At 47.8% G+C, this 70,651-nt stretch overlaps 2 protein-coding genes across 2 annotated transcripts in view; one reads left to right on the top strand and one right to left on the bottom strand.

Moving 5' to 3' along the window:
* Nucleotides 1-8,347, top strand: part of CNGA2 (cyclic nucleotide gated channel subunit alpha 2) — a gene marked incomplete at its 5' end in the record, with an annotated part of 9,049 nt that extends 702 nt beyond the window's left edge. The window contains 3 exon segments of the mRNA XM_087728409.1: nt 1,801-1,893; nt 4,314-4,437; nt 6,697-8,347. Of these exon segments, the coding sequence (XP_087584535.1) occupies nt 1,807-1,893; nt 4,314-4,437; nt 6,697-8,111 (1,626 nt within the window). The 3' untranslated portion in view covers nt 8,112-8,347.
* A 24,488-nt stretch (nt 8,348-32,835) lies between these two features.
* Nucleotides 32,836-64,205, bottom strand: LOC148043193 (gamma-aminobutyric acid receptor subunit alpha-3-like). The gene is made up of 9 exons (XM_087727142.1): nt 64,076-64,205; nt 54,528-54,652; nt 48,654-48,721; nt 42,796-43,016; nt 40,309-40,391; nt 38,086-38,220; nt 36,809-36,961; nt 34,907-35,118; nt 32,836-33,372 (listed from the first exon to the last, which is right to left on the bottom strand). Exons 1-9 carry the CDS (start codon nt 64,162-64,164, stop codon nt 33,031-33,033), a joined length of 1,428 nt encoding a protein of 475 aa, XP_087583268.1. The 5' UTR covers nt 64,165-64,205; the 3' UTR covers nt 32,836-33,030.
* Between the last annotated feature and the right edge of the window lie 6,446 nt (nt 64,206-70,651).

Raw genomic sequence — 70,651 nt, 5'->3', positions numbered from 1 at the left:
TTCAACTCCCAGAATTCCTCCTCCAGTCATGTTGGCTCAGGAACTCTGGCATTGAAGTCTGCAAGTCTTAAAGCTGTCAAGTTACAAGACCCTTGCACCCCTAACCCTTTAGGAAAAAAAACCCAGGGGTGTTCAAACTTGACAGCTTTAAGACTTGTGGACTTCAACTCCCAGAATTCCTCCTCTCGCTCTTCATCTTGATGATGTGCGGACGGGCGGGGGGGAGGGAGGGAGCTGGAACCGGTTCTAAACGGCACTGTAGATTTGTGGAACCGCTTCTATAGAAGAGGTTAGAACTGGCAGGAACCCACCCCTGCCCGTGATGGTGAACTGGAGGTGGCACGCACAGGCCTCTCTGTGGGCATGCGCACCATCACATTCCACCACATTAACGGGTGCTGGAAAACAGCCCCCAAAATGCCCAAAATCCAGGTCATTTTTCAAGCTGTTTTTCAGGCCATTTTCAGGCCATTTACTGGGTCATTTTTCAGGCTGTTTTTCGGGACATTTTTCTGGGTGTTTACAGGCTGTTTTCTGGGGTGTTTTTTAGGGGCATTTTCAGGCATTTTTTGGGTCAAAAGTGGCTTGGAAACAGCCCAAAACACCAGCCAAACTGCCCAAAAAACAGACATGTGTGCGCCAGCCAGTGGGTCTTCAGTTCCAGCACTCATGTGGGCACATGCCACACATCCACACATGTTTCAATTTGGGCACTTGGTGCCGAAAAGATTTGCCATCATCACTGCCCTATTCCATTTCAGAAAAGTGGCTGTCCAGTGTGTTAGGCTACCTACAACGTCTGGAGACAAGGGGTTCCACTGATTGATTTGTGGAAGTTTCTTCTTATTTCCAGGTTGATTGTTTTCCCATCCTTGGCTTCTTGTTCTGCGTTCGGGTGCTCTGCAGAATAGGTTGACCCTTCTTCTTTGGGGCAGCTCCCTTAGATATTGGAACATTGCTGTCATGTCTCCCTTGGTCCTTCTTTTCATTAAACTAGATGTCCCCAAGACAGATTGAAGGGCGGTGAGTCGTGGCCAGCTCCAGAATCCTCTCATTATCTGTTCAGGAAGTAGACCATTCAGCCAGAGATTGGCGCTGTCTCTTTCTTCCCCTGGGCTAACCAAGGATGTGCTTTCCTGAAGCCAAGGCGGTGGATGCTGGGCAGAAGTATGGCGGTGGCTGTGCTTTGGCTTCCTCAAGTCACACCCCCCCTTCTCTCTCTCTCTCTCTCTCTCTCTCTCCATCTGTCTCTCTCTGTCTCTCTCTGTCTCTCTCTCTGTCTCTCTCTGTCTCTCTGTCTCTGTCTCTGTCTCTCTGTCTCTGTCTCTCTCTCTGTCTCTCTCTCTGTCTCTCTCTCTCTCTCTCTCTCTCTCTATCTATCTATCTATCTATCTATCTATCTATCTATCTATCTATCTATCTATCTATCTATCATCTATCTATCTATCTATCTATCTATCTATATATATATATATATATATATATATACCCTCTCCCTCTCCCTCTCTCTCTCCATCTCTCTCTTTCTCTCCATATCTCTCTCTCTTTCTTCCCTCTCCCTCTCTCTCTCCATCTCTCTCTCTTTCTCTCCATCTCCTCTTTCTCTCCATCTCTCTCTCTCTCTCTCTCTCTCTCTCTCTCTCTCACACACACACACACACACACACACACACACACACACAGACACACCCTTCAGCCTCCAGACCCTATATGAACTGGAGCACGATCCTTCCTCTCATTAGCTCTGCCCACCCAGTGCAACTCAGTTCCTTTAAAAGAAAGTTTTGACTGTGTTCCCAGGAAGAAATGGAAAGTCCTTGTGTGGATCCTGCTGGGAATTGGTACTATCGTTGGCTCCTAGTGATCGCAATACCAGTGCTGTACAATTGGTGCGTTGCTGGTTGCCAGGTGAGTGGGGAGTGTGGCTTTTGGGGCTTGCCTCCTGTGGGGGGGTGTGTGTCTCACTTCCTGGGGTGACCTGGCTCCCCAGCTCCCCAGGGGCCTACCAACTGAGCAATCGAGCAGGCTCCAGCAATTGCAGAGTGGAAGCAAATATTCCCAACTTTAAGAGCCTAGGTGGCGCAGTGGGTAGAGTGCAGTACTGCAGGCTACTTCAGCTGACTGTTATCTGCAGTTCGGCGGGTTCAAATCTCACCAGGCTCAAGGTTGACTCAGCCTTCCATCCTTCCGAGGTGGGTAAAATGAGGACCCAGACTGTTGGGGGCGATATGCTGACTCTGTAAACCGCTTAGAGAGGGCTGGAAGCCTGGTTCCACCACAAAACCGCGGTCGACTAAAGCGCGCTCGACGAAAGCGCGTACGTGACGTCATCACAGCGCGACGAAAACGGCATGCTGTGAGCGGTAAATTTAAAATTAACGCGAAAACCTTACCCTAACCCCCCCAAACCTAATCCTAAACCTAACCCTAAGCCTAACCTTAACCTAACCCTAAACCTAACCTTAAACCTAACCCTTAACCTAACGCTAACTCTTAACCTAACCCTAAACCTAACCCTAACGCTTAACCTAACCCTAACCCTAACCCTAAACCTAACCCTTACCTTTATGTGAATCGGCTTGCTTTAATTTTAATTTAATTTTAATTTAATTTATTTTTAATTTTATTTGTCGCGCTGCTGATGACGTCACGTACGCGCTTTGATCGGGCGCGCTTTAGTGGACCGCGGTTTTGACGGGTCATGGGAAGCCCTATGAAGCGGTATATAAGTCTAACTGCTATTGCTATTGCTAAGTCGACCCTTTCCTAGCCCTTATTCTGCCCCATAGGCGATCATCTACCCACTGCAGACCTGAGCTGGCACAGCCAGGCTGCCTCCTTCCGTCCCTCCCATGCTTTCTCTCTTCCACTGGCTGCAGAGGATGAGCAAGTAGGGACAGAGATTCTTTCGGACAGCTCAGCCATCAGAAGGAATTATTTTGCTGGTGGGCAGCTCTCATCTTCTGATGCACGGAGGCCCAACAGCTGTCCCTGGAAATTGTGCTGGCTGTCTTTCCTCTCCTGGGGGACACCCCCCACCCCCGCAAAAAAAAAAATCAAGGAAGCCCTTTTGGTTCAAGGCAAGGGAGGACCAGTCAGTCCCCTGCACAGAACATCCAAAATACTTGCTCCCACCACTATGGGTCCCTTTTAACAAACTGATTTTCAGCCTTTAACTCCCCACACACACATACACACCTTCCTAGTGGTTTTCTACAAGCGCAGGGCCCATTTTTTTTTAATCAGATCAACTGAAGGTCGAACATTTGATCATGACAGAAATTGACCGGCTGGCCTGTTGCCTGAGCCCGATGTTGCGTGACCCGTCAAAACCGCGGTCCACTAAAGCGCGCCCGATTTAAAGCGCGTACGTGACGTCATCAGCAGCACGACAAATAAAAATTAAAAATAAATTAAATTAAAATTAAAATAAAATTAAAGCAAGCCGATTCACATAAAGGTAAGGGTTAGGGTTAGGGTTAGGGTTAGGGTTAGGGTTAGGTTAGGGTTAGGGTTAGGTTAAGGGGTTAGGTTAGCGTTAGGTTTAGCGTTAGGTTAAGGGTTAGGTTTAGGGTTAGGTTTAGGGTTAGGCTTAGGGTTAGGTTTAGCGTTAGGTTTAGCGTTAGGTTAAGGGTTAGGTTTAGGGTTAGGTTTAGGGTTAGGCTTAGGGTTAGGTTTAGCGTTAGGTTAAGGGTTAGGTTTAGGGTTAGGTTAAGGGTTAGGTTAAGGGTTAGGTTTAGGGTTAGGTTAAGGGTTAGGTTAAGGTTAGGTTTAGGGTTAGGTTTAGGGTTAGGGTTAAGGGTTAGGTTAAGGGTTAGGTTTAGGGTTAGGTTAAGGGTTAGGTTAAGGGTTAGCGTTAGGTTTAGCGTTAGGTTAAGGGTTAGGTTTAGGGTTAGGTTTAGGGTTAGGTTAAGGGTTAGGCTTAGGGTTAGGTTTGGGGGAGTTAGGGTAAGGTTTTCGCCTTAATTTTAAATTTACCGCTCACAGCGTGCTGTTTTCGTCGCGCTGTGATGACGTCACGTACGCGCTTTCGTGGTGGAACCCCGATGTTGTGGGTTGAGAGGACTCTGGCCCAAAGTCCCCCCAGCTAAGGAGGGACTAAGAACTCACAGTTTCCTGGTTTCTAGCCTGGTGCCTTCACCGTTAGACTAGCTGGCCCTTACTTTCAGCTTTGGAGGAAGGTGGACAAAACATGCCGCGAGGAATGTCCATCCTATGGCGACGATTCGCCTGTTTTCCCTCTGGAAAGGCCTGCCTGGTGGCCCCCCATGGCCTCCCCGCCCTCTTTGTCACGGGCTCTTCACGGGCTTCAGCTCTCTTCTCTTTGCAGAGCCTGTTTCAATGAGCTCCAGAGAAAGTATTTGCTCTGTTGGCTCCTCCTGGATTACCTGGCAGATGGCATTTACATCGGGGACATTGTCATCCGGATGAACACAGGTGAGGGAGGAGAGGTGGGATCTGGATTGGGAAGGGTTGGTTTTATCCAGTGGTGGGTTTCAAAGTTTTTCGAACCTACTCTGTGGGTGTGGCCTCCTTTGTGGGAGTGGTTTGCCAGCCATGTGACCTGGTGGGAGTGGCTTGCCGGCCATGTGACCTGGTAGGAGTGGCTTGCCAGCCATGTGACTTGGTAGGAGTGGCTTGCCAGCCATATGACCTGGTGGGAGTGGCTTGCTGGCCAGGTGATCTGGTGGGAGTGGCTTGCCGGCCATGTGTTCTCTCTCTCTCTCTCTCTCTCTCTCTCTCTCTCTCTCTCTCTCTCTCTCTCTCTCTCTCTCTCTCTCTCTCTCTCTCCTTCCTTTTGTCTCTCTGTCCCTTTTTCCTTTTTTCTTTCATCTCTCACTTTTCCTTTATTTATTTTTTTATTTTTTTCTTCCTTTCTTCCTCTTTCTCTCCCTCTGTGTGAGTCTGTCTCTGTGTGTGTGAGTGTGTGAGTGTGTGTCTGTCTGTCTGTCTGTCAGTGGTGGGTTTCAAAAAAATTTGGAACCTCTTCTGTAGGTGTGGCCTGCTTTCCGGGTCCACTGGTGGAACCTCTTCTAACCGGTTCGGTAGATTTGACGAACCGGTTCTACCGAATAGGTGCGAACTGGTAGGAACCCACCTCTGGTGTCGTCTTTCTGTAGCTCTCCAACAGGCAGAAAATGACCCCGAGAAAGTCAACCTGCTTGCCTGAAGCTTGGGGGGGTGGGGGGTGGGGAACTAGTGACAGATTTATTAAGCTTTATTGCTAACGATGACCAAACTGGGCAGTAGTGGCAGGGCCGGATTTAGATGAAAAGAGGCCCTAGGCTATTCCACTTATGAGGCCCTTTCACCTCCCATTTTTAAGTTTGTAAATTACACGAGAGACAATAAAATACATCATTACTGTGATATATATCAATATATATCAATATATATAGCTGGCCTCCCGACGGAGGGCGGCTCTGCTCTGCGGCAAAGGCAGCGAGGCCAGCTGCCTCCCCTGCTGCGCTCAGCTGCCCGGCTCGGTCCCCTCACCCTCACCTGCCTGGCCGCTGGTGGGCTCCGCGTTGACGGGGCGGCTACTGGGAGCGGCCGCGCCTCTCGCCCGACTGCTGGTGCCAGGAATGTGGCCGGGCTCCCCAACTGCCGCGGAGCTGGAGCGATCTTAACCAATACATTTTTATGTTTGTTTATTAGTCACGTGCGTAGAATTTCTCCTTATTTTCAGTTCAGTGTTTTAGTGTTCACTGTTTTTAGAATAGTGTAATTTTAATTTTGCTAACAATTTGAATGTAGGCCCCTCTTGATCTTGAGGCCCTAGGCGGAAGCCTAGTTAGCCTATAGGAAAATCCGGCCCTGAGTAGTGGCCATCCTGGGCATGACGCTGCCCTGATAGCCAGCTAAATGAACACATGTTCAAAATGGGGCCCTTGTAGCTTTCAATATTTGGTCTCGCCAACCTTCATCACTGTGAGAATGGAAGATGTTGTCCTTTATGTTGTTGTGCGATCCAGAGTAGCTCTTTCGCTGATCACAGGCAGACTGTGGACCCTGGGTATAAGGGACAGGAGGAAAGAATGATGTACGTAACCATGGTTCACCGACAAAAGGGCGAACGACAAAACCACGCCCGACTAAACCGCGGTGACAAAACCGCGTGTTCTAAAGCGCTCCGACGAATGAGTGCTGAATCGCGCCAACAACAGCGCGGCGACAGAAGCGCGCTGTAAAACTAACCCTAACCCTAACCCTAACCCTAAACCTAAACCTAACCCTTAACCTAACCCTAAACCTAATCCTAAACCTAACCCTTAACCTAACCCTAACCCTAACCCTAAACCTAACCCTTAACCTAACCCTAATCCTAAACCTAACCCTAAACCTAATCCTAATCCTAATCCTAAGCCTAAGCCTAAGCCTAACCCTAACCCTAAACCTAACCCTTAGCCTAACCCTAAACGTAACACTAAACCTAACCCTAACCCTAACCCTAACCCTAACCCTTAACCTAACACTAAACGTAACACTAAACCTAACCCTAACCCTAAACCTAACCCTTACCTTAAGTTAAAGCGCCCTTCTGTCTCCGTGCTGTTGTCTCCGCGCTGTTGTCGCCGCGCTGATGACGTCGCAGTTTTAGCGACGCGGTTTAGTCGGGCGCGGTTTTGTCGTTCGCCCTTTTGTCGGGTCACGCGTAACCATACTTGAATTGCTCTTTGTGTTTCCCCCTGGTAGGTTTCCTTGAGCAGGGATTACTCGTCAAAGACTTCAAGAAGCTGCGTGCGAAATATTTTGCCACTTTGCAGTTCAAGTTGGACATCCTATCCATTCTGCCTACTGACTTGGTCTATTTCGCCGTTGGCATCCATCGGCCTGAGTTACGTTTCAACCGGCTGCTGCATTTCCCTCGCATGTTTGAGTTCTTTGACCGGACCGAAACCAGAACCAGTTACCCGAACATCTTTAGGATCTGCAATTTGGTGATGTACATTTTAGTCATCATCCACTGGAATGCCTGCATTTACTACGCCATCTCCAAGGCCATTGGCTTTGGAGAAGACACCTGGGTTTATCCAAATATCTCAGATCCAGAATATGGATACCTGACCAGGGAATATATCTATTGCCTCTACTGGTCCACGTTGACCTTGACCACCATTGGTGAGACCCCTCCCCCTGTGCGCGATGAGGAATACCTCTTTGTCATCTTTGACTTCCTCATTGGAGTTCTCATCTTTGCTACTATTGTGGGGAATGTGGGCTCCATGATCTCCAACATGAATGCCAACAGGGCGGAATTCCAGGCCAAGATCGATGCCGTCAAGCACTATATGCACTTCCGTAAAGTAAGCCGAGAGATGGAAGCGAAGGTTATCCGGTGGTTTGACTATCTTTGGACCAACAAGAAAACCGTGGATGAGTGGGAGGTGCTCAAAAACCTTCCTGATAAACTGAGGGCTGAAATAGCCATCAACGTCCATCTGGAAACCCTGAAGAAAGTGCGGATATTCCAGGACTGTGAAGCTGGGCTCCTGGTGGAATTGGTGCTCAAGCTTCGCCCTCAGGTTTTCAGCCCGGGCGATTATATTTGCCGGAAAGGAGATATCGGTAAAGAAATGTACATCATTAAGGAAGGGAAGTTGGCGGTGGTGGCAGACGACGGTATTACGCAATTCGCCTTGCTGACAGCCGGCTGCTGCTTTGGAGAAATTAGCATCCTCAACATTAAAGGGAGCAAAATGGGGAACAGGCGGACGGCGAATATCCGGAGCATCGGCTACTCCGACCTCTTCTGCCTCTCCAAAGAAGACCTCATGGAAGCGGTGACTGAATATCCGGATGCCAAGAGGGTCCTGGAAGAACGTGGCCGAGAGATCCTCACCAAAGAGGGCCTGTTGGATGAAGCCGCCGCGGCGGAAAGCACGGAAACGATGGACGTGGGCCAGAAGCTGGACAGGTTGGAGACCAGCCTGGAGACGCTGAACACTCGCTTCTCTCGCCTCTTGGCGGAATACGATGCCGCTCAGATGAAGCTCAAGCAACGCCTCACTTCTCTGGAAGCCAAACTGAAGGAAGACAAGGAGGAGGAGCTGTTTCTCGAGGGCATTATCAGCCCACTGGCGGGGGAAGAGGAAAAAACCAGCCCTTGAAGTCTTGCTTCCTAGAATTTCCTGCTTATTTACTTTATTTACTTTGTTTGCGTGTTACTTATTCCTTCCCCCCGCCCCCCCCAGATCTAATTCTCATCAGATTATCTGACCACAAGATCCATTTCCAAACTCTTGACACAGCTCTCTCCTTCCCTTACAGTAACCTTACAACTCTCCCAAAGCTTTCCCCCCCCCCTTCTTTCACTGGTTAACAGATAACGGAGTCTCCCTTTTTCTTAACTCCCTCCCTTCCTTTTCCTAGCCCCCCTTCCAGATGGGACAGTGCAGGATATTAGGATATTTTTCTGGGAAAAAAAACCTCATGGAATTGAAAGCGGCTCCTACTTCTGACCTCTCTTCCGGTGGCAATAATCCTTTTTGAAATATCATTTCACAGTTGGCGACTAACAGCCGATTAAAAAAATATATGTCCCAAGTCTTCCTATTTGTGGAGGCCATTTCCCATGGAATTCGATGGCCTCTATTATTCCACACGCAGAAGGAAGGAAAGCGTGTGCACATGCTTCATGTGTGTGTGTAGCGTGGGTATTGTGTCCCAGGACATGGAATCATCTCTCTGAGTTGAGGGCTGCCTAGTTCAAGATTGCAGAGGGAGAAATGTGCCTAAATCCCCTTGTACTCTTAATCTCAGTTTTTTGCTGCCTGGATCTTTTTTATTCTATTAATTCTGAACCGTGAGGTTTCCTGCTGTGTATTCTCTTTGTTTTTTTTGAAGATAACTGAAATTTCTTCGGAGGCCACACTGAGTGCCAAAAATTGCAGCACATCCTAGCAGGATTAGATGTTTAGGGATTATCTTCACATATCTCAGGCAATCAGGAAAGGTCAGATCCAGAATCTTTTCTGGCCCATCCATCCATTCTCCTACTTAGGTCCAGTTCGAAGAGGACCTGAAATTAATTGGGAATAGCTGTTCAGAGAGCAGAGCTATTGGTGGGTGGAGGCCTACGGCTGCCCACCAGATCCCCATGATTATATAAGCCCAGTCCTCTTTTAAACCAGGGATCTTTCAAACCTCGTGGATGGGGGAAATTATTGTGCTTTGCAGGAATTGTGAATTGGGTCCGTGTAATGAAGTTGTCTGAAAAAGGCTTTTGCACGATGCTTCCTTACCTGATCGGATTCGGTCCTGGGCCCTAACAATAAGAGAAAAACCAGCACTTTTCCTCAGGAGGAGAAACAGCTGTGTTGCACCCTCATGGTGACACTTGCTTGGCCTCCTTGAGATGATGTGGAAGTGAGAGGCTCTCCGGCTTCAGAAGCTGGGAACGAAGAAGAAATTCTCCTGTGCAGCTTTGTAAAGAGCCCTCCCACCAGATCTAACTAGGACTGGAAGCAGATTAGGCCAGTTGGATAGTCATCTGGTTCCTGAGATAAATGCTTAGGTGAAAGCAGTGTGCCCAAAGTCACTTTACATATTGCACTACTTTTAGTCTATTTTAAGAGGCGTCTGCCTCGATGCAAACAGAGTTACAGGGTCCCATGTCATCCTTTAAAATAAAATAAATAAAGTACTCGTCTCAACGATACGCCTGGCTGATTTCTTTTCTTGCAGCCTTTCCTTTTCTTGCATTTTCTTGTGTTGAAAGAAATGTCCTTCTGGGTTCGGCTCCAAGTGGGGAAGAAGACACTGGAGACACGGAGGCTGCTTGGAAAGATGGTTTATTGTTAGACAGGGCCACATGGCTTGAGCCCTGTACAGAAAAGGTGATCACATGCTTCAATGTAGGTGAAGAAGAAGAGAAGGGCCGAGGAAGGGGCTTGCTAGGCTTTTTATACCCTGTTTAGTCCCACCTCTCTGTTTCCTGTTCCTGTGTAAGAAATGCATCCTGATTGGTTGTCAGACTCTCATGATGCCATGCAGGGGGCTACTCTCTAGGCTGTTTTGAATCCAGGTATAGATGAGTTCTCAGATGCCATGTGGAGAGTTGAGTAATATCCCTTCCCCCTACAGCTGCAGTGGGGAAGTCTTTATTATGTAAAGTGGGCCAGCCTGGCCTTCTCAATGGCCTGTTGACAAAGTGTGGATGGGCAGGAAGCTACAGGCAACTATTCTGTCTTTTAAAGCATGTTTCCTTCTTTTCACATCCAGAGAAATATTCTGCCTTTTCAATATTTCCTAGGAGATTTCATTTTTCTGGGAGAGGGCTGGATGATAACTTCCCATACGGGAAAATGGGGCAGCAAAATGGCTGAAGCTGGTCTTCTAAAGAAGCTTTATTTACCCAACAAATGGCTCCGAAGAGGCATGGCAGGAAGTGGCCTGTCCACAAGGGGAACCATAAGGCCACTAGGGGGTGCTGGTGGCCTATAAAGACAGGACATCTGAGGGAATGACCCCTCCCCGCACAAGAAACCACTGGCCAGGCAGCAAACTTGCAATCATGTCTTGCATTTTCTAGAGGGTTAAATCCATTCGGTGGATAGGTTTTCTCTGATGATGGTGACTTGATATACTTACTTCAGGTGTGGATTCTTCCATCTGGACAGCTTGGTCCTGAGGATATCCTGAGGCCACCTGCTTATAGAAGTTTCAGAAGTATGGAGCAACACAGTTTTGCAGGATAGATTCCTGGAATTTGGGATGCCCTCCAGAAACTCCTGAGCCCTTCAGCACAAGCACGGGGCTTCCCTTAAAGCATTCTCATTCTCGTAAAGCAACCTTAACCTTAGCCCTAACCCCTTGGCAAGGGACAAAACTGGATCAGCTACTGGCCAAAGTTGCTAGTAAAGCATGCTGATTTGGGCATAGAAGCCTAAGTCCTTCCCTGCACTAATTGCTCCTACAGATAATGGCCTGCAACCCTCTCTCCAGTGAGCTGCCTCCTCACCACCCTCCAGGGTGGTGAGGAGCCCTTAAAACATGGCTGTTCCGACAGGCCTGGGGCTAAAGAACTGTTGCCCCCGTCTCGAATGGTATGACTGTTGTGTGTTTTAAACTATGCATTGTTTGGTGTCGTTTTAATTTTTTGTTTGTATCCCCCTTCCCTGGTTTGAGTTGTGAGCCGCCCTGAGTCCCCTTCGGGGGGAAAAGGGTGGCATATAAATAAAATAAACATTCAACATTCAACATACATTCAACTCCTCCTCCTGGGGAAAGAGGATGTAGAGGGTGTGCTGAGGGATCTGCTCATTTTCTAGAAGACAAAATCACCCAGATTCGTCCCCAGTTAGTTGCCAATGTGGTTGCTGTACCGGTGGAGGCACCTGGGGAGGTTCTTGCCCAGTAATCTGGGAACGGTATGACCCTGTTGCTCCCTAGAACAGGATTTGGGGCAGTGATGGCGAATCTTTTTTGTACTTGTGTGCCGGAAATGGTGTGTAAAACCATTCCGCGAGCAACACGTGGCCTTGCTGGCCTTCGTGCGCATGGGAGCACTAAAACCCGGAAGAGCAGCATTCCATCATGCATGTGCTGTGCATGTGCTGTGCGCAGTGGTGGGTTCCAAATTCTTTTAGAACCTCTTCTGTAGGTGTGGCCTACTTTGTGGGAGTGGCTTGCCAGCCATGTGGCTGGGTGGGAGTGGCTTGTCAGCCATGTGACTGGGTGGGTGTGGGCAACTTGTAAAATGTGGTGAAACTCACTTAACAATGTCTTGCTTAGCAACCAAAATGTTGGCTCAGGAACTCTGGCATTTGAAGCCTCATGGTCTTAAAACTGTCAAGTTACAAGACCCTTGCACCCCTAACCCTTTAGAAAAAAAAAACCCAGGGGTGTTCAAACTTGACAGCTTTAAGACTTGTGGACTTCAATTCCCAGAATTCCTCCTCTCATTCTTCATCTTGATGATGTGCGGACGGGCGAGGGGAGGGATCTGGAACCGGTTCTAAACGGCACAGTAGATTTATGGAACCTCTTCATTAGAAGAGGTTAGAACTGGCAGGAACCCACCCCTGACTGTGTGTGCCAGCACCCAAATTTCTGCCTTCTGGCATGGGCACAGGCCCAAGAAACAGCTGGCTGTCATGCATGCACACAATGGTAACCTGGATGTTCGGTTGCGCACCAGAATGCTGCTCTTCCAGATTTTGGTGCTCCCGCATGCGCAAAGGCCAGTTGGTCAGTGTTTGTGTCTGTGTGTGTGTGTGTGTGCACAGGAACATGGAAGAGGAGCCAGCGAGGCCGCCTGTCCCACGCAAGATGGCTCTGCGTCAGTGGTGGGTTTCCATTTTTTTTACTACTGGCTTGCTTGTGCGCGGCGTGATGCTTCTGCACATGCGCAGAAGCGTTTGGGTGAGTGGGTGGAGCCTCCCGCCGCTGCCCCTACTGGTTCGCCTGATCCAGGCCAAACCGGCAGAAACCCACATCTGCTCTACGTGACATTTCCGGCACGCATGCCATAGGTTCTCCACCACGGATCTTGGGAGTATGAGCACGAGCAACTGTATTTTACATCCATGCGCCTTCTGGCTTGTGAAAGTTTCTTGGGAGGTGACATGCAGGTAGGTTCTAGTAGTGATTAACTCTTTCTTGCAGGAGGGAGTGGTGCCCAGTTGTGTCTCTTCCTGGACCAACAGTCCCTGTTCACAGTCACTCATACCTTAGTCCCCTCCAGTCTTGACTACTGCAACATGCTCGACATGGGACTGCCCTTGAAAAGTATACAGAAGCTTCGGTTGGTCCAAAAGTGGTGGGTCCCATGGCTTTGTGCAGTCTAGATGGGCACACGTGTCACCTCCCCTGCAGGAGCTGCATTGGCTGCCGGTTTGCTTCTGGGGCCAATCCAGGGTGCTGGCTGTCACCCTTAAAGTCCTTCATGGCTTGGGAACAGGTGACCTGAAGGACTATCCTTTCGTAGTCACATCTACCTGACCCACCAGAGCAGAGAGGGAGGGAAGGAAGGCTATGGGTCCCCTCCCCTAAGGAGGTCCATGTAGTGCAGGGGTAGTGTCCAAACTGGGGAACTTTAAGACTTGTGGACTTCAACTCCCAGATTTCCACAGCCAGCATAATTTACTCTCTTGTAATCCCTTCCTCTGCAATCTCTCCACTTACATCAGAGGTCTTCAAACTTGGGAACTTTAAGACTTGTGGACTGGCTGGGGAATTCTGGGAGTTGAAGTCCACAAGTCTTAAAGTCCCCAAGTTTGGACACCACTGATTTAGCGGGATTCAGAACTAGAGCCTTCCTCCCTGATGCTCCCCAGGGACCCCCATGGAGATAAGACGGACCCCCCATTTCGACACTCTTTCCGAAGGGCCTGAAGATCTGGTTCTGCCAACAGGCCTGCGGACCCCAGAGTGGGATGAAGTCCATCAAGTAGCTGATCCGATTGATCATTGAGTTATTTACATGTATTTATTTATTGGATTTATGTGCCACCCATCTTGACTGGAGGTGGCTTTGCCTTTTTATTGTTTTTACATTGCTTTATCTTTGTAAGCTGCCCAGAGTCATTGAGAGTGAGTTGGGCAACCGTATCAATTTGCTGAAATAAATAACCGTGAAGCCATCTTCCCCCCCAGTCCATTGAAATCGGTCTTGTTTCTGTGTTACTTTCCTGGTTTATGGGAATTTTTGCTTCAGTCAACAGCCAATAGTGGGAGACATTAACACCCCAAGACTCAGTGGTGAAGGGAGAGGGGGGGCAACAGGCGCTTTTTCTGCTTCAGGATGGCAGAAGAACAATGGAGGGTTCAGCTGAGAGAAGTCGGGGGGGGGGAGCGGTGCTACAAGCATTTGTAACATCTGCTTTGCTGTTGCTGCTGCTGTTGTCATCCCTTCCCATTTGCCTGGGGGAAATAGGGGAGCCTCTGGCTTGCTTCCATAATGACGAAATGTGTGAATGCTACATTTTTTTTTACTGCTCAGCCCCTCATAACAGAATAACGCTAAGGCGAAATCCGGCTGTCCATTTGCACAACTCTCCCAGGAGGAAGTTATTTCAGCACTCTGGACAGCAACTGCGATCCGCAGCTGTTAGGGAGGTATAATCCCAGAAGGGCCGCCTTAGGCTGGCAGAAATGAAAGGCTCCGAAATATCACAAAATAAAGCACAATCAACAAAATGAAACCAGAGGCTTGACTCAGCCTCTTGACCCACCTGGGGCTTGTTTTAACTTTTGCGAAAGCTAGGATTGCCAAAGAATCAGGCAGTGGTTTTTGGGATGCCACATGAAACCAGCTGTTGCATTCTATGGGGTTAATAATGAAAGAGCGCGGCACGACAAAACCGCGCTCGACTAAAGCGCGCCCGATTAAACCGCGTCGCTGACGTCATCAACAGGGCAATAACAGCGAGCGCGGAGAAAGAAGGGCTCTTTAAATAGCGCTTTGAAAGCAAGCCGATTCAAGTTAAGGTAAGGGTTAGGTTTAGGGTTAGGTTTAGGGTTAGGTTAAGGGTTAGGGTTAGGTTTAGGGTTAGGTTAAGGGTTAGGGTTAGGTTTAGGGTTAGGTTTAGGGTTAGGGTTAGGTTTAGGGTTAGGTTTAGGGTTAGGTTTAGGGTTAGGTTTAGGGTTAGGTTAAGGGTTAGGTTTAGGGTTAGGTTAAGGGTTAGGGTTAGGGTTAGATTTAGGGTTAGGATTAGGGTTAGGATTAGGTTTAGCGTTAGGTTAAGGGTTAGGTTTAGCGTTAGGTTAAGGGTTAGGTTTAGGGTTAGGTTTAGGGTTAGGTTTAGGATTAGGTTTAGGGGGGTTAGGTTTAGGTTTAGGGGTTAATTTTAGGTTTAGCCTTTACAGCGTGCTTTTTTCTCCGCGCTGTTGTTGCGCTGTGATGACGTCAGCTACGCGGTTTCATCGAGCGCCCTTTAGTCGAACGCGGTTTTGTGGTGGAACCATGAAAGAGTGAGGCTCAAGGATGGAAAATTGCTGGTACAATGTTGCTGGTGTGGTGGTGGTAGGGAAGTATATCTCATCCAGGTTCTCAGTGGAAATGAGTACAGAGCTCTCACCAGAAGCTTCTCAAAGCATCTGAGCGTCACTTTTCTGCTATTAAATATTGAGGCTAGAAAGGTTAGAAAGACAGCACAGTCTCAATACATTTAAACTATACCCAGGGTATAAAACACTTCACGGCTTTCACGATGACTCCTTTGCCCTTGTCAGAGATGGGAATGCAAGTTGCTTTCAGTAGGATGCATAGCCAATCCACCTCTAAGTCTAGCTTTCATTGAACCATGTTGTGCATTGACAATAAAGGTTTGACCTGAACTTGAAGGCTAAAAGAGCTGAACTTCCACTAATTTATCACACCCACTAAAATAAAGCCCTACATGGCATCGGACCTGGGTACCTGAGAGACCGCCTCCTGCCGATTACCTCTCTCAGACCAATTAGATCGCACAGGTTGGGTCTCCTCCGGATTCCATCTGCCAGCCAATGTCGGCTGGCGACTCCCCGGGGGAGAGCCTTCTCTGTTGCAGCTCTGGCCCTCTGGAACGAGCTCCTTGTCGAAATCCGGACCCTTACTACCCTCCCGGCCTTCCGCAAAGCCACCAAGTCCTGGCTGTTCCAGCAGGCTGGGGGGAGCTGAGAAGCATCTACCTCCACGGAAATTGTGAATGTTGGTTTTGTTTTTAATATGTTGTCTTTGTCTCGTTTCCCCCCTTTCCCTTGTCTTTTGTGAGCCGCCCGGAGTCCTTCGGGAGTGGGCGGCATGCAAGACAAACAAACAAACAAACAAACAAACAAACAAATAAATAAATAAATAAATAAATAAATAAATAAATAAATAAGGTACCGTATTTTTCAGAGTATAGGATTTGCCTTCCCCACCCCCTAAAAGAGGGTGAAAATTTAGGTGTGTCTTATACACCCATCGGCCCCAAGCCTTTAGCCTCTGCCTCCCATCAATTTATCTCTTTGCAGCAAAAGGGGCTTGAGGAGGCTTCAATAGACTATAGCAATCCCTGCAGCCTGTAACAGCTGATGATCTGGAGAAATTGAAAGTTGCTGTTTGCTCCAGGTGGCAAATGGCTGGGAGGCAGATTTCTTTTCTTGTGCTAATCAGGCTGTTTGCTGACCAAGGAGGTAAGTCAACAACTATAAGTGCCCATAGAAGGTTTAAATTATTAGACTTGTTTTCTAAAGACTGCTTTATTATTATTCTAGACAACTTAACAAAATGAAGAAGCTTTTAAAAAAAAAAATGCTTGATCTGAAGAGGCCCCCTGCTATTGTTTCTAAAAGTGCTATTATTTTAAATAGCGGAGAATAACTATACGTCCAGAAAGCACATCAATTTTAACAGCATCTGTACAAGAATAGTCGGAAATGTAACACTACAAACATGAGCCGAGGTGGCGCAGTGGTTAGGGTGCAGTACTGCAGGCCACTTCAGCTGACTGTTATCTGCAGTTCAGCGGTTCTAATCTCACTGGATCAAGGTTGACTCAGCCTTCCATCCTTCCGAAGTGGGTGAAATGAGGACCCAGACTGTGGGGACGATATGCTGACTCTGTAAACCGCTTAGAGAGGGCTGAAAGCCCTATGAAGCGGTATATAAGTCTAACTGCTATTGCTATTGCTATAATGTATATTGTTTATACCATTTGCGGTTTGTTGCAAAAAAGGCAAATTGCTGGGAGGCAGAGGTAGATATTTTCCCCTTGTTTTCCTCCCCAAAATCTAGGTGTGTCTTATACTTCGGAGCGTCTTATACTCCGAAAAATATGGCAAATGGGACTTAACATCTTTCAAAGCAATTCTCATCTAGGATAATGGAAGCCTCTTCAGAGGTTGAAGATTTGCAGGGTGAAATTCTGAGGGCCTCTATTAACATACCCTCCCTCCCTGCCTGCCTGCCACTCAGCAATTTCATTAATATAGCTGATGCCTTGAGTTTTGAGTGACCGTTGTGCAAACTCAGCCCGTTCTATCACAGCCAGCTGCCCAATGCAGCCAAGCAGAAGCACTGAGTCTCAAGAGGAATCAACCAGAGTCCCAATCTCCAGCAGCCCTTTCTGCTCACTGGCTTTGTTTACCCCAAGGGCCAACCTCTTGGGGATTTCACAGCCCGGTGTCAAATTTCCTAACGATGCCCTGATTAATTCATAATTATTGAGTCAAGGTTTTAGTACAAAACCGGTGATTTATTAGGTGCTTCATTAGGCAATATCTGTTCGCAGTCAAGCCTGTGCTTCGTTTGATTTTCTTCTGAACTTTAACCCCTCCCCTGTTCCTTCCCTCCCTTCAGTCTGTGTCATGATCCCATTCCACTGTAAGATGCACCCCTCCCGAGCCAGCTGCAGTAATGTGAGATCCGCTGACAGTATGCCTGGAATGTACTCCCCCCTCCTTTCTACCATGAGAGCCGAGGTGGCGCTGTGGTTAGAGTGCAGTACTGCAGGCCACTTCAGCTGACTGCTATCTGCAGTTCGGCGGTTCAAATCTCACCGGCTCAAGGTTGACTCAGCCTTCCATCCTTCCAAGGGGGGTGAAATGAGGACCCAGACTGTGGGGGCGACATGCTGACTCTGTAAACCGCTTAGAGAGGGCTGAAAGCCCTATGAAGCGGTATATAAGTCTAACTGCTATTGCTATGGCTATGATAACGTGGGGGAGTTGACACCTGGCTCGGTTTTTTCAGGTCAGTCTGTTCTGTTTGTTTGTTCTGTCAGGGCTGCTCTGTTCTGTATGTCAGTCCGTCAAATGTTATCCCATTTGCCTGTGGCCTCTTGTATGGGGAAAGCAAACCCTTCTAGGCTGGACGCACCACTCCCCATGCCCAAAGGCTTCGTGATGGGCGCAGGATGGCCTGGATCTGATCTCAAGCTCCCACAGGCTCCCAGGCATTCAGCAGCAGTCAAGATCTGCCACCCTGTGGGGTCACAAAGCAGTCTAGTGTCTTTGCAAGGCCAAGGAGGTGGAGAGCGGAAGATAAAAACATCCCAAGAGGGAAATTAAAAAAAAAAACCACCACTCAAACGAAAAGGGGAAAGTCTATTCCCCTCTTTCACAGCAATACTTCCTAAAATAGAGCCGAGGTGGCGCAGTGGTTAGGGTGCAGTACTGCAGGCCACTTTAGCTGATTGTGATCTGCAGTTCAGCGGTTCAAATCTCACCGGCTCAAGGTCGACTCAGCCTTCTATCCTTCCGAGGTGGGTGAAATGAGGACCCGGATTGTTGTTGGGGGCAAGTTGCTGACTCAATTTGCTAAAAAAATTGTAAACCGCTCAGAGAGGGCTGAAAGCCCTATGAAGCGGTATATAAGTCTAATAAATAAATAAATAAATAAATAAACAAATAAATAAATAAACAAACAAATAAATAAATAAATAAATAAATAAATGTGTTCTACATGGGGCTGCCCTTGAAGAGCATCCGGCGACTTCAGCTAGTCTAGAATGCGGCCGCGCGAGTGATTGTGGGCGCACCCGGTTCGCCCACATAACACCTATCCTCCGCGAGCTGCACTGGCTACTTGTTGATCTCCGGGTGCGCTTCAAGGTGCTACTTACCACCTTTAAAGCCCTTCATGGTAGTGGATCTGGGTACTTGAGAGACCGCCTCCTGCCAATTACCTCCCTGCGACCTATCAGATCGCATAGATTAGGCCTCCTCCGAATTCCATCCGCCAGTCAATGTCGACTGGCAACTACACGGAGGAGAGCCTTTTCAGTAGTAGCTCCGACCCTTTGGAACGACCTCCCCGTGGAGATTCGTACCCTCACCACCGTCCAGACCTTCCGCACAGCCCTTAAGACCTGGCTATCCCGTCAGGCCTGGGGATGAAGATCGTAATCTGTCCCCACCCGAATGATGAATGAATGGTGTGTACTATTTTATACTCATGTAATGTTTATGTTCATCGTTTTTGTGTCACCCCCCCCCCCATACTTTGTAAGCTGCCCTGAGTCCCCTCAGGGAAAAGGGCAGCCTATAAATATTAATAAAATTCTAAAATTCTAAATTCTAAAATAAATAAATAAATAAATAAATAAAATAACCCCCCCTCCTAAAATCTGGATATTTTTTTTTGCCAGCTTGAAACTATTTTTTTAATCAAATTTTTATTCATTTATCAGGATGTAAAATACAAAGGGAAATGGAAACAAGGGGGAAATAGGGGAGGAAAATGACGGGGGGGGGGGGGGGAAGGGGGAAAGAAGAAAAAAGCATAGACTTTCCGAAGGCTTTTTAGCACAGTAGAAATATGATTAACATTACAGTCTCCACTTTTAAACTTTATATACTAACGTATACTAGTCATTTCTATAACAACAAACCTATTTTAATCAGCAACGCCCCAAAGTTTCATATTTATATTCATAATCTCAATACAACATCCAGAAGTCTGCCAGTTAGGATCTTAACATTTGGGGTAAAGCTGCTGTGTTTTTCATGCAGGCTTCCCTTCCCCCCCCTTCAAATTTACAGTTTGGAGGCAAAGGTATAAAAACAGTTAAGGTATATCGGAGTGGAGGCTAAATCCATTGATATAGTGATTGGCCATGGAGAACTTTCCCATTCAGAGGCTCTGTCTGGTTAGCAATGGGGCTCAAGGGAGACCATTATGGTCCTCAGGCCCCCACAAGGGGGTCATCCCGAGGCACGGGATGGGGTTGCTTCTGCTGCTGGTTGGAATGGAGGGGTCTTTTGCCGACTCTTAGGATTCCCTGCTGAAGCGCGCGGCGAAGGAGGGGCAGGCAGGGGAATGAGCAAGTCAACGAAAGTGGGCCGGATTTTGACTCCGGATCAGCGCCGTTTTGACTTGGGGGGGGGGGGGCAAACGACACCCCCCCTCCACCCCGTTTCTCCTCCGTAAAAGCGGAGGGCGAGGGAGCCAACGTCTCCCCCCCCCCTCCCGCGACTCTCTGCTCCCCGCCCTTGCGGGTGCTTTGCAAACGGTCCGGCTTTTTCTATCTTCCTCGAGGGCGAGGGCGCTGCGGGGAAGGTGCCCGATCCGAGCCCCCTGCTTTCCTCTGGACTGATCCGGACCCTCGCCCAGGGTCTCTCCGTGAGGGTCAGGGAGGAGCCGGAGCGGAGGCAGCGGCGGCCCCGCGTTTGCTGGTCGAGGAAGCCGGTTTCCGCGAGAGCCGCAGCGCGGAGCGAGAGAAAAACAAGATTCTCGCTGCCTGGTGGAGCTAAAGATCGCCTAATTTAGCACCCCCAGGTTGCTGTTATTGTCCCCCAATACAGTTCCTACCGTTCTCTCTGACCCGCTTCTGGAATTCGCGATTCACACACGGAACAGGGATGCCTTTTAAACCAAGAGTCACCCGCCTCTTGAAGCATCACTTTTGCTGGTTTGAATCGGAGGTCTCCTTTTGCCAGATTCCACTGGGGTATCATTGCCCCAGGATACAACGTTGGCTTCCACACGTGGAGGCCAACTGGGGTGCCGGTTGACTCCCCTGCCTGTGCTGGGCTTCCATGATCGACGGTCTTTTTCACCTACCCAAGGCCAGAAGGCTCCTTTCGATCAAAGGCTCCTCTCGGTCCATAGAAGGAGCGATGTGGATGGATTCTTCCATCACAACTCTGGGCCCTTTCGGACAAGGAAGAGGGACAGAGACATTCAGGAGGGATCCCACCATGGGATCCTGAAGGCAGGGCCAGATTTAGATGAAAAGAGGCCCTAGGCTATTCCACTTATGAGGCCCTTTCACTTCCCATTTTTAAGTTTGTAAATTACACGAGAGACAATAAAATACATCATTACTGTGATGTATATCAATATATATCAATATATATAGCTGGCCTCCCGACGGAGGGCGGCTCTGCTCGGCGGCAAAGGCAGCGAGGCCAGCCGCCTCCCCTGCTGCGCTCAGCTGCCCGGCTCGGCCCCCTCGCCCTCACCTGCCTGGCCGCTGGTGGGCTCCGCGTCGACGGGGCGGCTACTGGGAGCGGCCGCGCCTCTCGCCCGACCGCCAGTGCCGGGAACGTGGGCGGGCTCCCCAACTGCCGCGGCGCTGGAACGATCTTAACCAATACATTTTTATGTTTGTTTATTAGTCACGTGCGTAGAATTTCTCCTTATTTTCGGTTCAGTGTTTTAGTGTTCACTGTTTTTAGAATAGTGTAATTTTAATTTTGCTAACAATTTGAATGTAGGCCCCTCTTGATCTTGAGGCCCTAGGCTGAAGCCTAGTTAGCCTATAGGAAAATCCGGCTCTGCCTGAGGGGGAAAAGCTGCTCTCTGCATCTGGGCTCTTCCTTTCCTCAAGGGCCAAGAGGGTCTCCCCTCTTTTCTCCCAGGTCTTTGGCCAACTTCTCTTCTACTTGCTAATTTTTGAAATGCAGAAATTTGCAGGCTAGGATTTAGCTGTTCTCACCATCAGCTGTTAACGCTTAAAATATGAAATGAAGTTGTGAAATGTTCTCTCTCTCTCACCATTAATTACGCATGCATAATAACTGTCTTTTCTCCTCCAGAATGCCCCAAGGCACACCGAGATGTGTCCTCTGGGAGTTTTTTTTTCTAATCTAAAGCTTCTCTTCCTCTCATTTATCCCTCCTTGGCCCTAATCAGGCCAACTGTGTTTCTCAGAGAGATGCAGGCACAAGAGCCTGGGAAGTTTCCCCCGATTCCTTGCAGAAAAGCCGACCTTTGAGAGTCAGCTTGGGGAAAAAAATGCTCCATCCACCTGGAAATTGAGAACGGGAGGTTTGCTAATTCAAAGGAATAGTGGGGTAGCTTCTCTGAATGCCAGTTCTTTGTGTTGACAATATTATGGAGATGCTCAATCATCCAGGTTATTATGGTTGTCCCAAAGGTGCTTTTCAAAAGGCAACTGGGTTTTCTTTGAAAACATTTCATTTCTCATCCAAGACTGAAGAAATGAATGGATGAATGAAAAGCGAAATGTTTTCAAGGGTAAAACCAAGGAAGTCCAGTTGAAATCCTTTTTGAAAAGCACCTTTTGAGTTGACAGTACAGTTCCTTCCGCTCTTCCTCCTGCTCTGGGACAGGCTGAGGACCTTTTCTGCTCAGAGAACCTGTACTCTGACCTCGGTTCCTGAAATCTGCCCGTCATTCCTCTCTGGAAGAAACGGGCCTCCTCCCGTCATAAAATGTGATGTTTTGCTGTTTTCTTGGGTTTCCAATAAAAGTTCCTAGCAATTGCATCAAAGAAAGGCCCTTATCAAAGTTGTATATGACTGCAAGTTGGATGCTGATGAAGAAATGCAAAGAAAGGGTGTTAGAATGCCTGGTTAAAAGATCCTCCTTCTGGATTCTGTACAACGAAGTTATTCATTTGAAAAATGAATAAGGCAGCCCTTGAAGAGCATTCGGAGACTTCAGCTTGTCCAGAATGCAGCTGCGCGAGCGATCGTGGGTGCACCTCGGTTCACCCACGTAACACCTATCCTCTGCGAGCTGCACTGGCTGCCTACTGGTCTCCAGATATGCTTCAAGGTGCTAGTCGTCACTTATAAAGCCCTTCATGGTATTGGACCTGGGTACTTGAGAGACCACCTGCTGCCAATCACCTCCACTAGACCGATTAGATCCCACAGATTAGGCCTCCTCCGAATTCCATCCGCCGGCCAATGCCGACTGGCGACTACCCAGAGGAGAGCCTTCTCTGTGGCTGCTCCGACCCTCTGGAACGAACTCCCCATGGAGATTCGAACCCTCACCACACTCCAGGCCTTCCGCAAAGCCCTTAAAACCTGGCTGTTCCGACAGGCCTGGGGCTAAAGAGCTGTTGCCCCCGTCTCGAATGGTATGACTGTTGTGTGTTTTTAAATTATGTATTGTTATGTTTCGTCTTTTTATTCTCTCTCTGTACCCCTCCTTCCCTGATTTGAATTGTGAGCCACCCTGAGTCCCCTTCGGGGGGGAAAAGGGCGGCATATAAATATAATAAAATAAAATCAATCAAATCAAATCAAAAAAGGTGAGCTGCCTGAAATAACAAGAATAACCAGGCCCTCAGGCACAATGGCTGAATCGCCAGCTCACACAGCAGAGGGATGCTTCGTGAAGCAAGAATACCTGGAAAGTGACGAAGGCCAGGGCTACTGGCTGCCCTCTTCCATGGTGCATCAACTGATGGTAAAACTCTCAAGTCAGCGGCCTTCTGGTGAGCTTCAAGTTCTTGTTTGAAGCATAAAAAAGGAGAACCTTTGTAACCTTGCAGCCACTAATCAGGTTATTGCACAGCCACTCATCCCCTCGTCCTTTCTCGCCTGGACTACTGTAATGCTCTCTACATGGGGCTGCCCTTGAAGAGCACCCGGAAGCTTCAACTGGTCCAGAATGCGGCTGCGCGGGTTATCATGGGGGGCACCCAGGTGCTCCCATGTTACACCCCTTTTAGGCGGCCTGCACTGGTTGCCGGTTGTCTTCCGGGTGCGATTCAAGGTACTAATTATGACCTTTAAAGCGCTCCATGGCTTAGGCCCAGGGTACTTGCGAGACCACCTACTGCCACCGGTAGCCTCCCACCGTCCAGTGCGATCCCACAGAGTTGGTCTCCTCAGGGTGCCGTCGGCCAGACAGTGTCGGCTAGCGACCCCCTAGGGGGAGAGCCTTCTCTGCGGGAGCGCCTTCCCTCTGGAATGAGCTGCCCCCGGAGCTTCGTATAATCCCCGACCTCCGGTCCTTCCGACGCGCCCTAAAAAGTTTGGCTTTTCCAGCAAGCCAGCCTGGCCTGAACAAAATAAATTATTGATCACTGTTAATTTTAATTCGAATTTTTTTTTAAAAAAATGTCATTGTCAATTTTAATTGGGTTTGTTTGGGATATCCTATTTAATTTCTTTTAACTTTTGTATTATGTGTTTCTTTTTTTTCTTTTTCTTTTTATATATCCATTTTCATTTGACTGTAATTATTATTTAAAAATATTAATACAAGTAATAATCTTGAACAATACCTGCCCACACCAGTGGGGAAAAAAAAACAAAAAACGAAAGGAAAGGGCAAAAAAAATAAAAAATAAAACAAAAAAAGACAAAAACTACAAAGGACAAGGCAGGAAAGGAAAACAAAACACAGGTATCTATTATAAAAAAAGAAGAAGTATATCAGCTGGTTACAACATGCTTTGGTGCTTCTCTTCCATTAACTCATATTAATTCAAATATCTTGACTCAAATGTTTACCATATTAACATCATTATACCTTCAGTTTTAATTACCTATAGTTATTTAAACCTCTTTCATCCTTAACTATGCCAAAGAATTAATCCATAACACATGCTGACCTTTCATTTACTTGCTTGTAAAATCCTCTATTAGCATCAAATCCTCATATCCTATTTTAGCTGAACGCTATGTGTTTCTTTTAATGTTGTACGCCGCCCTGAGTCCTTGGGAGAAGGGCGGCATATAAATCTAATAAACCTAAACCTAATAAACCTATTGCAATTATCAGATTTATATCCTGAAGAACAAAAAATGGACGAGGTTGGTAAGGATGGCCCTTTGTTTGATTTCTACTATCGTCAGCTGATTGGTTAATTGCCCCGTTTTGTTCATTTCAAGATTTCTGTCTTTCTAAAGCACCTTGCTGTTTAAGTTAAAAAAAAAAAAATTAAAATTGGCCCGAGGGGAAAGAAAGATTGGAAAATTCACCCTGTATCATTTTCTCAGTTACGGGTAGTCTTCATATTGTGACCACCTCATTTTAGCGGCCATTCCCAATTGCAATGGTGATGAAAAACTAAGTTTGCAACCAAGGCTCAGATTGACAACTTTTGCTGATCTGTAAAATACAGTTGAAGTAAGATAATAAGTACAGTCAAGGCTATTTTTTGCAACTCCTTCACTTAATGGGGTCCAGTTGCGGTTACTAATTGAGGGCTACCTGCCCTTTCACCCAACCGCAAGCTGCTCGGAGTAGCAAACCAGGGGGAGATGGCCTCCTCAGGAAACCCTTGCTCACTTGCTCCACATGTCTCCATGACTCCAGTCTACCAAACTCTCCCGAAGTGGGAAATCCTGCAAGGGAGTCCTTTCAACACCTAGACTCATCCCTCCTTGACAAGAAACAGAAATGGGGGCACTTCCTTTCCTTATCCTTATCCGAGGTGGCGCAGTGGTTAGGGTGCAGTACTGCAGGCCACTTCAGCTGACTGCTATCTGCAGTTCAGCGGTTCTAATCTCACCGGCTCAGGGTTGACTCAGCTTTCCATCCTTCCAAGGTGGGTGAAATGAGGACCCAGACTGTTGGGGGCGATATGCTGACTCTGTAAACTGCTTAGAGAGGGCTGAAAGCCCTATGAAGCGGTATATAAGTCTAACTGCTATTGCTATTGCTAAGCGTTGTCGGCATCTTCATATCCGGTCACATGGGCGGCAAGCCACTCCCATCCGGTCACATGGGTGGCAAGCCACTCCCACAAAGGAGGCCACACCCACAGAGTAGATTCGAACCATTTTTGAAACCCACCACTGCCTTGTATATGCAACGAGGGTTGCCTTGACTTTGGTGGAGGGGGGGCATTGCAAACGCTTGGAGGTGGGAGGCAGCCGGGTCCAGAAGTCCAGCCCTAGCTTGGAAGTCCTCCAAAGAAAAGAGGCCCTGCCTTCTTCAGCTTCCTGCTCTCCCGGCTTCCCTGGAGGTGCTTAAGAGTTTGTCCCAATGATGTTTGGATGGCTCCCACCTCCTTTTTGCCTTCTGCTGCTTTCTCTTCGGTTTTGCTCCGGGCATCTCTTTTTCTCCACTGGAGACATTCTCAGCAATCCCCTCTTTTTCTTTTTTTTTCTTCTCTTGCTTCCTTTTCCCCATGTTGCCAATTGCACAAATAGTCCTTGTTTCTGAGTTTCCCCTTTTGTTAAAAAAAATAGGCTGTGTTTCTCCTTCTATCTAATCCAACCAATGCTTTCTCTGGTCTTTCATCTGAGTCTGGGACATGTCTGGAATTATGTTTTTTCCTTGCTCGCGTCTTGTTCTCAAGCAAAACTTCCCTTCCCTGGACTTATTTATTATTATTATTATTATCATCACAACAACAGAATTGTATCACAGCGGCCAGTTGTTTCGCCAGATTTGGCATTGATTACTAGTCGGGCCCCACCCAGGGGCCTAGGACATCGTAATGTATTTTCGTAATATGCGTGCAGATCCAAGCAGTGCGGCTTTTTGCATTTGACTGATGGTGATTTTGTCAATTTCTAACTGTTTTAAATGTAATTCCAGTGCTTTTGGAAGAGCACCCAGTGTGCAGATTACCACTGGAATTGCCACTGCTGGTTTGTGCCATAATCGTTGAATTTTGATTTTTAAGTCCTGGTATTTCGCAATTTTTTCATATTCCTTCTCGTCGACCCTGCTATCACCTGGTATTGAGATGTCCGCACAAATGCCATTTGAGGCCAAAATCGAAAAATCCTCTGATGATGCCAAATGCAGACTTTGCAAAGAAGCTGATGAAACTGTTGATCACATACTCAGCTGCTGTAAAAAAATCACGCAGACTGATTATAAATTGCGGCACAATTCAGTAGCACAAATGATCCATTGGAATTTGTGCAAAAATTATAATATTAAAACAGCAACAAACTGGTGGGAACATCAGCCTGAAAAAGTCACCGAAAATCAGATGGTCAAGATCTTGTGGGATTTCCGCATACAAACGGACAAAATACTGGCGCATAATACACCAGACATCACCCTGGTTGAGAAAAATAAGGTTACAATCATAGACATCGCAATACCAGGTGATAGCAGGGTCGCTGAGAAGAAACATGAAAAAATCGCAAAATACCAGGACTTAAAAATTGAAATTCAACGACTATGGCACAAACCAGCAGTGGTAATTCCAGTGGTAATTGGCACACTGGGTGCTATTCCAAAAGCACTGGAATTACATTTAAAACAGTTAAAAATTGGCAAAATCAGCATCAGTCAAATGCAAAAAGCCGCACCGCTTGGATCTGCACGCATATTACAAAAATACGTTACGACGTCCTAGGCCCCTGGGTGGGGCCCAACTAGTAACCAATGCCAAATCCGGCGAAACAACTGGCCGCTGTGATACAATTGTATAATAATAATTCAATAATAATAATAATAATTGGAGGAGCAGCAGCAGCATTTCAAATTATCAAGTCTCAGGGAGGCTTGCAGTATAACATTATAATAACATATAACTGCAGTAAGAATATTAACAGAAACACAATAACATATAGTAAGAAATTGAATGTCCAACATTGTAATACAATGCAATCCTACCAAAACAGGAACCATTTTACACCATAAGGTAACAGTGGTAAACAGTGATATCTCGATGGTCTTCTAGACTCTAGAGTACTTGCTAACTTGTAGGAGCTCCTCCACTTTGGGAGGGGGCCTTCCAGAGCCTTGATGCCCCCCCACCCCAACAAGCAGTCTTTCAAGGTGGATGCCCCTCAGGCAGATATAATAATTATACACAAAAAGGCTGATCAGAAAGAGATTTGGACCACCAATCCCTGTTTAATTTTTTTCTAAACATTCACAATTATATTTACAACCCAATGAGAGGTTTTATGAAAAGAAAAGAAAAATGTTGCATATCTACTGAGTTTGGGGTATTTTATATAATTGCCTTGAAGCTGATAAAAAAAAGAAATCTACGAACGCTAGTGAATCTGAATCTCAGTAATATTTGGGGAAATAATTCTAGGAAATATATATTTCTTAGGCGCTAAAGAATGAAACCACCCAGTTCATGGCTTCAATTCTTCCCCACCAATAGAGAATGGACTTTTCTGTGGGTGCAGGCGCCCCCATTCCTCACGCCAGACCCAGTGCAGCTTCATTTGGGCTTCTTGAGCAAAACTCCTCTTGAAGATGCCAGCATGGCGGATCCCACAGTAGGGCTGTCATATCTTGAATGCAGAACTCTGAATGGTCGCAAAATGGTAGCCCGTTAATTCAAAAACTCTCTAATGCTTTGCTCAATGGACCGAGATGCTGCTGAGCAACAAGCCGTTGGCCGAAGTTTAGCAAAGCTTTTTCAAACATTGTACGATACCGAATTTTTTCCCCTCACAATTGGTTTGGGAATGACTTTTCTTTGTCAGCCATTGCTCTGCTTTCTCCATTAGCAAGGGGGACTTCTACATAAGTGAGGAAAGGACTATTTTAAAGCCTTTGACCATCTTTGTCTCTCCAACTAACTTCCTTTTTGTGCTGTCTACTGGCAGCAACAGAGGATGCAACTTTTGCGTTAGATGCTTTCCCACCCCAGCAGCAAATCTATGGTTCCTTTGTCTTTATCCTACTATGCACGTGTAGCTGTGTACTATGTAGCACATCTGATTAAGGAGGGTTCACTGCCAAAAGCACACCTGACTAAACCGCAGTGACGAAATCGTGAGTTCTAAACCGCGCCGACGAATGAGCGATGAAACGCACCGACAACAGCACGCCGACAGAAACGCGTTGTAAACCTAACCCTAACCCTAACCCTAACCCTAACCCTAACCCTAACCCTAACCCTAACCCTAACCCTAACCCTAACCCTAACCCTAACCCTAACCCTAACCCTAACCCTAACCCTAACCCTGAACCTAACCCTGAACCTAACCCTAAAATTAACCCTGAACCATACCCATTACCTTACCTTAAATCGCGCGTCTGTCGGCGCGCTGTTGTGGGCGCGCTGTTGTGGGCGCGTGGATGACATCGCGGTTTTGTCGGTGCGCTTTAGTCAAGCGCGCATTTGTCAGGTCACGGTTAAGGAGAAGAAGGTTGCCACCTGCTCTTCTCCCTGGGTCTGGGTGGCCACAGAGCCTCAGAAGCAAGGAAGGCCTTTGGCTTGTGTCCATTGACAAGCCATTCACTGGTAGATCCCAAGGGCATTTTTCAAAAGGCAACTGGAGGTTCTTGGACTTTACCAGTTGCTTTTTGAAAAGCATCTTTCGGACAACCACGATCTGGTTGATTGAGACTCTAAGTAGACGGACACTGGTACATTCAAACCAGAGGTGGGTTCCTACCAGTTCGCACCTATTCGGTAGAACCGGTTCGTCAAATCTACCGAACCGGTTAGAAGAGGTTCCACCAGTGGACCCGGAAAGCAGGCCACACCTACAGAAGAGGTTCCAAACATTTTTGAAACCCACCACTGGTCCTTGGATATGATTATTCTACACTATCATGCTCATATTTATAAAACTCAGTGCCTCTGTGAAAGGTAAGGATGACTACTGCGTTTGTGGTGCAATCAGAGCATTGCGTGTGTTGAAGTTGTTTTAACGCAAACCAAAGATGCCTTTTAAAAAACAAGTTGACATCCTATTCTTATGCATGCCAGTGGTGTGTGTGAGGGAATTTAAGGTGGTTCCGACAAGTGTCGTCGGCATCTTCATATCCGGTCACATGGGCGGCAAGCCACTCCCATCTGGTCACATGGGCAGCAAGCCACTCCCATCTGGTCACATGGGTGGCAAGCCACTCCCACAAAGGAGACCACACCCACAGAGTAGGTTTGAACAATTTTTGAAACCCACCACTGGTTCAAACTCCAGCTATTACAATATGGCCAATCCTTAAAGAGAGTCCAGCAAATGCCCCTGGCCAGGAATGCAGAGGGACAAGCGGGAAGGCCCAGGACCAAAGAGTAGGGTGAGGTCAGCTCCACTGTGGTTGGTTGGCCAGAGGAGGTGACCTTGGAAGGACTTCCCTTTGAATCCTGCACGGGGGGGGGATCTCCCCCCTTATTACACTTTGGGGTGGAGTGGAGCTCGGAGCTTACACACCAGGCCTTTTTTGTGTTTAAATGCTTATGGTTCGAATGCTTCAATATTTACTATTTCTTATTTTTAAGCATATTTCGATGATTTGTTTTATGTAAGTTTGCAAGCTTCCTGGAAGTTATCTAAGCAATCCCTCACCCCCACCCCCATCCCAGCCTCAGATTCTCCAGGTGAAGAGCTCCAGGAGCACGAAAAGGCTTTTCAGCCAAGGCAGATGCTCAGCTGTGCTGGGGAGGGGGGCGTTTTCTTGCACCTCCGCTCCCCCCCCCAAGATGCTTTTGAGGTGGCAGGCTGAACCAAGGTAGGCCTCAAGCCTGAACCAAACTAGGGTTTCATGCTATTAAAGCTTTAACTGTTCATATATAGAAATTGCAAAGTCTGCTTTTACAACATGGTGCGGTTGACATGGGTTAGAAGGAAGTCTGCACATGAAATCTGCTGAAGCAAAGTATTTATTTTAATCTATCCTGCTGGCTTGACTGTAAGTCTGTTTGGTAGACATCTATTGTCAGTTCCTCAACATACGAGCTAGCTGACCCATGTATGCTTCCTGTAACTTCCTGTAACTCAAGGGCAAATCTTGAGGGGTGTTTCCAAAACTAACAGATGGCTTTAGCTGAAAGTGATAAACTATATAAGGAAGTTCCTGAATTTCACTCAGTGTTCAGGCCATTTATTCTTTGCTATGAACCTGCGCAAATAAACTATTCCTTCCCTGAAGAGCTGGCTTGCGTGTCCTGTTTTTTCTACAACACTTTGGAGAGCCAAGCAGGAGAGACAGAAGGCTGAGGCTCAGGACAGCGAGGTTTGGATGTGCTATTAAGGGGGCTGAGAGATGCCTTTAAAAATGGTTCAGGCTTCAAATGGAAATGCTTCAACAGGTGCATATACAAAACAGAACAATTTGGGTTCAGACCGGTGGTGGGATTCAGCCAGTTCGCACCTATTCGGGAGAACCGGTTGTTAACTTTCTAAGCAGTTCGGAGAACCGGTTGTTGGAAGAAATCTCCTTTTGTTTTTTCCCACTTTACAAGGCTAATCCTGTAAGGAAGGCAGGAAGGAAACATTCTGGTGTTGTTTCTAGACTAATTTTTATTGCCCTGCTTACAGAAACTGCCTCTCTGGTTAATCCTTATTACATTCTTACAGCTAAGACGAAGCGCCCATCGACGTGAGTGACGTTGAGTTGGCCACACCCACCCAGTCACATGACCACTGAGCCCCGCCTACCCAGCTGGTCATTAGGGCAGAGAGCCGGTTGTTAAATTATTTGAATCCCACCACTGGTTCAGACCCTTGTGACAATGAAGGGAAATGAAGAATTACATATTTTATGCCCGTACGTTCAAAACTTAAATACCAAGCCCCAAGCCGCCTCAAGAAAATTGTTCCATGAGAAACAGAGAAAGGCTGCCAGATGCCAAAAAAAACAAGAGACAAGTAGGGGGTTCCCTGTCCGTCCGATGGAGAGTAGACCAGGGAGGAATTCCTCTTCTGGCCAAAAGACTGGGGAAGCATTTTGTCATTCTTTATATTGTCATCCTTCTCTTTTGTATTTCGTTTCCTTTCTACTTGTTTAATGGTAACGATAATTTTTAGATGTATCAGAAATCCCACCCTCCTTTTCTTACTATCTCTCTCTTGGATATTCTTTGCAATTTGGTTTTGAACATTTAAAACATTTCACATGTTTTAAAATTTGCAAACTACTGTTAAGGGCATCGCGTTTCTATTGGTGCACCTTCTGCCTTCACAAGTAGCCTCTAATGAGGAGGCTGCTGAAACTTCAACCCTGAAATAATCCTCATCTTTAAACGCCGGTACTGTGCCATGTGCAAGAGTGTGCAATTGCACACCCGTGTTCCTGCTGTGGGAGTGGGAGGGGGCTCCATAGAGATTAAGCATCTCCCTTTCCTCCTCCAGCTGCGGTTGAATCTGGAATGAGCTTGGGGCTTCTCTTTCAAAATATCGGCCAAGAGCCTGTGAGGAGCAACAGAGCAGCGTATAGGTTTTTTTCCCCTTTCTGCTTGATCACTTCCAAGTTAAGGATAGTTTCTGGTTTTCCCGCTGGCTGGAGGGCCAGAAGATGGAAAAAGTGCCTGAACTATTCGTTAAACTGAAAGGTGGAGCAGCTTCTTTCTCTTCTCAAAAGGAAGCAGTTCGGGCTTGCCGATGATCTGCCCATTTTCACAGGAAATGCTTCCAAAAAAGCTCTAGTGCTTTTTTGTGCACTGGCCATATTTCAAAAGACTACAAAGGCCCATGCATCACATCGATGGTGAAATAAAAACCGAAATCCATACGTTGATTCATTCATTCCACAAGTGCATTCTCTAAAAACCGCGGTGCACTATCGTTTTAACGTGCACGCTTGTCCATGCACATAGCTCAATGAAGGAAATAAAATAATAATGATTTCTCCGGAAGAACAGAGAAATGCTGCATTCGCCAATTATGCTTAGGTACTTAATATTTACAAAATTTCAAAAATCCAATTTAGATAACAACGGATAATAAAATCTGCTCTATATAGTACTGCTAATGTGGCCAGAAACAAATAATTCTGAACCACAGACCCAGTGAAAAAGAAAGAAACGCATGGCGTACAAAGTTCGGTCGTGATAAAACTGCAAAGTTCCTGAAACAGACACCTGTTCAGTCGTGACACCTGCTGTTCCTGTTATATCCTAGCAGCCTTTGCAAGAAGGTGCAAATACTTGAGTCCAGGACCTGCCTGAACTCTGTGAGTAGCTGTCCTGCATTTTGCCCGCTAGCTAAGATTCCACCTTCTGCTCTCGTCACACTTTCCGAATGGCCAGGTCGCTCCAAGGGGAACTAACTTGTTCTCCAAACGAGGGACCTATTTCTCATTGAAACCCTAGGCACCTCCAGTGAGAAAGCCCCCTCCCTCTAGCTCCCCAGAGGCCCTCAGGAGCCCCTCGGCTTGCCTCACACAGGATGAGCAAGGCAGGAAGCCGGCTCCTGGCGAGTTGGAGAGGAGTTGGCAAGATTGGAGCAAAGGGATGTCAGACTCTTAAGATAGACACGCTTCCCCCCCCTCCCCGCCCCCCGTGGGTCTCTCAGGAACGTCCCCTGCCCCCAACAGTAAATGTAACACATCCAATAACATTCTTGACTTCGCTTTTCTTTCTTAAAACCACGGTTTGATTCACATAGGAAAGGAAGGAAGTCAGCTGAATAATATTAATCATAATAAAAGGTAAAAATGATTATAGTATCAGCAGGGGGAACCAAAGCACCCCCCTCCCAGGGCTCCTCTGTCCGAATTTGCGTGGACATACGGAGGGTGCGCAGCTGGTTTCAATCCTTGGGGATCATATCCTTGATGGCCGACTCCCGGTTGACGTACGTTGCCCAGTACACCATGTTGAAAATGGCGAATAAGACTGGAAAGACAATGCGGGACATTTTGTCTACCTTACTGACACTGTTGTAGGTCTTCCTGTTCTCCAGAGGCTTCTCTTCCAACCGGGGCACCTTGACGGCGGGGACCACCACGGCCGCAGGTGTGGCTGTCGGCGCAGCCGCACTCTTGGCAATGGTTGGGAGGGCGGGCTCCTTGGTGATGTTGAGAGCGTACGTGGTCCCCACAATGTTGTAGGTGTTGTTGGTTTTCTTAGCCAAGGTGGCTGGCTCTTTCTTCTGAGAAGAGAAGCAAAGACGGTGAGATAACGGCCCAAGGGCATGGATGCATCCAGAGATACTTGCCTCTGCGGGGAATGGAAGGCTGCTACTCCTCCTACTGCTCTGATTTGACTCTAACATGGATCTCCATTCTGGAAGAGAAAGGGCCAGCATGGCACAACCCTTTGAAACAGAGTACCGTATTTTTCGGAGTATAAGACGCACCTTTTTCCCTCAGAAAAGAGACTGAAAATCTGGGTGCGTCTTATACACTGAATACAGCATTTTTTTTTGTCCCCCAAAACCCCGCCCCCTTCACCCAAATGGCCATGCATAGCCTTTAGGAGCCTTGCAGAGTGTTCCTGGGGGCTGGGGAGGGCAGAAATGAGTGAAAAACATGCCTTTCTTGGTCAATTGTGGGCCCCCAGCCCCCAGGAGCACTGTATAAGCCTCCTAAAGGGTATGCATGCCCTTTTTTTGACATAAAATGGGCCTGTTTACCCAAAAAAGAGGCTGTTTTCTGTTCATTTGGGGTGGGGCACGCCCTAGGAGCACTCTACAGGCCTCCTAAAGGTTATTCATGCCCTTTTTAAAAAAAACAACAAGCCTGTTTTCGTGAAAAATGGGCTGTTTTTGGGAGGTTTGCAGAGTGCAAAAACTTTTTTTTAAAAAAATTGCCTCTTCAAAAACTTGGTGCGTCTTATATTCTGGTGCGTCTTATGCTCCGGGAAATACGGTACTTCCTGGAATTGAGTGCAGAAGAAGAAAGGGGGCAGCAGAGAACGAAGTGGCTGGATGGAGTCCGTAAAGCATTTGGCGTAAGCTTAAATGGACTCCAGGGGATGGTTAGAGGACAGGAAGGCCTGGAGGGACGTTGTCCACGGGTTCGTGATGAGTCGGAGACGACTTCACGACTAACAACAACACCTCTTGGAATCCAGGCCCTTCGGAAATGAGCTTCTAATTTTTAGAACTGGGCCCCCTCTCTTGGTGGTGTTTTCGGATGCAAATGTGAGAGCTTCGGTGCTTACTCTCCTATTTAAAGTACCGCGACAAAAAGAGGCCAACTGGATAGATTTTTGTAACCTCAACCGGGATCCTTGGTTGTAGGTTTCACACAGGCAGATCTTAACTTTGTAGCACAAGCAACTCAGTCCATCCAGTAAGAATGCCAGGCAACTCCTCAATAAGCCAACTTCTTTACAGGTTACTCAAACTATCATTCAATTCCCTCAATTCCGCTCACGGTTGACTCAGCCTTCCATCCTTCGGAGGTCGGCAAAACGTGGGCCCAGATTGTTGTGCCGACTCTGAAAAAAAACGCTTTAAAAGGGCTGTAAAGCGGTATATAAGTCTAAGTGCTATCATACCACCACCCCGCACTCCCGTCGGCAAAAAACGTGTGGCGTACGAGCTGGAGGGCAAGCCCTATTCCCTTTTGCAAGTTGTAGCTTCTTGCATTGTGTGTGCCTGGCCAGAATTTCTCTGGGTTACTAAACCCTGGCTCCTTCTGAGGCCTTCCCTTCCCCTCTGCCTCTCCCTCCCTTCTCACCTTCATCTCCTGAGCTTCCAGCACTTTCTTGCCCTCCCAGGCCCAGCTGCGCTTAGTGAAATAATTGACGGCAGCGAATTCGATCAGCGCAGAAAAGACGAAGGCATAGCACACTGCCATAAACCAGTCCATAGCGGTTGCGTAGGCCACCTTGGGGAGGGAATTCCGTGCGCTGATGCTCAAGGTGGTCATAGTCAGCACTGTAGTGACGCCTGTGAAAAGGAGAAACGGAGATCAGAGGCAGCTGAAGAAGGCAGGCGTTTCCCACCCTTAAGCTCTCCTCTGTCTGGGCTAGCGGGATGTTCTTTTGTCTCCCCCCCACCTTTAAATTGGGAAATCACTCTGCAATCTTCCAAAATACAGCATCGATGAGGTTTGAAAACCTCCGTAACGAATGGCAAATTCAGGCACTGTTTATCTGCTATGTTTATAAGGTCTTGTAGTATATGATCCTTACCATTTTGAATAAGAACCTATAATGCTTGGTGTAATAAGAGTATATTTCATTATTTATGTATGCATTTATTTTATTAGCATGCTCATACACAGTTGCTGCTCATCTCACAGGCACATGGTTCAGGGTGGTGTACCGCATAGTAACCGTTTAAAAAAACCCATGCAATTTAAAAATAATGAAACCGATGACCTCCACCAGCGACTTCATGAAGATGCTAAATAGGAGGAGGAGGGAGTCAAATCCTACAGAACCCCACAGAATAAGTGTCTGACAGATTTACATAGTTTCACATAATAAGGATCTCTGTCCTTCCCAAGGCAGCCTATGCACTTATATAGGGGTGAACTTTGACGCTGTCTTTTCCTGATCTTGTAATACATTTTTCTTATGATTGTCTTTTTGCCTTGAAGGAGGAGGAGGAAGAGGAGGAGGAGGAAGGAGAGGAGGAGGAGAAGAGGAAAAGGAGGAAGGAGGAGGAGGAAGAAGGAGAGAATCAGGAAGAGAAGAGGAGGAGGAGGAAGGAGGAGGAGAAGGAAGGAGAGGTGGTGGAGGAGGAGAAGGAGGAAGAAGGAGGAGGAGGAAGGAGAGATGGAGGAGGCGGAGGAGAGGAGGAGGAAGGAGGAGGAAGAAGGAGAGGTGGAGGAGGAGAAGAGGAGGAGAGGAGGAGGGAGAGGAGGAGGGAGAGGAGAAGAGGAGGAGAAGAGGAGGAAGGAGGAGGAGGAGAAGAGGAGGAGGAAGAATGAGAGGTGGAGGAGGAGGAAGAGGAGGAGGAAGGAAGAGCTGGAGGAAGAAGGAGAGGTGGAGGAGAGGAGGAAGAAGGAGAGGAGGAGGAAGGAGAGATGGAGGAGGAGGAGAGGAGGAGGAGGAAGGAGGAGGAAGAAGGAGAGGTGGAGGAGAGGAGGAGGAAGAGGAGGAGGAGAAGAGAGGAGGAAGGAGGAGGAGGAGGAGGAAGGAAGAGCTGGAGGAAGAAGGAGAGGTGGAGGAGAGGAGGAGGAGGAAGAAGAAGAAGGAGAAGAGGAGGAGGAAGGAGAGATGGAGGAGGAGGAGAGGAGAGGAGGAAGGAGAGGTGGAGGAGAAGGAGAGGAGGATGGAGAGGAGGAGGAGGAGGAGGGAGAGGAGGAGGAGAGCAAGAGGAGGAGGAGAAGAGTTCGAGAAGAGGAGGAAGGAGGAGGAGGAGAAGAGGAGGAGGAGGAACGAGAGGTGGAAGAGGAGGAAGAGGAGAAGGAGGAGGAAGGAGGAGCTGGAGGAAGAAGGAGAGGAAGAGGAGGAGGAAGAAAAAGGAGGAGGAGGAGGAGGAGGAGAGGTGGAGGAGGAGGAGAGGTGGAGGAGGAGGAAGAGGAGGAGGAGGAGGAGAGGCAATGTCCAGGCAAGTAAGACAGAAAGGCTGAGACTCTGAGTGCCTGCTAGCTCCCTTCTCCCTGCAGCCGGCTCAAGGACACACTCACCAAAGACTGTTCGGGCTGGGACGCTTTCCCTGTTGAGCCAGAAGGAAACCTGGGACAGAATGACCGTCATGATGCAGGGCAAGTAAGTCTGGATCACAAAGTATCCGATCTTGCGCTTGAGGTGGAAGTAAGTGGTCATCACAATGTAGGTTCCTGGAGAGAGAAAGGCCGCAATACAGTCATGCTAATATCTTATAGAAAACCCAGGCAAGCAATGTGTTAGTTCAGCTGCCATCCTTATTCAACGTCCAGGGAAGCTGCTCAGAGTTAACGGTTGGGGTGCACCTACATTCTATATCTTCACGCTTTAACCATCTGCCTTTCGCATACCACATCTGTAACTGTTTTGCAAGCATGGTCTTTTAGTCTCACGGGATGCCATCAATCCAGGGAAATGAAATAGCTGGCTAAGCTCTTCTCAGGGTCTTCTACACTCTCCTTTGACGGAGTCGTCAAGTCTACTCAGTGAATTGGCTCACATACTTAAACTCCTTGAATTATTGCCCTAAAGGCTGGTGCAAATTTCCTTGCCTGGCCCTGCCCTCTCCCGACAGTGACGGGACCACACAGCTCCCGAGCTTAGAAGTTTTGCATTTAATAACCGCAGCAAGACTGTTGGTGGTGCAATACTGGAAGAAGGAAGACCTGCCTACTATTCAAGAATGGACATTAAAAGTAACAAACCTAGCAGAGATGGCTAAAATATCAGCATATCTCAAGGACCATTCAAACGAGAGATATAAACTGGAGTGGAGAAGATGGATTGACTGTACTCAAAATAAATATGGGACTAAGACATTCCAGATAGTTTATGACTGAAGAAACAAGGAATGATATAATCTGTTTAGAGTTAGCCTAGCAAAGAGGAGTTAAAGCACAAATGAAAGATGATACTAACTTTTTTTAAAGTTTATTTTAGAATATCTTTGTTAAAGATTTATACCCTGTATTTGTTCTGGGAAGTCGGTGGGGGGGGGAAGGTTGGGGGAGTCGGGTTTAAGTGGGGAGGGTAGGGGGAGGGAGGTAAACCTTTGTAAAAGCTTTTTTTTCAAAAAATTTCAATTAAAAAAAAAGAAGTACAGGGGGAAAGGAGTTTTCCCTGCTTCTTCTTGCCACAAGAAGGACCATGTATTACAAATATAATCCCTATGGAAATCAAACATGCTTTTCGTGGGATCATCCAATAGTAAGGGCCGTTCTCCAAAACTACCCCCTTCATTTAGTCCTGCAGCCTGCATCACCTCTACATCTGGTTTGCTTTCAGCCACCCGAATTACCTGTGCTAGACTCGATGGAGTCTCTGCCTACATTATGGCCAAGGAGGTCGTATTGATTGAGGCGCGAGCCACCTTCAGCCACCTCTACTTTCCCCAGAGTCCAAGTGTAGATGACTTCTGTGGTGGTGTAGGCATCTAGGAAGGAAAAAGTTACAGAACAGAATGGAAGATACGGCCCAGAAGGACTTTGCCCAACTTTGGTTGGTTGGGCTAGCGGCAGAGATGGGTTCCTGCCAGTTCGCACCAGTTCGGTAGAACCGGTTCGTCAAATCTACCGAACCGGTTAGAAGAGGTTCCACCAGTGGAGCCGGAAAGCAAGCCACACCTACAGAAGAGGTTCCAAATTTTTTTGAAACCCACCACTGGTGGGTGTGTAATGTCCTGCAGTTATCTACGCATTAATAATGATCTAGTAATATTTCCTTATACATTTTAGGGACCTTTCCTTAAATAATTGGTGTTTTCTTTCATCCTTTTGGATTTCTAATTTCTGTTTCCGTTAGTTGGCAATTGCTAAAACCAATCCCACGTGAAAAAGTATTCAAAGCCTTCTTGATTTTAATTGCCAATGTATTTATTCCTGCACATTGTAATATTCATTCGTTTACATATCTCTGTTTTTTCCACTGTTGTGCAAACACAATTCCAGCAGCTGCTAACATGTGTAAAATTAAATATATATTATACTCCCTTTCAAATAGCCAACAGAATATTTCTGGTTTTAATTCCATATCTTGCTTTACGATTGCTTCTAACCACTAACTTCTGAATAGCTACTTGGACCGACCTAAGTACTAATTCATAATTTCATATCCGGTCACATGGGCGGCAAGCCACTCCCATCCGGTCACATGGGCAGCAAGCCACTCCCATCCGGTCACATGGGTGGCAAGCCACTCCCACAAAGGAGGCCACACCCACAGAGTAGGTTCCAACAATTTTTGAAACCCACCATTGGCTAGCGGCAACCTCATCCAGAGGGGATTGCACTAAAGAAGATCCCTTCGGCTTGCCGTCATTCATTCTAGAATGGGGGTTCTACTTGATGGTCACCTACAAACCTTTGGATTGGGATTCTCCCTCAGTTGGTTACAAGAGGGGTGTATAGATGTTTTAAATAAATAAGGAACTTTCAACTGTTGCAAAATACAGTGGCCTGTACTGTATATAGTACTTTTGTCCCATAATTTCAACTGGAACACGAATGCTAGGTATGAGCGGCTGCTACTCGTGACCTACACAGCCCCATACAACTCAGGGTTTCTGCAAGATTGCCTTCCCCATTGGGCAGAGGTGTCCAAACTTGGGGACTTTAAGACTTGTGGACCTCAACTCCCAAGAATTCCCCAAGTTTACACAAGTTTGGACACTCCTGGTCTAATGATTTAACTCATGATGTTCCTGATTCTCTTGTCTGCTGTGGATATAAATGTTAACATGTATTTATTTATATGAAACTACAAGTTTGGGTCAGTGTCTCCCACCTCGCTTCACCCACATAACACCTATCCTCCGCGAGCTGCACTGGCTACCTGTCAATCTCTGGGTACGCTTCAAGATGCTACTTGTCACCCACAAAGCCCTTCATGGTAGTGGATCTGGGTACTTGAGAGACCGCCTACTGCCAATCACCTCCACTCGACCAATTAGATCCCATAGATTAGGCCTCCTCCGAGTTCCATCTGCCGGTCAATGTCGACTGGCAACCACCCGGAGGAGAGCCTTCTCGGTGGCAGCTCCGACCCTATGGAACGAACTCCCCGTGGAGATTCGTACCCTCACCACCCGCCAGACCTTCCGCACAGCCCTTAAAATCTGGCTATCCCGTCAGGCCTGGGGTTAAAGACTGTAACCCACCCGAATAGTATGAATGTTGTGCTTTTAATGATGTACTGTCTTATGTGTTAAATGTTTGTTTCCCCCCCACTTTCGAGTTGTAAGCCGCCCTGAGTCCCCCCAGGGAAAAGGGTGGCATATAAATAAACTACTCAAACTCAAACTCAAACTTCCTTATGTGGTCAGCTGCTCCTCCTGCTCAATTCCCTGACAGAAAACGTTTCGCTTCTCATCCAAGAAGCTCTTAAAACCCGAAGAAGTGGGAGCAGGCCAGTTCCCAGCTCAATCTGTAGAGGTAGACTGTGAAGTCACTGCAACCTATGCGAGTTTACGCTTGCAAAAGTCTCCCCCTCCCCACAAGCTAATGAACAACGAGGAAGTACTTACAGCTCCCAAATTTCAGTGGGCAGGCGTGTACGTCCATGGGGAAATCCTCCAGGTGCATGGGGCATTCTGCGTGAATGGTCAACCTGCAAAGGAGAGAGAGGGCCCACTCTGTCAAGCAGGGGGCTCCCGAGGCTTAGCCGCGAGACCAGAGGTGGGTTCCTACCAGTTCACACCTATTCGGTAGAACCGGTTCGTCAAATCTTCCAAACCGGTTACAAGAGGTTCCACCAGTGGACCCGGAAAGCAGGCCACACCTACAGAAGAGGTTCCAAACTTTTTGAAACCCACCACTGGTCCTTGGATATGATTATTTTATACAATCATGCTCCTATTTATAAAACTCAGGGCCTCTGTGAAAGGTAAGGATGACTACTGCGTTTGTGGTGCAATCAGAACATTGTGTGTGTTGAAGTTGTTTTAACGCAAACCAAAGATGCCTTTTAAAAAACAAGTTTACATCGTATTCTTATGCATGCCAGTGCTGTGTGTGAGGTAATTTAAGGTGGTTCTGACAAGTGTCGTCGGCATCTTCATATCCGGTCACATGGGCAGCAAGCCACTCCCATCTGGTCACATGGGCGTCAAGCCACTCCCACAAAGGAGGCCACACCCACAGAGTAGGTTCGAACAATTTTTGAAACCCACCACTGCCCGAGACCAATGGCAAGCCCTTGGATGATCGGTTCCTTTCTCAGTGATCCCAATTTGTCTTTCCACCAGAGACGGTGTAGACTCATAAAATGTATGCTTTTAAAACTGAATTAAGTATCTAAATATTAGATCCTTAGTTCTACACATAATCATGGCAGGGAGAATTACATTCGCACAAAACTGGAAAAATAATAACGCACCAACAGAAGAAAATGCAATTAAAAAAAAAATATTGGAATGTGCAGAGATAGATAGGCTTACGAAAGAATTAAAAGAAAAAGGAGAATCTGAATGTTGCTCCATATGGGATTTATGGTATAGTTGGCTAGAGGAAAAGGTGGGGGAGAGGGGGAGTAGGAAAGCAAAAAAGAAAGGAAGAAAGATCAACAAATTAAAAAATAACTACAAAACCGGAAAATGAATAAAAGATAGAAATATGAAATGGACTGTAGCAAATAAATAATAGAAAATGGATATAATAAAGGTTGTTATACATAGAATATATAGAATGTTATATATAGAATGAAGAAAAAAGATGTATGAAATTATATAAATGCATATATATGATTTCTTTTACAACCCCCGATATGCCCAAATATGGGAGGAAGATCACTACTTCCATTCTCTGTCCTTCGGCTCGTCACAAGAGACCATCCAGGCAGAAACCCAATATTTTTACTGTTGTATTTGTGCTGATAAGGCTAAGAAGTCTGCCTAGTATGTAATATAGCCCAGGTTCAAATCCCAGTAAGGGTATGGCTAGCTGATGAGAGCTAAATAGCTTGAAATAGATCTATACTAGTCTCCCTTTATTTATTTACCAGCACAAATACAACAAAATGTAACAAAAAGGCAACAGTAAAAATATTGGGTTTCTGCCTGGATGGTCTCTTGTGACGAGCTGAAGGATAGAGAATGGAAGTAGTGATCTTCCTCCCATATTTGGGCATACCGGGGGTTGTAAAAGAAATCTAATAGATACCTTTCACCCTGGCTTCACTGATAACGGATAAGAGCCTGTGGCCTAATGGCTAAGAAGTCTGCCTAGTATGTAATATAGCCCAGGTTCAAATCCCAGTAAGGGTATGGCTAGCTGATGAGAGCTAAATAGTTTGAAGTAGATTTATACTAGTCTCCCTTTATTTATTTATCAGCACAAATATAACATATATATATATTAGTTATAGTTATAGTTATAGTTATAGTTATAGTTATAATTATAGTTATAGTTATAGTTATAGTTATAGTTATAGTTATAGTTATACTTATACTTATACTTATACTTATACTTATACTTATACTTATACTTATACTTATACTTATATTTATACTTGGTATAGTTATAGTTGGTATAGTTATAGTTGGTATAGTTATTCTTATCCTTATCCTTATCCTTATCCTTATCCTTATCCTAGTTATAGTTATAGTTGTTATAATTATAGTTATTATATGTACAGATAACAGAATCTCAACAGATATGTAAAAGAAGTGTAATGTGTTGCAAAGATGTGATGTTTGCATAAGCAAAATAAAAAGTTTTTTAAAAAACCTGCCTCGGTAGCCCTACACTGCTATTCCAGTAAGACACACCGCTTTGTGGGATGGAGTGTGCAAAAGTCTGCGGCAAGTGGCGTCGGGAGGGAAGCCGCGGTTAATCCAGTCCCTCCGTCTGACCTTTCAGTAGCCAATCTGGGGTTGCCTCCTGCTGCTCCCAGAGACACAGCAACGGTGCAGGAAAAGCGGCGGATTTCCCCTCCACCAATGCCAACGGGGTTCCTCGCAGGGCAGCCTAGGCCCCAACCCGAAGGACGCCCAACCCCGGAGGCCCCAGCTCACCTCATGGTGTAGAGGAGAGTGCCATTATCCACCAGCCGGAGCAATTTGTTTGGTGTGGTCATGTTGTGGGCCACAGATTTCTTCCCATTGTGGAAAAATGTGTCCGGGGTCCAGATCTTACTGGCTAGCAAGTTATTCAAGGGCAAAACCTTCATTGGACCATCAAATTTCAACCGCTCATCTCTCCAGGATTGCCGGAAGAAGACATCAATGGTGTACTCCTGCCGGTGAAGAAAGGAGATGAAGGTGAGGCGGCCTGGGGAACAGGCCCTTCACTGGTGCTGCTCACCATAAAGAAGAATCCTGGGTCCCACAGACTTCACAAAGTGAAACCATAGCCCGCGCCTCTAGGGCAGTGGTGGGTTCCTCTCCCCATTGCTACCGGTACGGTGCTCATGGGGCCGTGCGTCCTTTCGTGCACATGTGTACTCCACCGCCATTGCGACGCCCAGCTGCTTGTCGGAGCTCGCGCAGGCGCCGCACACGTGCGCAATTGGCCGGTTGCTTTAAAAACCAGTACAGAACACAGGCGGGCAGGCCAAATGAGCCACCGTACTGGTACGCTGTCAGCTGCTTCCGGCTTCTACCGGTACAGCTGTACCGGGCCGTACCGGCTGGAACCTACCACTGCTCTAGGCCCTCTGTTCAATGCCTGCCTTGCTCTTGGCTGTTCACACCAGAATGAGCATCTCACAGGACCGCAGAGTGCCGAAGAGGCCTTTTGTGCCACCGCCCCAGCACCATACATTGAGGTCCACTTGTCCTTCACCCTGAGGCCACTCATAGTCCTGCCTTCCTCCCGCCACCCTCCCCACCTCCGGTCACTTCTGCCCTGTCAGCTTTGCTGCAGGCGGTTTCTGCCATTGTAGCTGGATTGCTGTCTTAGCGATGCCCTAACTTGACTGATTTGCCCCGTGGCTGGACACGGGGCGGCTAAAGAAATCCAAGGTCACTCAGGGACGCCCTAGTTACGCTCTTGTCTCCGGAAGCATCTCAAGAGCAGAGAAGGCTGCAGGTGCTGACATTTCAAACTTTCTCGGGAGGAAAAAGTGCCAGGTGGGAGCAGTGAGAACGGTGAGAGCCCTCAGGGGGGTTCCACCACAAAACCGCGGACGACAAAATCGCGCTCGACGAAAGCGCGTACGTGGCGTCATCACAGCGCGACGAAAACATCGCGCTGTGATCGATAAATGTAAAAATAAAGCGAAAACCTTATCCTAACCACCCCAAACCTAACCCTAAACCTAACCCTAAACCTAACCCTTAACCTAACCCTAAATCTAACCCTAAACCTAACCCTTAACCTAACGCTAAACGTAACCCTAACGCTCTAAACCTAACCCTAACCCTTAACCTAACCCTAACCCTAAACCTAACCCTTACCTTTATGTGAATCGGCTTGCTTTAATTTTATTTTTATTTCAATTTTTAATTTTTTTCGTCACGCTGTGATGACGTCAAATGCGCGCTTTCGTCGAGTGCGCTTTTGTGGACCGCGGTTTTGACGGGTCACGCTCAGGGGATGCCCAGTTGCTGGGTTCCTCTCAGATCACGAGAGGGTCCGTGTGGGATTTTGCCTTTAGTGTGGAGGCAGCTGGAAGAAGAGATTGCAGGAGCCTAACCGAGCATCAGCTGCTCTTCCCAGAAGCCAGTTTACAGGGGAGGGGATGGGAAAAGGGGGGCAATCATCAAGCCTTCTCTTCCCGGACCCTCACTCCGGGCTGGGCATCAGGGCGATGTAGGCTCAGGAGGATGTGCTGTTCTCTGGGTGTTTCCAAGCCCCCTCCCCATCATCAAAGGCCCAGTAACAAGTGCAGAAAAACAGGGGGCCCCCTCCCAGCAGTTGCCATGGCAACCATCATGTGGCAAGGAGCGCTAATGATAATGGATGCAGAGCGCTGCAGCTACAGCAGCAGTTGCTCCCCCCCCCCCGCACACTTCTCCCAGAAAAGCTTAGCTAGCCCCCCCGGGGTCCTTGGCCCATCGCCCCGTGGAAGGGGGAGGCTGTTCCCTCTCCAGCCAGCTCCTGACCCTGGGCGGTCTTCCCCCCCCTCCCTGAGGGAGGGGTGGACGAAAGGGGCTGCCAAAAGAAGGTCGATGGATGAGATCCGCCGGCTAAGGAGCAGGATTTTCGCAGAAGCGAAGCAAACGGCTCGCCTTCCACTTTACTGAGTAAATTTTTGTAAGATCGCGTAGCAGCCGAAAACGCAATTCGTTTTCAACTCTTTTCATTTCCCCTTTTCTTCACAGTCCATTAGGCATGCTCCCTTAATCAAATATGCTTAACTTTAGAGTAATGACAAGGTAAGTCCCTGGAGGTGGAATGAATTGAATATATTAAAGTTCTTGGCTTATAGTGCAACAATAAGTGAGAGAGGGTGGGGAGCAGGGGTGGGTTTCAGCCGGTTCGCGGCGGTCCCTGCGAACCGGTTGGTCGCCGAACCCGGAAGTAAGTAACTTCCGGGAACGGCGAAGGGCCCACCCGCGCCCGCGCGCCCACTCCTTACCCGGTTTTGACAAATTCTGCGCTTCCACACATGTGCAAGACGCATACAGCACCTGCGCGATCCTCCAGGAGCAGCTGGAGCATCGCACAGACGCTAGTACGCATGTGTGCGCCGCGTGCGTGCGCGAGGACGCCGCCGGCCTCGTTCCAACTGGTTCGGTTGGAACGGGGCGAGAAACCCACCCCTGGTGGGGAGGGAGGGAAAGGGAGAGCAGTCCAAAACGAAACGGCCCCGTTACCTTTCTTTGCAAGGGAGGCAGCCTGTCCAGATTCTGGAGCTTCCTCTTGGGGTGTGAAAGTGAAGCTTTCGCTTTCTAAGCCGAAGTAACCCCAAATCTACCCAGCAACTCTTCCCCTGCGCCATTTCCATTGAGCCAGCTGCCTCTCACCCTCGATCCCCTCAATCAGGATGGTTTGCACTGTGTCGGATTGACAGGCCTGGGGTAACCGTGACCCGTCAAAACCACGGTCCACAAAAGCGCGATCGACGAAAGCGCGCATTTGACGTCATCACAGCGCGACGAAAAAAATTAAAAATTGAAATAAAATTAAAATTAAAGCAAGCCGATTCACATAAAGGTAAGGGTTAGGTTTAGGTTTAGGGTTAGGGTTAGGGTTAGGTTAAGGGTTAGGGTTAGGTTTAGAGCATTAGGGTTACGTTTAGCGTTACGTTAAAGGTTAGCGTTAGGTTTAGCGTTAGGTTAAGGGTTAGGTTTAGGGTTAGATTTAGGCTTAGGTTAAGGGTTAGGTTTAGGGTTAGGTTTAGGGTTAGGTTTGGGGGGGTTAGGGTAAGGTTTTCGCTTTATTTTTACATTTTTCGATCACAGCGCGATGTTTTCGTCGCGCTGTGATGACGTCAAATGCGCGCTTTCGTCGACCGCGATTTTGTCGTCCGCGGTTTTGTGGTGGAACCGGGGTAACTGGATGCGTTAGCACCCTCATTTAGCACCCTGTAGATCAGGTGCTTGGAGTCAACCGTTTGGCAGAGCCTCAGCAGAGACGCCTTCCTGCTTTGTTTGCAAAAAAGGAGATCAACTGTCGAAACGGAGCATCTCTTGCTGGCCCGGGGAAAGCCTGTTAAACCTGCGCTGATGAAGGCCACAGGCAGACTGAGCAGGGCTGGTGGCTTCGGAGGGACTCGAACGTCCCATCTCACAGACGGAGAGACGCCAGGGAGGGGAATTCCGATCCCTTGACTCGGGAAGGAGGCAGGTTCAGGATCCCCACAAATAAGTGCCAATGAGCTAGCAGTCTCAGCCAAGAGTTTTCTCCTGGGGCAGAGGAGGTCAGACTTGCAACCCAGACAAATTAGAGAATTCCCCATCTGGACAGCAGGCTTGGTCTGTATTAGCTGGAGAATCCCAGGAAGAATCCCCCACTGTAATTCCACAAAGAGGGCATGGAAAGCTAGTCCTGTCTTCTTCCCATGAACGGGATTTTATTTCCGGCCTGAATTTATTTTATAGTGGAGATTGCTCAGATCTCAGCGCTCTCATTCCTGTTTCCACTCAAGGTCTACCAGTTCTCCTCCCTTCTCTCCTTTCCATTCATTTCCCCTCCTTTCCCTTCCCTCCCTTCTCTTCCTTTCCTCCCTTTCCCTTCCCTTCCTTTCCCTCCTTTCCCTTCCCTTCTCTTCCTTTCCATTCATTTCCCCTCCTTTTCCTTCCCTTTCATTCATTTCTCCTCCTTCCCCTCCCTTCCCTTCCATACCTTTCCCTTCCTTCCCTTCCTCTCCCCTCCTTTCCCTTCCCTTCTCTTCTTTCCATTCATTTCCCCTTCTTTCCCTTCCCTTTCATTCATTTCCCCTCCTTTCCCCTCCCTTCCTTTCCTTTTCCTTCCCTTCCCATCCTTTCTTCTCCTTTCCCTTCCTTCTCTTCCTTTCCATTCATTTCCCCTCCTTTTCTTCCCTTCCCATCCTTTCCCCTCCTTTCCCTTCCTTCTTTCTCCTCCTTTCTGTTCCCTTCCTTTCCCCTCCTTTCTGTTCCCTTCCTTTCCCTCCTTTCCCTTCCCTTTCCCTTCCTTTCTCCTCCTTTCCCTTTCCTTCCTTTCCCTCCTTTCCCTTCCCTTCCTTTCTCCTCCTTTCTGTTCCCTTCCTTCCCCTCCTTTCTGTTCCTTCCTTTCCCCTCCTTTCCCTTCCCTTTCCTTCCTTTCCCCTCCTTTCCCTTTCCTTCCTTTCCCCTCCTTTCTGTTCCCTTTCCTTTCCCCTCCTTTCCCTTCCCTTTCCTTCCTTTCCCTCCTTTCCTTTCCTTCCTTTCCCTCCTTTCCCTTCCCTTCCTTTCTCCTCCTTTCTGTTCCCTTCTTTCCCTCCTCCTTTCCCTTTCCTTCCTTTCCCCTCCTTTCCCTTCCCTTCCTTTCTCCTCCTTTCTTTCCCTTCCTTTCCCCTCCTTTCCCTTCCCTTCTCTTCCTTTCCATTCATTTCCCCTCCTTTCCCCTCCTTCCTTTCCTTTTCCTTCCCTTCCCATCCTTTCTTCTCCCTTCCCTTCCTTTCCCTTCCTTTTCTCTTTCCTTCCCATCCTTTCCCCTCCTTTCCCTTCCCTTCTCTTCCTTTCCATTCATTTCCCCTTCTTTCCCTTCCCTTTCATTCATTTCCCCTCCTTTCCCCTCCCTTCCTTTCCTTTTCCTTCCCTTCCCATCCTTTCTTCTCCTTACCCTTTCCTTCCTTTCCTCTCCTTTCCCTTCCCTTCTCTTCCTTTCCATTCATTTCCCTCCTTTCCCTTCCCTTTCATTCAATTTTTCCTCCTTTCCCCTCCCTTCCTTTCCTTTTCCTTCCCTTCCCTTCCATCCTTTCTTCTCCTTTCCCTTCCCTTCTTTTCCTTTCCATTCATTTCCCCTCCTTTCCCTTCCCTTTCATTCATTTCCCCTCCCTTCCTTTCCTTTTCCTTCATTTCCCTTCCCATCCTTTCCTCTCCTTTCCCTTCCTTTCCTTCCCTTCCCTTCCTTTCCCCTCCTTTCCCTTCCCTTTTCTTCCATTCCCCACTAGAGTTTGCAGCCCCACAGATCTCTTTACTGCCAACCAAAGATGGCACTTCCAGGGCAACCTTTATCAACCAGCTCTTCTAGGTCAGAAGTTGAATTCATAGTCTAGCTCCAGGGCCTTGGAAGATTGTTCCATTGGCCATGGAAGCCATTGCCTCTGGTCCTACCAAGCCCGCCAACACCTACCCATCCTTCAGAACAGTCCTCAGAACCTGCTGGGCTCCTACTGGGAATCCCTCCACTACTGCTCCCTAGCCCTCCCTCTGAAGCACAGGAGAGGCCATAGTACCAAAATATTTTTCAAGGCAATTCTCCTCTGCCAGCTGCGAGCATCCCTGTCCCGCAGGAAGCTTGGATGTAACAAAGCATCACCTACCATGTCAGTGTCTGAGACAGGGCCAAAACTGGTCACATAGATATTGGTTTTGACTTCAGTTACTGTATCTGGAACAACACAAAAACATGACGTTTATATTTAGAGAGCAAACAAAATAGCATCTCTTTTCTTTTGAAAGGTCCATGCTTTGGGGGATCATTGGATGTCTACAATAATCCCGTGACTTGAAAGTAAATCGGAAGCAGACTTTAATTCAAACAGAGCATTGGATTTTTCTGCATGTTAATTTTACAGGATTTCTATATATACACACACACATGATGTGACCCATGGATCTCCTGTCATGCCATCGGCGAGTCGAGAATAATGTTTCCAAATTTTATTAAATGGCACAGGCTAACCGATTGCTTAAAGCAGATGCTTCCACATGAGACTGCTTTGGAAACTTGATTGATTCATTCAATATTTGAGCCAGGCAATAGGATGGGATGCAATCCTGCCTCAACGTGATCAGGGGCCTGCAGACCTGGACAGGGACTTTCCATCCCCCCCAAGGCAGGTCATGGTGCTACCAATTAACACCTCTCCATTCAGCACTTCAAGCCAAGGGCTCTTCTACATGGCCTTCGTGTTTCCCCCCTCCAACCACATAACCTTGCTACAAGAACGGAGAAGAGTCGCTCCCTTGGAAAGAGGCCAATAGCCACCTTTTCAATTAAGTATCTCCTCAACCTGCAGCATCCGAAGATTTGGCAACTATTTGCATGCTGACAATATATCCAAGCAGCCAGAAGAAGAAAAAAAACTTGTTATGCCTGGTGAGACTGTGTGTGTGTGTGTGTATGTATATGTATATATGTATGTGTGTATATATATGTATGTATGTATGTATGTATGTATGTATGTATGTATGTATATATGTGTGTGTGTGTGTGTGTGTGTTATATTTGTGCTGATAAATAAATAAAGGGAGACTAGTATAGATCTATTTCAAGCTATTTAGCTCTCATCAGCTAGCCATACCCTTATTGGGATTCGAACCTGTGCTGTGTTACATCTTAGGCAGATGTGTTAACCACTGAGCTACAAGGTCCTCCTCCTTATCAGCTGAAGCCAGGGAGGAAGGTATATATTTAGTGTCACAACCCCTGGTATGCCCCAATTATTATATATATATACACACACACATATACATATACATATACATACACATACACATACACATACACATACACATACACATACACATACACACACACACACACACACACACACACATATATATATATATACATACATACATACATACATACATACATACATACATACATATAATATGTTGTATTTGTGCTGATAAATAATCTGTCTATGTGTCTGTTTATGTGCCGATAGACAGAGAAAAGAAGCAGTAGACTTCCTCCCATATTTGGCCATACCAAATCGGCTGCTACGCGATCTTACAAAAATTTACTCAGTTTATTTGACCTCGCTGGTTTGCCAGTCCTGTTGCTGGCTATCTCGCCAGGGAGGCAGCCAACGACTCTGGCTTATTCTGCAGCACATCAGGTGGCTCAGGTGATCCATCACACACCCCTTTGCCCACAGCTTCTGCTTTGCTCCAATTCTGCTCCGCCATTCTTCTTTTGCAGCCCTTCCACAAGGGGTGGGTGGAACCCAAAGGATCCCCCACCTAGCAGAGGGGTTTCTCCAGAAGGCAAGGGAGGGAGGATGAGTAGGAAGGGGTTTGAGCACATGCCAAGCTGTCTGTCAGCGTTCCAAGTATCATGTAGAATTAAATCAGAGACCAAGGCAAAACTATCCTTGTTGGTTCCAATTTAATAAATCAGACGTCTTAGGCACATTTGTGTTAATCCCAATACTGGAAATGACATCAGAATCCCACCCAGTTAAAAGTTCATGATCTTGTCCCCACCCCCACAATCCATCACATGGTCCAATCTTCTTCTTCCATGCTGGCATCCACACCCAGCTGCTTCCGGTCAGGTGTAAAAGTGCGGAGACAAAAGACGACCTTGGCTTCTAGTAAAGAATGACAACAATACATTCCACAATCCTACTCCTGTCTATTCCCCCCTCCCATCGAATATACTAATGAAACAGCATGATGAAATAAGAGGAAGTGTGGCAGGGTAAGGAAATAAAATTGCAGGCCTGACACTGTCCTCGGTAGTCCAGGCCAAACCTGGGAGGACCGCCCTCCTTCTCCTGCACCCCTACATCCTTTCTAGCATATGTCCTACATGTTCCAGTCGGATAACTACACTTTCTTTATTTTAGCAATAGCCAAGTGAGCTGCACCATCCCCCAGATAGAAGGCAACCACATTCTCTCCAGGGCAGAAAGGAATGGAGGTTTGCACAAAGGGGTGTCTTGACAAGGATGTGGAGTGAGGCTGGGAGCTTGAACTCGATGGAGGAATGGACTAGGGTTGCCAAGCCCCTCCTGGCTGCATAGGCGAAGGTTTAGAAAGCTGGATGTGCCCGGGAAGGAGAGCAAGGCCTGGCAATCAATGTGCCCCCCCCCACCCCGTGGCTCCCACATAAGCCTCTCCCCACATTGTGAGGGTAGGCCAAGCTTGTCCATTAATTCTCAGGATTTCTCTCGAGTGAGCAGTTGTGTTGCCATGGCAGCATCATCAGGCCAGAATTGAGGATGCTAGACAGGCCCATGTGTTCTTCTGGGGGCAGGAAAATAGAAATCCCCTCTGTGTGTGTGTGTGTGTGCGTGTGTGTGTATTTGAGCTCAATTAGTGGCAATGCAGAAAAGGGGGAAAAGCCTTGGCCGTCCCAGGGGTAAGAAAGGAGTGGAAAACCCAGCCTTCCCTTCCCTGGGAGATGGGGGAGCCCTGTCAGGGAGCAGAAAGGGATGGGCTATGCTAAACATACCGTACAACTTATGGAGTCACGCATGCCTTCAGCAGCACCAGGTGCCCAGCCCACCCACGAGATAGATTTAAGTCGTCCCTCATTGCATTGGCATCAAAACAACGTTTTCCCCTTACTCTGCCATATCTAAGGGCAAACTCAAGTTACATAAACGGTTGTTAGGCTTTTGTCATCTTGGAGGAAAGTCAAGCTTCATTGGCAGCTGGGAACAAATGCTACCAAGGCAGGAGGCAGGATGAGCACCAAGAACAGCACCTCATCTTCTGGTTGGGGAAAAGCCAGAGGTGGGTTCCTACCAGTTCGAACTTATTCGGTAGAACCGGTTTGTCAAATCTCCCGAACCGGTTAGAAGAGGTTCCACTAGTGGACCTGGAAAGCAGGCCACACCTACAGAAAAGGTTCCAAAATTTTTTTGAAACCCACCCCTGGAGGAGAGAGATACATACACAGAGAGAGAAAGAGAGAGAAAGAGAGAGACAGACAGACAGACAGACAGATACAGAGAGAGAATCACATAGAGAGACACAGAGGGACAGAGGGAGGGAGAGAGAGGCAAAGAGCCACACACACACACACACACACACACACACACACAAAGAGACAGACAGACTCACACAGAGAGAGAAAGAGAAAGAAAGGAAGAAAGAAAGGAAGAAAAAAGAAAGAAAAAGTGAGAGAGCGATGAAAGAAAAAAAGAAAAAAGGGACAGCGAGACAAAAGGAAGGAGAGAAAGAGAGAGACAGACAGACAGACAGACAGACACAGAGAGAGAATCACATAGAGAGACAGAGGGATGGAGGGAGGAAGAGAGAGGCAAAGAGACACACACACACAAACACACACACACATAAAGAGACAGACAGACTCACACAGAGAGAAAGAGAAAGAGAAAGAGAAAGAAAGGAAGGAAGAAAGGAAGAAAAAAGAAAGAAAAAGTGAGAGAGAGATGAAAGAAAAAAAGAAAAAAGGGACAGAGAGACAAAAGGAAGGAGAGAAAGAGAGAGAGAGAGAGAGAGAGACAGACAGACACAGAGAATCACATAGAGAGACAGAGGGACGGAGGGAGGAAGAGAGAGGCAAAGAGACACACACACACACACACAAACACACACACACATAAAGAGACAGACAGACTCACACAGAGAGAAAGAGAAAGAGAAAGAGAAAGAAAGGAAGAAAGAAAGGAAGAAAAAAGAAAGAAAAAGTGAGAGAGCGATGAAAGAAAAAAAAGAAAAAAGGGACAGAGAGACAAAAGGAAGGAGAGAGAGAGAGAGAGAGAACACATGGCTGGCAAGCCACTCCCACCAGGTCACATGGCCGGCAAGCCACTCCCACAAAGGAGGCCACACCCACAGAGTAGGTTCGAAAAATTTTTGAAACTCACCACTGGGAAAAGCCCACATTTTTTGGCCATGTTAATCCACCTCGATAGTTTCCTTTTGAATGAGAATAGTGCTTAGTGGTGGCCAAGAGGCTATCTGCATAACTAATAACATGGGCCAGCTCTACCATCCCATCCAGTGTTGGACTGCACCGTGATAACGCATATTTTACAGCTTGATGCTATTTAGACAGTGGAACATGCTTTACAAGAGATAGCTAACCCGTTAAGGAAGACCTCGTGCTTCCTTGCACGACCACAGTTCCACTGAACATTGGACAGACTCGCCGTAAAACACCAGCTATGGCTTATAAAGCCCAAATCAATGTGGAAAAAGGTTTTTCTGAAAGGCAGATTCTCTTAAAATTAAGCCTGCTTAATTTTAAGATCCAGAGAACTCGCAGCCTTGCTTCAGTTGGAAAGAAAGAAGGATAATGTTCTATATTTCGGAAAAAAAGATTAAGAACATAAAAGAGTTGAAGAGCATACATCCCAGCCACTACTGGGTGAATGTAAATCCCCATCAATTCAAAATTAAGCACAAACTAATTTTGTGTCAAGATGGAGGATCGGAGCTTGGCAGTGGTTTTTCTGGTCCTGCCAGTGATGGGATTCAGCCGGTTCGCACCTATTCGGGAGAACCGGTTGTTAACGTTCTAAGCAGTTCAGAGAACCGATTGTTGGAAGAAATCTCCTTTTGGTTTTTCCCACTTTGCAGGGCTAATCCTGTAAGGAAGGCAGGAAGGAAACATTCTGGTGTTGTTTCTAGCCTAATCTTGATTGCCCTGCTTACAGAAACTGCCTCTCCGGTTAACCCTTATTATATTGTAACAGCTAAGGCCAAGCGTCCATCGACGTGAGTGACATTGAGTAGGCCACGCCCACCCAGTCACATGACCACCGATCTCAGTTCTTCAAGGAGGGACTTCTCGCCCACTGCCCAAAAAAGGGCAGATGCGACTTGAGGAAGTAGAGAGTGAATCACTCTCTACTTCCTGCTAAGGCTTGACTTTCGGAAGCTATTCCCCCACTGCAGGGAGGTGGAGCCGACTAAATGGTTCCGCCCCAGGCACCCGATGGACCCTCTGGGATTTCAGACGGAGCTTGGGGAGATACCTGACTCCCTTGCCCACAATTCGACTGAGTCCTTGGTCGCTGCCTGGAATACCGCAGCGACTAGGGCTTTAGATCGGATTGCGCCTTTGCGGCCTCTCCGCGGCAGTGGATCCAGGAGGGCGCCTTGGTTTTTCCGAGGAACTCTGGGAGATGAAGCACCAAAAGAGACGCCTAGAGCGACGTTGGAGGGCCAGTAACTCCGAATCCGACCGAACACTACTAAGAACCTTTATTAGGTCTTATCTAGTGGCGATACGGGCGGCAAAATGTGCGCATGGCCAGCACTGTTCCCATAGGCTGTGTTGCTGAAGGCTTCAGCACCTCTCCTCCTGCCCCCAGGCAGGAGCAGCTGCTCATGAGCACAGAACAAAGCCAGCCTCCAAGAGTTGGTCGTATCTACATTCGAATAACAGAAACATCTTATGTACAAAGAGCGCAAAGAAGTTCGAAATAGCCCTTCGGTTTCTGGATGTGGAGAAACCGTGGGAAACACAAGCAAAATGGGTTTACCTCCAAGCCCAGGTCTCAGCCGGTTGTCGTAGCCATCCAACAGACGATCCAGGATGCGTGTGAAGATGGTTATGTTGTCTTTGCTGTCGTCATCGATGATATCAGGGCCATGTTTTTGGGCTAGTCTGTCATGACAACGGAAACGGGGGGGGGGAAATCAAGACACACCTTCATTTCTCACATCTTATTGGGGGAGTCAGACATATTGGGACAAGTCCAGTGGTGGGATTCAGCCGGTTCACACCTATTCGGGAGAACCGGTTGGTAACTTTCTAAGTAGGTCAGAGAACCGATTGTTGGAAGAAATCTCCTTTTGTTTTTTTCCCCACTTTACAGGGCTAATCCTGTAAGGAAGGCAGGAAGGAAGCATTCTAGTGTTGTTTCTAGCCTAATCTTTATTGCCCTGCTTACAGAAACTGCCTCTCCGGTTAACGCTTATTACATTGTAACAGCTAAGGTGAAGCACCCAGCAACCTGAGCAGAGGTGGGTTCCTACCAGTTCGAACCAGTTCGGTAGAACCGGTTCGTCAAATCTACCGAACCAGTTAGAAGAGGTTCCACCAGTGGACCCGGAAAGCAGGTCACACCTACAAAAGAGGTTCCAAAAAATTTTGTTCTTTTTTTTTAAAAAATTTTGATACCTACCACTGACACACACACACACACACACACACACACACAGACAGACAGACAGACAAACTCAGACAGAGAGAGAGAGAGAGAAAGAGAAAGAAAGGAAGATAGGAAGAAAGGAAGAAAGGAAGAAAGAAAAAAGAAAAAAGAAAAAAAGAAAAAAGAAAAAAAGAAAAAAAGAAAAAAAGAAAAAAAGAAAAAAAGAAAAAAGAAAAAAAGAAAGAAAAAGTGAGAGAGATGAAAGAAAAAAAGGAAAAAGGGACAGAGAGACAAAAGGAAGGAAAAGAGAGAGAGAGAGAGAGAGAGAGAGAGAGAGAAGAGAGAGAAAGAAAACACATGGCCAGCAAGCCACTCCCACCAGGTCACATGGCCGGCAAGCCACTCCCACAAAGGAGGCCACACCCACAGAGTAGGTATGAAATTTTTTTGAAACCCACCACTGGACTTGAGTGACCTTGAGTTGGCCAAGCCCACCCAGTCACATGACCACCGAGCCCCACCTACCCAGATAGTCATTAGGGCAGAGAACCGGTTGTTAAATTATTTGAATCCCACCGCTGGACAAGTCCCCTTCCAACAGATTTGAGGAGGAATTTTGGGTGGTGACCAGCCATCCCAGACCCTCTCTAAATGGATTTCAGGTAAGTCCCAAAGGCCGGCCGGCATAATCTCCTCCATATCTCCACTCCTGCATACATTGACAAAGGCAGTTGACTGTAGACAACGTCATTAGAGAGAGCCGAGGTGGCGCAGTGGTTAGGGTGCAGTACTGCAGGCCACTTCAGCTGACTGTTATCTGCAATTCAGCGGTTCTAATCTCACCGGCTCAAGGTTGACTCAGACTTCCATCCTTCCGAGGTGGGTGAAATGAGGACCCGGACTGTGGGGGCGATATGCTGACTCTGTAAACCGCTTAGAGAGGGCTGAAAGCCCTATGAAGCGGTATATAAGTCTAACTGCTATTGCTATTGCTATTAATGACATGGTAAAAATCTGGGCGAGTTGAAGCTTCTGTTAGAGGCAATCAGCTGCACCCAAAGAGGACTTGTTAAGGGTGCCACATCAGCTGGGTGAGGAGGCTCAGGTGAAGTGCTTCAAGGCTCTGCCCAGGGCCCTGTGCCAGTGATGGCAAAGCTTTTCGTCACCGAGTGCCCAAACCACAACACATGTGCATGTGCCGGAAACCCGAAGGCCAGTTAGCCGGCCTGTGCGTGCCTGTTTTTTGACTGTTTATGGCTGTTTTCTGGGATGTTTCCAGGCTGTTTATGATATGAAAAAAACAGCTTGAAAATGGCCTGAAAATGACTCCCCAAAACAGCCCAGAAAACAGCACTGAAAAATGACCTGGTTTTGGGCTGTTTTGGGCCATTTTGGAGGGCCATTTTCTGGATCCTGTGAAGACCAACTGGCATGCATGCTGAAAACCAGAGGAGTAGCTGGCGATGGCGTGTGCCCACAGAGAGGGCTCCGTGTGCCACATCTGGCATGCAATCACAGCCCGATGTTCTTTAACCTTTCTATGAACAATCTGGATGAATGGGTTGAAAGAAGGATGATCTAATTTACAGATGACTCAAAACTCAGGGGGCTGGCTAACAGTTTAGGGAGAAAAATACATTTCAAAAAGATCTATACAACGTCAGCAAGATTGTTGGCGGCGCAGTACTGGAAGAAGGAAGAATTGCCTATTATTCAAGAATGGACATTAAAAGTAACAAGCTTAGCAGAGATGGCTAAAATATCAGCATACTTGAAGGACCAGATGAGACATATAAGTTGGAATGGAGGAGATGGCCTGATTATATTCAAAACAAATATGGGACTAAGAAATTTCAGTTAGCTTATGAATGAATGAACAGCCAATATTGCAATTTATCTAAAGTTAGTTTTACAAAAGGGGAGTTAAAGTATAAGTGAAGGTACGATGCTAAAGTTAGTTTATTTTAGTGTATGATTGTTAAATGTTTATACTGTACTGCAGTACTGCAGGCCACTTCAGTACTGCAGGCCACTTCAGCTGACTGTTAACTGCAGTTCAGCGGTTCAAATCTCACCGGCTCAAGGTTGACTCAGCCTTCCATCCTTCCGAGGTGGGTGAAATGAGGACCCAGACTGTGGGGGCGATATGCTGACTCTGTAAACCACTTAGAGAGGGCTGAAAGCCCTATGAATATAGCAATAGCAATAGCAGTGGACTTATATACCGCTTCATAGGCCTTTCAGGCCTCTCTAAGCGGTTTACAGAGAGTCAGCATATTGCCCCCAACAATCTGGGTCCTCATTTTACCCACCTCGGAAGGATGGAAGGCTGAGTCAACCCTGAGCCGGTGAGATTTGAACCGCTGACCTGCTGATCTAGCAGTAGCCTGCAGTGCTGCATTTAACCACTGCGCCACCTTGGCTCTTAGCGGTATATAAGTCTAATTGAAGCGGTATATAAGTCTAATTGCATTGCATAATTGCATACCCTGTATTTTGCTCTGGGAGGTCGGGGGGGGAGGGGGCAGGGGATCTGGGATTGGGGTGGAGGGAGGGAAGGGGAAGGGTATACAATTGTAAAACTTATTAAAACTTTTTAATAAAAAAAATAAAATAAAATACAAGAGTTATAAAAACTAAAAAGAAAAAAAGAAACAAATAATAATAAAAAAGATCTATACCTATTTTGCACTGGGGCCTCCCTCCCAAGCAAAATGAACTCACAAAACAGAAAAGCATCCAACCCAGAATGACACGTAACAGCAGAAACAATCCAGACCTCACTTGCGTATAGGTGTACGGATGTGTACAAGCGCATATTCGTGCATACAATTAGGAATGGGGAGATCTGGTTTAGAAGACGCAAACATGTTGTGGCTGTTCCTAGTAGGTCACCAGGGGAAGGTGTGACAGCTGTTAAAAAGGCAGGGGCTATTTTGGCCTGTCCTAACGGCATAGAGGAAGTAACAGTCCAGCTTCACTCCGCTTTGTGGTATACTCCAGTTTTCATACTCTGCTTAGTATTATGTTGTGGCCCGGCAGGAGCCGTTGGAGCTGCCGCCAGACTCCGACAGCGAGGGGTCTTATGAGTCGGCCCTGGAGGTGGTGGAGGACCCTGGACAGGGTTCCGACTCTGAGCAGGGCGAGGAGAGACTGGTTGGCCCCAAGCTGGCATCTGAGCCTTGGATCAGTGGGGAGGAAACAAGAGGGAGTGATCCAGAAAATACCTGTAAGTTGTTCCAGGATGCACGCCGTCGAAGGGCTACTCGGCGTCAAGAACAACGGCGTAATTACAAGAGGTGATTACGCTCAGCTGATGCTCATTGAGATCCTCTCCTGATTATAAAAGAGACTGCTTGTGCCACGCCCTTTTGCAGAAGTCAACGTTCACGTTAACGATTAACAAGAAACAAACCTGGCAGGCTGGATTGCTGCCAGAGTTTGTTTGCATTTGCTGCCTAGGCTTGTAGGACTTGCTGCCAGAGTGCTTATCTCTTTGTTTATTTTATAGCAATGTTTTATTATGTTTTATGTTTTATTAAACATTTATAGGCCGCCCTTTTCCCTGAGGGGACTCAGGGCGGCTTACAATAATAGGGGAGGGGAGTGCAGGACAAAACACAAAAAGAAAATGTGAGTAAAAATAATTAGCGGTAAAACACAACATTCATTCAACATTCGGGCAGGGCGAGAGTAAAGTCTTATCCCCAGGCCTGACGGGATAGCCAGATCTTGAGGGCTGTGCGGAAAGCCTGGACGGTGGTGAGGGTGCGGATCTCCACGGGGAGATTGTTCCATAGCGTCGGAGCTGCAACTGAGAAGGCTCTCCTCCGCGTAGTCGCCAGTCGGCACTGACTGGCGGATGGAATTCGGAGGAGGCCTACTCTATGCGATCTGATGGGACGGAGGGAGGTGATTGGCAGAAGGCCAATAGCAATAGCAATAGCAGTTAGACTTATATACCGCTTCATAGGGCTTTCAGCCCTCTCTAAGTGGTTTACAGAGTCAGCATATTGCCCCCAACAACAATCCGGGTCCTCATTTTACCCACCTCGGAAGGATGGAAGGCTGAGTCAACCCTGAGCCGGTGAGATTTGAACCGCCGACCTGCACCTTAGCAGTCAGCTGAAGTGGCTGCAATACTGCACTCTAACCACTGCGCCACCTCGGCTTGCAGCCAACGAGAGTCTGGACTGATTTAAAGTATTCTTATTTACGTTTGCTTTTGGCTTTCGTTCCTGGACGGAGAAGGGGGGGGGTTCAGAACAGTATTAAGTACTGCTGGTCTAAAAGAGATATGGACAGGAGCAAAGTGGAAAGGGGGCTACCACGATTCTGCGGAGACTGGGAATAAAATCCTATGAAGAATGATTAGCAGGAAATTTAGCTTGAGAAAGTGACATTTAATGTTACGGTATAAAGTGAAAGGTTTTCCCTGGTCAAATGTTTCTGGCTTTAGGGCTGGTGCTCATCTCTGTCTCTTAGCCAAGAGAGACAGCGTTGTCTCAAGACGGTACCCATTGATCTTCCAAACTGCTAGGCGGGCAGGAGCCAGGGCAGGAAGGGGAGAGCCGAGGTGGCGCAGTGGTTAGAGTGCAGTACTGCAGGCCACTTCAGCTGACTGTTATCTGCAGTTCAGCAGTTCTAATCTCACCAGCTCAAGGTTGACTCAGCCTTCCATCCTTCCGAGGTGGGTGAAATGAGGACCCAGACTGTGGGGGCGATATGCTGACTCTGTAAACTGCTTAGAGAGGGCTGAAAGCCCTATGAAGCGATATATAAGTCTAACTGCTATTGCTATTGCTAGTTCACTCTCTTGTTTCTCAAACTTGGGTTCTCAGCTTTCCAGCTGACAAGCTCTGTCTCTTTAACCGCTGAGCCATTGCGCCACTTCACATCGCGAAGTGACATGTTGTGGTATACAGAAGACAACGGACGCTGTCTGTTTCCCCAGAGGGCAAAACTTGAAGCTGTGAGTGGAAAACCTTCTAAGAAGTAGTTTCCGAATTTTCTGATACCAGCGAAAGAGGCCACTGCAGGCAGTGGTATGTTCCCTTTCATGAGAGGTCTCCAAAGAGAGAAAGCAGAGAGCCATCCGGATATGTTAGCAAAACGATGAAGGGTTGGGCCAGATGATCTCTAAGGTCCTCCCTGACTGTGTCTATGATGAGAAACTATATTTGCGGTGTTGCTGGAGGAGAGAAAGTATGGGAATTGTATATGCTATATCAGTGTTGGGAAACCTGTTCGACATCGAAATGGGAGTGTGTGCGTGGAGTGGGGAGGGGGGGTGCCGGAAACCAGAAGAGCAGTTTCCCGGGGCGCATGTGCGCACCAGGAAGCCGAGCTTCCAATTTCCGGTGGGTACATGTGCGCCAGTCACACCAATTTCTGGTGTGCATGCGCGAAGGAAGACCAAGGCCCTTCCCCTGGCCCAGGCTTCTGGGTATGGAGATAGGGAGCAAGACATGGCGAGGTGGCGCAGTGGTTAAATGCAGCACTGCAGGCTACTTCAGCTGACTGCAGTTCTGCAGTTCAGCTGTTCAAATCTCACCGGCTCAGGGTTGACTCAGCCTTCCATCCTTCCGAGGTGGGTAAAATGAGGACCCGGATTGTTGTTGGGGGCAATATGCTGACTCTGTAAACCGCTTAGAGAGGGCTGAAAGCCCTATGAAGCGGTATATAAGTCTAACTGCTATTGCTATTGCTATTTCTATGTTTTGTTCTGAAATAAGATTTCTTTCATCCGTCCTCAATGAGTGATCATAATTGGGACTAGCAACTCAGCTATTTTTTTTATTGAAAATTTAACCAGCTTTTACAAATATTTACCTCCCCACCCCCACCCTCCCCTCCTGAACCCTCTCCCCCTCCCTACCTCCCCCCCCGACTTCCCAGAGCAAATACAGGGTATAAATCTTTAACAATTATATTCTAAAGTGAACTAAAAAAAAAGACTTTAGCATCATCCTCACTTATACTTTAACTCCTCTTTTGTTAAGCTAACTCTAAACAAGTTATGTCATTCTTTGCTTCTTCAGTCAAAAGCTATCTGGAGTTTCTTAGTCCCATATTTATTTTGAATATAATCAATCCATCTTCTCCATTCCTGCTTGTATTTCTCATCTGAGTGGTCCTTAAGATATGCTGATATTTTAGCCATCTCTGCTAAGTTTGTTACTTTTAACGTCCATTCTTGAATAGTAGGCAAATCTTCCTTCTTCCAGTACTGCGCCATCAACAGTCTTGCTGCCGTTGTGCAACTCAGCTATTAAGTGAAGCAGTTGCTAAGTGAAACTACAACACCTCTGCTTATCACCTGACTTAAGTTTTTCTTTGCTTTACAGCAGTGTTTCTCAACCTTGACAACTTGAAGTCCTGTGGACTTCAACTCCCAGAATCCCCCAGCCAGCATAGCTGGCTGGGGAATTCTGGGAGTTGAAGTCCACAGGACTTCAAGTTGTCAAGGTTGAGAAACACTGCTTTACAGACCTGCAAAGGTTGTAAAGGTGAGGACTGGTTGACACTTTACTTTTCAATGCCATCGCAATTGCAAATGGCCACTAAATGAGACAGATCTTAAACGAGAGCTATCGTATCCATGGTAGCAAAGTGATGGTCACGTCACGTGTCCAAATTCTCCTTGTGGGTCAGGGTTAGGCAAAGCAAGTCGACAGTAACATTCACAGCCACAAAATGCACAAGATGCAACCCCCCCTCCCCAAATGCCATTGTAAGCTGCCCAGAGTCTTTTTGAGTAGGGAGCAGGTGAAATGAATGAACGAAGAACAAATGAATGAGAAAGAAAGAAAGAAAAAGAAAGAAAGAAGAAAAGAAAGAAAGAGAAAGAAAGAAGCAAGCATCAGAGTGACATTGGAGGGAGGAAGAAAAGAAAGAAAGAAAGAAAGAAAGAAAGAAAGAAAGAAAGAAAGAAAGAAAGAAAGAAAGAAAGAAGCATCAGAGTAACATTGGAGGGAGGAAGAAAAGAAAGAAAGAAAGAAAGAAAGAAAGAAAGAAAGAAAGAAGCATCAGAGTGACATTGGAGGGAGGAAGAAAAGAAAGAAAGAAAGAAAGAAAGAAAGAAAGAAAGAAAGAAAGAAAGAAAGAAAGAAAGAAAGAAAGAAAGAAAGAAAGAAGCATCAGAGTAACATTGGAGGGAGGAAGAAAAGAAAGAAAGAAAGAAAGAAAGAAAGAAAGAAAGAAAGAAAGAAAGAAAGAAGCATCAGAGTGACATTGGAGGGAGGAAGAAAAGAAAGAAAGAAAGAAAGAAAGAAAGAAAGAAAGAAAGAAGCATCAGAGTAACATTGGAGGGACGAAGAAAAGAAAGAAAGAAAAAAGAAAAAAGAAAGAAAGAAGCATCAGAGTGACATTGGGGGAAGGAAGAAAAGAAAGAAAGAAAGAAAGAAAGAAAGAAAGAAAGAAAGAAAGAAAGAAAGAAAGAAAGAAAGAAAGAAAAAAGAAAGAAGCATCAGAGTAACATTGAAGGGAGGAAGAAAAGAAAGAAAGAAAAAAGAAAAAAGAAAGAAAGAAGCATCAGAGTAACATTGGAGGGAGGAAAAAAGAAAGAAAGAAAGAAAGAAAGAAAGAAAGAAAGAAAGAAAAAAGAAAGAAGCATCAGAGTGACATTGAAGGGAGGAAGAAAAGAAAGAAAGAAAGAAAGAAAGAAAGAAGCATCAGAATGACATTGGAGGAAGGAAGAAAAGAAAGAAAGAAAGAAAGAAAGAAGCATCAGAGTGAAATTGGAGGAAGGAAGAAAGGAAAGAAAGAAAGAAAGAAAGAAAGGAAGGAAGAAGCATCAGAGTGACATTGGAGGGAGGAAAAAAAGAAAGAAAGAAAGAAAGAAAGAAAGAAAGAAAGAAAGAAAGAAAGAAGCATCAGAGTGACATTAGAGGAAGGAAAAAAAGAAAGAAAGAAAGAAAGAAAGAAAGAAAGAAAGAAAGAAAGAAAGAAAGAAAGAAAGAAAGAAGCATCAGAGTGACATTGGAGGGAGGGAGAGATGTAAATGCTGAAACCTATGAGTTGCAGCCAAGACTCCCTTCATGGACAAATCCAAGAAGGAGGGGCAAATGGGATTCTCTTTCTTCTCAAGCAACTCTCATCTGTATTCAGAGTGGGAAGAGCCCAAGGATCCACAGATCCATCACTTTCTTGGCTGGGGCGGGGTTCCAAATTAAAGTCTCCCCAGCCTCTGTCTTGAGGTGTCCAGCCAAAAGGAGTCATTCCCCCACCCCAACCTCCTGCCTGGCCCCTCTGCCCTTGAGGCTGGATGGGAGAAACTCAAGAGGCTGGGCTGATGGGGGGGGGGGGCTCCCCATCCCAGGCGCCCCACTCCACTCAGTGTTGCTCTGCCTGATGGACAGCAAATGGCAAATGATGGATGGGGGCCCAAGAAAGCTCCCAGCAGAGCTGTCCTACTTTTCTTTTGGTCTCTGAGAAACTCCGGGGCTGACCCAGCACTAAATCCAGCCTGCAACAGACTGCTGAATCACCCCTTCTCTAGCACAGGAAGGGTAAAGCAGAGCCATTTGCCAGCCAGCCTCCAAATAAGCATTTCATTTAATTTAATTTATTAAATTTATAGGCCGCCCAATCCTGAAGGACTCCGGGCGGCTTACAGAAATGAAAAATATTAAAAAGGATTAAAACAATAAGATACAACAAGGTTAAGAAGAAACACAACATGCACCCAGTCGAAGCGGGGCTGGACCTCAATCAAGAGGTCAACAGCCCCAGGCCTGCTTGAAAAGCCAGGTTTTGATAGCTTTATGGAAGGCCATGAGACTGGGTAGGGTCCGGATCTCTGGGGATAAGCAAACCAGTCCAGGATACGGGTCCAATTGGAGGCTGATGCTTCCCTCCCCAAAAGTCATGGCTGGGTCAGAAGGAATGATTCAGCTGCCCCGGTGGGACGAGAGACCCCTGTTCTGCCCCCTTACCCTTCTGCAGGCAGGGCGTAGACGAGGAGAAGAATCCCAAGGCTAGTGGTGCAGAAGGGGGTCCTTGCCCAGAGGATCCTGAAGGCCATCCCTCTTCAGTGCAGCCGTGGGAGCCAACAGATAGTCCACACCTGCCAAAGAGGAAAAGGGGAGAGTCATCAAGGCCAGAACGATGCTGAGGAGGGGCGATTGAGGGGCAGAAGGCACATGGGCAAAGACCAGCTGGAGCCTCTCTGGAGTCTTGGTCTAAAGGATTGAAAGCAGGAATCAAGGGAATCGAGGCTGGTCCAGCTAGCCACTGTCAATCCGCTATGATACTGTCAATCTCCTATGATGGTCCTTGTGGCCATCGGTCCCTAAATAATGTTGAGTTTGGACTGCTACTTCTAGATAGCCCAGAACAATCATAGCCCAATCTCTCATGCTGTTCTCCCATCTTTGGCAATGGTCAATGTGCCTTGCAGAGTTGAGAAGGGAAGGAGGAAGGGAGCAGTGGTAGGTTTCAAAAAATTTTCGAACCTACTCTGTGGGTGTGGCCTCCTTTGTGGGAGTGGCTTGCCAGCCATATGACCTGGTGGGAGTGGCTTGCTGGCCATGTGTTCTCTCTCTCTCTCTCTCTCTCTCTCTCTCCCTCTCTCTCCTTCCTTTTGTTTCTCTGTCCCTTTTTCCTTTTTTCTTTCATCTCTCTCTCTCACACTTTTTCTTTCTTTTTTTCTTTCTTTCTTTCTTTCTTTCTCTTTCTCTCTCTGTGTGAGTGTGTGTGTGTGTGTGTGTGTGTGTGTGTGTGTGTGTTTCAAAAAATTTTGGAACCTCTTCTGTAGGTGTGGCCTGCTTTCCGGGTCCACTGGTGGAACCTCTTCTAACCAGTTTGGTAGATTTGACGAACTCGGTTCTACCGAACTGGTGCGAACTGGCAGGAACCCATCTCTGCAACAAGTCCCATTACCTAGAACCTCCGAGAGAAACAGCTCGAGGCAAATGTTTGAGAAGCAGCTTATGAGTGAGCCTGTAGTAACAGAAATGAACACACATTCCTGGGATAAATGCAAACACGAAGGCTGAAGCAGCAACGCGGGCAGCTCAGTAAGGGAAGCATGAGAGACCCTGGGAAAGCTGCCTCATCTCAAGAAAGGGAGGACGCTGGAGCTTTTGTGTACCCTTCAATCCCTCATTTCCCCCCGTGGAAGGCTCAGCCTAACATCAGACGAAGAAGAACCAGGGGAGGAAAAGCGATCAGCCCTGAGCTGGCCAGATTTTCTGTGGAAAGACAGTAGGGGACACTGTTTTTGCAGCAACTCCTAAGCGTGATGTCTGCCCAACCAGCTTTTTCTCATGGAAATGACTGAAACGGATCTTTCAAAGCCGCCCCTGCTTTTCAACATTCCCCATATGCTCTCCTGCAAAAAAGGTATTCGTGCATAACTGTGTGACATGCAACCATGTCTCTGATGATGCCCGGAAAATGAGCTCCGCAGCGGCGGCGGCAGCAGCCGCGCTAGTAGAAAAAAGGGGGCGTATTAAATGGCTGCCTTATTTACTACAATGTCTCCCTCTGTGTGCCTAATTATGTCAGCTCCGTCTGTATGTTGAGCTACTTGTTGTAAGCCTTAGCGGCAACGCTTCCATCAACACCACGGGTTGGAGACACAGTGGAAGGGAGATAGATGGAGGAGAAATGTAAGAACAAAGCCTGAGTCACTCGTGGCGGGGCTGGGGCGGGGGGGGCGGGGGGAGGATGGAAATGAACTTGGTGGTTATGGTAAGCACCGGTGCTCTTAGCTAAAGGAGTATCCAGAACCAGAAATTACAAAAAGGGAAGCGGGCAAAGACAGCGGGGAAGGCACGCAGAGAGTGCGCAAGGGCAGCGCATCTCCAGCTGTGGCTGGCTGGGACCCCCACATGGCTTGGCTATTCCTTGAGGCTCCCTGGCTCTTTTTTTTGGGCGGTGGGACTATGGCTCCCCTCGGCCCACATTCAGAAGTAGGGCCGCTGAAAGCTGGCAGGTATCGAGCACCTCCGTGCCTCAGCCCGGCCAGGCAACTCAGCAGGTGGCTTTTAAACCACGGAAAGGAAGCCAATGGCGGTCCTTGGTGTCACATCAGGCAGCGCATCTTGTGCTGTTGGCAGCCTAGTGGCTGCCAGGCTGCGCCCAGTGGCTCTGGGAAAGCGTCCCTTGCAAAAGATAGCCACCAGTGGTAGGGAGAGAAATGAGGGTTTCAGCTGCCCTCCTGTTGCCCTGTTGCTGTCAAAAGCTCCACAGACCCAAAACGAAGGGGGCAATCCGTATTGCTCTGGCCCTCAATGTCCACCCAGCTAAGCCATGGGGGGGGGACACACCATAAACCTTCTGCTCCAGGCCAGGCCCGTTTGTCGGGAGCCCTGCCTCCCCCAGGTCGCCTCTGGGATTGTGCAGCAGGGACTCCGGGAAGCGGGTACCGCGGACGTTTCCCTTTCAGCCTTCGGTGGGAAGAAGGTCTGTAGACCAGTCGGAGCTCTGGAGCAGAGAAAGACCGCCGCGGACGCAGTGAGAGCCTCCCACCCACCCACACCCCGCCAGCTACCAGGGTCGCGGAGCCTGCAGCCCTGGAACCCAGCAATAAGCCCCATTTGGCCTGCCCGCCGCAAGTCGCCAGGGGGCACGGGAGGCTCGACCACCCCTCTGTTGCCGCGCCTTCCCGGGTTCTCTTTCCACCGCACCCGAAGCCCGGAGCCTGCCTCGTCCGTTTGGATGGCGAAACCGGGACGGCGGTGGGGGGGGGGGGAGAGGCAGATTAGCGTCACTACAAGCGCTTGGTTGAGACCCCGGAGATCGCGCAGCCGGTTAATTCCCCGCGGCCACGGAGGCCGTGGGCTTGGTTGCCCCGTCTCTCCCCCGCCCCCAGTCCTTTGCTGCAGCCCATTAATCAGACGGGTCTAGAACTGCCGGCTGAGAGCGCGAGAGACCCAGAGAGGCAAGGGGGCTGCGGAGGCGCGGAGCTTGTCCTCGCCGTTCCCTCTGTGGCCGACCCCCCCCCGCCCGCCCCCTGACAAAGCAGCCCAGCAGAGGGGAGTTCCGTTAGCGGTTGCTGTCTCGGCTTTTCCGACCGTCTCCTTGGGCAGCCCGCCTCAAGATCCTCCGCTGGGGCATTCAGGGACGCCTGGCTGGCACAGGTCTCAGACAGAGGGAAGCGCGCCCACTGCCGCGCGGCCCTTTGTCCTTCTCTGGAAGTCGGGCGCGCCGCTGCCCCAGCTGCCGGTGGCCCGGAAAACGAGGGCCGAGGGGGCCTTGGCCTCCCCCATCCCTCCCTCCCTCGCTGCTTCCCTCGCAGCTGGCTGCGGGCGCTGCGCAACTTGGGCGGGGGCCGGTGTGCATGAGGAAGATGGGGGCTGCGGGCACCGATCTTCGAGGTCGCGCAACGGGTATGGCAAGCCGCCCGTCGCCGCCGCCGCCGGTTCCCTCGTCTCCCGACCGAGCTTTAAAAGGGGGCCCCGCGCACCGACCACGTCTGCCCTTCCCTCCGATGCCTCCCAGCGCTTCTTTTTTTTTGACCCAAAGTGCGGCCACGGTCAACAGCACCTGCCTTCCTTGCGGTCCGAGGTGCCCCTTTGGGCAGGGGGTTGCACGGGTCCGTCGTCGGAGCTGCCGAAGCCGGGATCCTATCGGAGCGGCTCTATGGGCGCCTACTCGCTGCCGCCGTTCGGTCTTGGCTACCGGCAAGCCGCTGGCGCTGCTCGGCGCTGGCGGGTGGCTGGAGAGGGGAGAGGGGGCGGGGCAGTCTGACGGCTGGCTAAGGAGAGGGGCGCATTTCAACCTGCGTCCCCCCCCTCCACCCGGCTGCTGCTGCTGCGAGGAGGGATTCGCGCGCTCTCGGGAGCGCGGCAGCGGCAGGGGGGAACAGCCGCCTTCCTCCGAGACTGGCGAGGGTTAGGGCGGTGTGGCGCGGCGGATAGATTTCTCCTCCCCACGCCTCTCCTCCCCCTTCAAGGAGGAGGGCTTGGAGATCTTATGGGCTTACTCTGACCCGGATCAGGCCAGACCGAGGCAGAAGGAACGTTTCCCCGTAGTAAGAGCCCGGCCAGTGGCCCCCATCGGGATTAACGTCACTACGAGCCTCACTGGGGAAAGAAGGTAGCTCATTGGTCCAAGCAGGCCCGCCTGAAGAGGGATTCTTCAGCCCTGCGCTTGCTGGAGGGCTGGGGGCTGGGGGCGCCTTGCCCGGATCAAGCTGAAGGACCCGGACGCTTTTGACAATGGGGTCAGGCAGCTCGAGAGGGGGAAAGTGGGGGTGGGTGGGAAGGTTCTGGTGCTCGGAGGTGGATCACTGATTGCATTTTGTGGAATCTTTGCAGCCAGAAGGCTGCAAAGGGAGGGTGTGTGTGTGTGTGTGGACGGGAGGTTGAAGCCTAGGAAACAATCTGTAACATGGGCCAAGCCGGTGGTCTTCTCCTGCTGTGCCCAAGCATCCCTGGTCTCCATGCTCTGCTTTGGCTTTCTATGGCCCCAATAGCAGGAGGGTGAAGTTTGGCCCAGAAGCCAGTAGCTGGCAGGCCGGTCTTTGGGGAACAATTGGAAATTGGAATTGGAAATTGGAAAAGTTTATTTATAGGCCGCCCTTTTCCCTGGGGGGACTCAGGGCGGCTTACAACTCATAGGGAAAGGGGATACAAACAATGACACATAAGCACAATACATAATTAAAAAGAACACAACATTCATACCATTCGGGTGGGGATGGATTACAATCTTTAGCCCCAGGCCTGACGGGATAGCCAGATTTTAAGGGCTGCGCGGAAGGTCTGGAGGGTGGTGAGGGTACGAATCGGGGAGATCGTTCCAAAGGGTCGGAGCTACAACCGAGAAGGCTCTCCTCCACGTGGTTGCCAGTCGACACTGACTGGCAGATGGAATCCGGAGGAGGCCTAATCTATGTGATCTAATTGGTCTCGAGGAGGTAGCAATCAGCCCAGGGTGTATTACTGTGGTCCAGGAGCTTCCTTGGAGTTCCCTTGATCCAACTCTTTGACCTCTCCCTTCTCTTCCTCCACCTGCTGATGAGAAACAGAGGGGATGGTGAGGGCAATGAGGACAGGGGTCTCAAGTTGAGGTGGCAGGCTGAACCAAAGTAAGCCTCCAGCCTGAACCAAACTAGGGTTTCGTGATATTAAGCTTTAACTATTCATATAGAAATTGCAAGGTTTGCTTTTAGGACATGGTGCCGTTAGACACGGGTTAGAAGGAAGTCTGCACATGAAATATGCTGAAGCATCTATTTTAACCTATTTGCTGGCTTGGCTATTTGGTAGACACATATTGTTAGTTCCTCAAAATACATGCTATGTAATACATGCTATGTCTGTCCGTTGGCTGACCTATGTATTATGACATCCTGTAGACATAATATTGCTGTAACTCAAGGGCAAATCTTGAGGGGTGTTTCCAAAACTAACAGATGGCTTTAGCTGAAAGCCATAAACTGTATAAGGTATTTCCTGACTTTCGCTCAGGGTTCAGGCCATTCTTTCTGAACCTGCGCAATAAACATTTCCTTCTCTGAAGAGCTGGCTTGTGTGTCCCGTCTTTTCTACAACAAAGTCTCCCTGTGTTTCTGGGTTCGGGACTCTTTCTAGTCTGATTCTGGGTTTCTAAGCTAGTTGTGGTGTTTTTTCTTTTTTCGTTAAGGCTTTCCCGAACACTGCAAGCCTCCACTCATGGATAGCAGTGGTGGGATTCAAATAATTTAACAACCGGTTCTCTGCCCTAATGACCATCTGGGTAGGTGGGGCTCGGTGGTCATGTGACTGGGTGGGCATGGCCAACTCAAGGTCACTCAGGTCGCCTTAGCTGTTATAATGTAATAAGGGCTAACCGGAGAGGCAGTTTCTGTAAGCAGGTCAATAAAGATTAGGCTAGAAACAACACTAGAATGTTTCCTTACAGGATTAGCCCTGTAAAGTGGGGAAAAAAACAAAAGGAGATTTCTTCCAACAATCGGTTCTCTGAATTACTTAGAAAGTTACCAACCGGTTCTCCCGAATAGGTGCGAACCGGCTGAATCCCACCACTGATGGATAGGCTCTGCTGAGATGACCCTGTGGAGTACCCAGGTCTCAGGGTTTCCTGGGCAAGGCTCCCCATTCGCAGAGCAAGGTTAACCAGGTGGCATCTCAACAGTAGCGCAGCAGAGTAGAACTGGCAGTGGGAAAGCTGTGTCGCAGGAAAAGCACGCTCAGCAGCAGCCGCAACTGCCTCCTTTCCATCCCTGACCTCTTTCGAGACAAAAGGTGCCAAGGCAGAAATGAGGACTCTGGACTTGTTTCCCTGTCAGCTTCTCCCACTTCCTGCCTTAATTAAGCAGGAGTCAGAAATTAATTAACAGGTTTCTTAAAAATAACTTCTCAGAACATTCATACTTCAGCACTGGAGATTTGGGTCAAGAGCTTGTAATGTTGTGGGAGTAATAAATCACTTTGTGAGGAAGGCATTGCGTGGACTTGAACCTCTCAGGGAGCTTTTTCCATTTGCTTAGGACATCCTGTGCCCGTGGTCCTTCATTCTTTGACCCAGTTGGGCTGAGATAACTGTTAGGAATATAACCT

This window comes from Thamnophis sirtalis, unplaced genomic scaffold (genome assembly GCF_051295495.1).
Source record: "Thamnophis sirtalis isolate CommonGarterSnake01/CBP01778 unplaced genomic scaffold, rThaSir2_p1.2 scaffold_13, whole genome shotgun sequence".
Classification (NCBI taxonomy): domain Eukaryota; kingdom Metazoa; phylum Chordata; class Lepidosauria; order Squamata; family Natricidae; genus Thamnophis; species Thamnophis sirtalis.
This window is presented reverse-complemented; position numbering and strand designations above follow the sequence as displayed.

Coding starts and splice junctions, on each gene's coding strand:
- LOC148043193 (XM_087727142.1), bottom strand. CDS start 64,164: ATGGCCTTCAGGATCCTCTGGGCAAGGACCCCCTTCTGCACCACTAGC. Junction 43,017..48,653: donor CTGTCTCAGACACTGACATG/GTAGGTGATGCT, acceptor CTTCACCGGCAG/GAGTACACCATTGATGTCTT. Junction 36,962..38,085: donor CTCCATCGAGTCTAGCACAG/GTAATTCGGGTG, acceptor TTCTCTCTCCAG/GAACCTACATTGTGATGACC.